This window comes from Panthera uncia (assembly GCF_023721935.1).
Source record: "Panthera uncia isolate 11264 chromosome D3 unlocalized genomic scaffold, Puncia_PCG_1.0 HiC_scaffold_8, whole genome shotgun sequence".
NCBI lineage: Eukaryota > Metazoa > Chordata > Mammalia > Carnivora > Felidae > Panthera > Panthera uncia.
In genome coordinates, this window is record NW_026057586.1 from 41,138,157 (window position 1) to 41,199,528 (window position 61,372).

The following is a 61,372-nucleotide window of genomic DNA, read 5'->3' on the forward strand; positions in this document are numbered from 1 at the left end:
AAGTTATTCTTTGTGCTTCTACTGTAACCACTATTTTTCTGAGATCATTCCTTGTGTTTGCATCCATGGTGGTTTCTGTCATTGGAAAGGAAGCTTCAAATTGTCAGATATTATTTCAGAGCCATATTGATTCTTCCACCATACCTAGCACAATGAATAGCCCATGTGAGTTTTCGATAAATATTTGCTAAATTGAATCAAGGTTTTATAATAGTATATTGTCAATCATTAGAAACTTGACCAATGTAAAATATTTGCTGGGAAAATAATGAGATGGTGGGGGGGAAGCCTTATTTATTTGTGAAGCTGTTATCCATTTAAGTGTGCTTTTTTTTTGTCTGTCTACCTCATGGCCATGAAAACGATACAGGAGATAATAAAATAGTAATCTGGTTTTATTTCCCATCAATAAATTCCATCTGTGTCTTCAATGGAATCAAAGTGTTCAAAATAATATTCGTCTTAGGGTGAAACCCACTGCACACAACGTTTTACACCATTTTGTAAAAAAATGGTCTTTGGAACACTTTAGAATCAGGACAAAATTGTGTAAAATGTAAATGACAAAATTTCAAGGAATTTTTCCCACCACACGTGGAGCATTTTCTGGGAAGATGTTATTGATTTTTTGCAAAATGAAAACAATAGCATTAAATGCAGGACACTCTAAGTTCGTGGTTAGGAGGATTTGGAGATCTGGGGACGTGGTTTCTCTATAGGAGCCTTGAAGTGAGTGTTGATGTTTCCATTAGTGCCAATTCACAGCCTACGAGAGCTGTGGAGAGCTACCATCTGGTGGCCCTATTACACACAGAGAAGAGATGAACATCTCATGGATATAACTAACTTCCTGACAGATAATTTCTCTGTGAATAAATCCTCTAGAATTCAAGTATATATTTGTTTCAGCTTTTTATCGGAATAGATGAGACAGGTGAACAAATATCCATTAAGGAGTTACTGCCTTTCATAGAACTTACGGTGACAAGAAGGCGATCTAAAGTTCTCAATCATTCACAGAAGAATTGTGCAGCATGGTTTTCAGACATCCGATGGCACATTTGGACAGAAAAAATGTCTGTTGTTCTCTTAGATTAATATTCCAAACGTTGAATTTGAAGCCCAGAATCATGTGGATTTATTTTAAAGTTCAGCTGTAAAGCTTCCCAGAGTTATAACCCAGCCAACCAGGAAGGCTTTGAGCTAGGAATTTTGTGGTTCATGCTACTTGAGGATGAATATGGAAATATGATATTAGACAGCTTGTTGTCAGTTTCTAAAAATCATTACACCCACAGAAATTCTATTTGGCCCACCAAATTTTCACTCTTCCAGCTCATATTTCCTAGCATTATATCTGCTTTGCTGTTTCACATCATGAGGCTCAAGCAAGAACTTGCAAAAAGAGTAGAGTCCATCTCCTCAAAAATATCAGATTTCTCCCAAAATTGAATTATGTGGGAAAGGCAATGAGAGAATGAATATATTTAATTAAGTTTTCTCAGCCTAAATGCTGAATTTTATTAAATTCACTGAATATTTAGATTCTCAGCACATGGATTGGCATTTATTTTCCATCTCTCATCCTATGCTACCCTTCAATCTAGGCTAGTGACATAATGACAATTTACTGAATGCATATTAAATGACAGATCTTCTGTGAAATCTTGATATGCATTTATCATTTAATGCTAAACATCGACCTCTATGGTTGTTACCATCTTTATTTGCTGATAACTTGCACAAAGTTCCCAGCTAGGAACAGTTGCACCAAGTTTCAGTCTCAGTTGCACGTCTTATGCTCATGTTCATAGACAGAATGACATTTGTCTTAAGTGTTTATATTTACAAACCCATATTCTATACTGCATCTCTCCAAAGATATTGCATCATATTTGAGATCTTCTCCAAACATTTAATTTATTACAGTAAATAAAGGGATCATAATTCAGTTGGTGATACTAGAGATCTTTGGATATGTATATGGAACCATAGAGAAAAAAAGTAGGGTTTATTTTGGGGAAAATATACCATCGCTTTAAAAAAGCACTTCATGGAGACAGGATTGATATACAAGAACTATACATAACTAATGCATAAACTTGATGAGTTTGGAGACAGATATATACCCGTGAAACCGTCCCTGCAATGTATGCCATGAACGTATCTATCACCTTCAAAAGTTTCCTCCCAACCTCTTTATTATTATTATGATATAAGAAAGCTTAACATAAGACCTACCTTAGTAATTTTTTAAAGTATATAATGCAATGTTATTAACCAATGGTACTACACTGTGCAGTAGACCTCTAAGACTTACTTATCTTGAATAACTGGAACTTTGTACCCTTTGATTAATATCACTCTATTTCCTCCTCCTCTCATCCTCAGCAACCACTACTCTACTCTCTGCTTCTATGAATTTGGCTATTTTAGATTTCTCATAAAATAAAGACTTATCAATTCCTCACAAATAAAACATAAATTCCTCACAAATAAAAAGCCTGGATTGTGATGATAGTTCCACAGATGTGTACTTAATCTCCAAACTCATCAAATTGTTTAAATTAAATATGCATAGCTTTTTGTATGTTAATCATACCTCAATAAAATAAAGGGAAGTAAAGAACAATTCAAAAAAAGCTTCTTAACAACAAAAGAAACCATCAAGAAAATTACAAGATAACCAACAGGATGGTAGAAAATATTTGCAAACTTGATGTATTATAAAGAATTAGTATCCAAAATATATAGGCAACTCTTAAAACTCAATAGTGAGAAAACAAATAATCCAAGTAATACATGAGCAAAGGAACTGACTCAACATTTCTTCAAAGATGATACAAATGACCAACAAGTATATGAAAAGGTATTCAACATCACTAATGATCGAGGAAATTTAAATCAAAGTGGTAATGAGATACCATCTCCTAGCTGTTAGAAGAGCTATCAACAAGTAGACAAAGCAGCAAGTGTTGGTAAGAATGTGGAGAAAAGGGAACCCTTGCACACTTTTCATGAGATTCTAGATTGATGAAACTGCTAAAAAACACTATGAAGACCTTCAAAAAATTAAAACCAGAAAGACCATATAATCCATTAATCCCACTTCTGTGTGTACCTATAAAATAATTGCTGTCAGGATCTTCAAAGGATATCTGAACTCCCATACCCATTAAAGCATTATTCACAGAAGCCAAGACGTGAAAGCAACCTAAATGTCCACTGACAAAAGAATGGATAAAGAAAAAGTGGTGTATACACACAATGAAATACTATTCGATCTTAGAAAAGGAGGATACCCTACCATGCATGACAACATGGATGAATCTGGAAGCTAAATATATTGTTGCAATGACTAATGTGCCTCACTTGTTATATTTATTTATGCTTGTATACCTTATTAGCCTAAATATTATACTTCTATAGAGCTATTTAAGTGCTTGTTACAGTATAATGCAAGCATTGATTGTTTTATTTATTTATTGGTTGTTGCTTTGAAATCTTTAATGATCTTAGAAATCCTGGAAGCTACATGCTAAAATGTGTTTTCTTTCAGCTCAGCTGAACTTATTTATAGCCTATTCTTCTTATGTCAGCTGCTATCATTGAAGATTATTATATATGCACCAGATTTATTTCAAGTCTGTTTTTATATGAAGTAGGACTGTTTGCTGAAAGAATATATAACTTAAACTTTCTAGGAACGTATTTACTTCTATTAAATCTCCTCAAAGATTTTCTAGTTCAACAACATGCTAATATCTATATTAGCAACATATCTATAGATTTGAGATCTATATTTTCATGTATGAAAAACTAGTTGATTTAATAAATGCAATTTAGGATATGTAAGAGCTTAATATAGGTCTTTGACAATGCATATTAAAAGCGAATAGTGTTTGTTTTGACAACACACACACTGAAATTGGAACAATATAAAGAGTAGCATGACTTCTAGGCAAGAATGGCATGCAAATTCACCAAGTGTTCCATAGTAAAACAAACAAACAAATAAAAACTGACAGTAAACACAATGCCTATAAACTTGTCTTAAAAAGGACATGGTGATTATAATGAAAAACAAATTGGAAATGTGTGTTTAGTTAATATATATGTTGGCCAAAAAATGTATCCTTTAAGCTTTGCTGAATTTATCTACAGCCTTATTCCAGTGATGTCAGTAGCCATCATGAAATCAGCAAATCCTGGCAAGACTCCGATCCAAATCAATGTCTTACTTCTCTATTCTGCTGCTACATGGGGCTAAGGTGATGATAGAACAAATATTAAATGATAGGGATCTAATGGAGACAGTAGTTCAAAACACATCATGACCTAAAATAATACCGCTCAATAATTTGCAAAATAAAATCAGAGAACTTTCATGAACATAGTAATACCGAATCATTTACCTCCAGGCAATTTATATTTGATATTACCCTTAAGCTATTTTCCATGTATTATGACTCCTATACTTAATGCAGCATTTCAACTTCGCCCTATTTCTTTCTGACCCTGTGTGGAACCATTAGAAGCAGATTAGTAACTATTTATTTTGATGATAGGTGTTTTTCTGTGTGTAATAGAAAAAAAGATTCAGAGTCCATGATGCTAGGAAATCATTCTGTAGCTGTGCTTTCTGTCTCAACCCTGAGGGAAGAAAAGCTATTGGTGTTGATGAGAAAGACTATTCACACAGTACATCCATAAACTCAACAGCTATTTTTCTTTGGTAGCTTTTTAAAGATTATTATGAGCAGGTAAATAATAGTGCTGATTATTTTTATGTCATTATGTATTTCTTATGTTCAATTACTTAATTGATGGAGATTATTTTTGTTTGGTATTTTAACAGAGTCCTTGGTTAACAATGTACTATTATCTCGGTCTATGCATGCTTGCTTTTTTTCTTATGATACAATGTAAAGCCATGAACCAACACACATATCAAAAATTCAACACGCTTGTAACATGTATCTTTGGATGTTCTCCTCCCTATCCCATTTTCTCCCACCGCCCTCATTTTAGGATAGCCACTATTTCAAAAATAGGATGCTGTAGTTGCTTTATAATTGCATTTTTCCCTTAATTTTTTTACAAAGCTATTCTGTCCTCTCTATCTGACAATTCCCAAATCTGTAGTACTTACTGTCAAGCCTTTGTATCTTTTTCTGTTGTTTATCATCATAGAGATTTGGCTCCTAGTTTATTTGGCAATTTTCACATATGATCTTAATCCTGCAGCTATTTGAGCAAATCTTCCTCCAGATATAGTTTGTTTCTAATTCTGAGAGTGGCTAATACTAATCTACAACTATTTCGGCACCCTACTAACTTGGAAGAGATGTCTCAAGTTCAGCTTCCATACTCACTACTCTTCCTATAGTCATATCACGAAGGGCATGGAGACTCAGGTCAGCCACCAACTTGTCTACTCCAACTCTTTGCTTCTCTGTATTAGTTTCTCTGCCTCTCAGACTCTCAGCCTCATATCTAAGTCCAGTTTTCCGATGCTCCAACTCCAGGCTACTGAAGCTCTGATTTGCAATCCTCTAAACCTGCTTAGGTTTGTTTTTGTTTGTTTTGGGAAAATGAAGCATGGAGATTTTTCCTACCATTGGTGAAGAGAGCAGTGGTATAAAGAATGAATGTCACACTGGGAGACATCACCATTCAGGTGAAGTGTTGGTGAGTTTTTCAATCTTCCTTTTAAACACATGCACTATAGATATAGAGACAAAGATGATATACGATAGATGTTGGATACATATGTAGACAGAGAGATAGAGAGATGAAAGATAGATACAGAGATAGCTATAGATTTTTTTCTGGCATTTTGCTTTCATGTTCTTTTAAAGAAGTGCCAATAAAACCCTTCTACACAAGGGAATTATTTTACCTAGCTCAGAAGAGTTTCATAGAGTTTAAGGGCTTCGTACTGTTTTCCTAATATTCAAAATCAATTTTCATTTTGTAATGGTATACTTCTGTTTCCTGAAATTCTTCCTATAATTGTAGATAATGATCACGGCCTCCTGAGTTTATATATTATATCCATTTCTTCCATTTTGATAATGATCTCTTATATTAGCTTACGCTTTATTAAGGATTTTGCAGAATTTTCAAAACACGGTTAACAACTAACACAGCTCTTGAAAGAAGACATGCAGTGGGAAAATCAAGTCTGTGTGAAAAAGTAATTGAAAACACCACACAATATACAGTAAAAATGCAATTACTTTAAAAATAGAATCTGTAAACTAGGTCACTGAAAGACTGTCAGAATATTTTGGTTTTCATTTGGTCTCCAACTTTTTAACAACACTATTTTCAAAGAAAAGGAAGCGAAACTATTGTCTGTGAGTTAAAGAATTTAAAGAAAACATGACATTATAAGAGAAGCTAATGATCTTCATCTGCTTAGATTAAAAAATATATGAGATGATAAATTAAATATATGTTTACTCAATTGCAGCACCTAGATAAAAATGCAAATGTGGTATGTAACACTATTAACAGTGCTTAATTAAATAATGACTCAGTGTCTGGAGAAAAAGAGACCTATGCAATACTATGTTTGTTTTTTTTTTTTTTTGCTTGGTAAAAATGCAAATGAAATCATTAATAGTTTATAAATGAACCTAGCTAAGAGACAGCTAATGCATATCTCGTTCTAAATTAAATAAAAGCAATAAGTGGTCCATTACATTCATCGAGGTAAACTCCAAAAATCACTTTATATTTATAAAATATAAGATTTAAATGTTTATCTTATTTTTTTTCTCCCATGAAATCATTCATTATGCTGCTATGAATCTTGGCGTTAAAGCAAAGTTAGTTAGAACATCATTTTTTCTCATTATTCTATCCAGTTTCCCCTCTCCTCTCTCTCTGCCTTTCTTTCTTCACGCATACACATGCACACACACACACACACACACATACATACACACACAGGCAAATATTGGTATATAAAGAGAGAGGATAAAAGACACAATAAAATCACATCAACCTATATGCTTTTAGGTCAGCCCCAGCATTAAGTAACTATATTCTTGCCACTAAGAGCCATTTAATATTCAGAGGAAGGGTTTGGTATGGTACTTTCCACTTTAATATTTATAGAATTTGATTGCAGCTGGATCCTCCACTTTATAGTGTGGTAGGGAAATGAACAAAAGCAAATGTGTTATGTGATCAACTCTCAGTGATTAGTATATTTTAAAACCGTGTGTCTTCTTCATGACGGAGTTTTGTTTATATCCAGATCATCTCTCTCTGTACTCACAATTCTACTCAGAATCTCCTGCTTCCCTGTCTAAGGAATGCAAATAATTTTAATTCTAGCAAGAAAAAAATGTAATTATGAAAGCAAATCCCCTGAAAAAACTGCATTCCCAAAACAAATATAAACTGCCCTTACCACTTTTAGATTATCAATGTGCTACTTCCCTTCATTACCAGATAGGTGAATTTCCTGTAAATAAATTATTTGAATAAGGCTGCATACAACAAAGAGTATAAATTATAGAAATGAATAAATAATTATTCTAATATTCAAATATACTTTGAAATTCACACTGGTTAGTGCAGTGAGATGCAGAGGTAGTAAGGAGGATGTCAAATCAGAGGAGAATTTCAGGAGGAAATAATTTTGTTTCTTTATTTAACCATTTGTACTTTGACTTTAAGTATAAAAGGATTGCCATGACCTAAGAAGATGATATGTTGTTATGAAATCATGACTGAGCAAAGAATTTTGTGTGGGAGAAGGAATGATATTCACAGAGCAGGGTAAAATGAGCCAAAGCAAAGTATGACAATAACAAGAATTCATGTTTGTATAGTATTTTCAGCTGGTGAAGAACTCTAACATCCATTAGATCATCTGATATGTAAGCTTTCTTGGTTAAGAAGGTATATGTAATTATTACAACTTTAAGCATGAGGAAACATTAGCAGTCATAGCCAAGATACCCAATTTTAAACTCACAGAACTGGGCTAAATGGAACAAAGTAGAATAGTAGAGAATTTTATGCTTTTTTATGGGATAGTTTAAAATTAGTAAAGTCTTAGGCACTATTTCCTAGTGAGTGCGTACTTCAGAGAATTTTGACTGTGGTAAAGAAAGGTACCTTAGCAGGCAGTTAGCCACTGAGCTTACTAAAATAACATTGATGACCTTATGAAATTGTTTTCAAAGATGGTTGAAGCAATTCCTACCATGCTTTTCCAACGCAGAGGTACAGTTAGCTTCCCCATCTCTTAAATACAGGCTAATTTTGGGACTTCTGCACTAAGTTTTCATCAGGCTTTTAAAATAGACTTGTTGATGGAAAAAAAGATTCATAAATATTATTTTCTCATCTCCTTTTTCAAGACATTGAGAACAGCACTGTCTTAACTTGGGCTCCTATACCAAAATACTGTAAACTGGGTGCCTTAAACACCAGACACTTGTTTCCCACAGTCTAGAGGCTGAGTAGTCCAGGATCAAGTCTCCAACAGATCCAGTGTCTGGTGATAGCCCTCTTTCTCATTCACAGACAGTTCTGTGTCCTCACATGGTGGAAAGAGTGAGGGAACTCCTAGGGTTTTCTTTTACATGGGCACTAATCCTATTCACGAGGGCTCCACTCTCAGGACCTAATCACATCCCAAAGACCTCACTTCCTCCTACCATTACAATGGGGATTACGTTTCAACATATGACACAAACATACAGGCTAGAGCAAGCATTTAATTCAGTGATGGACACTCCTTTCTCTCCATTTCAACCATTGTAAAATCTTAATCTTAAATGTGTATGCAAAAAATTGTTAATTGTATAAATAGATTTCACTTGTGACTAAAACAGTTTATTATTCAATATTTATCCATCCTTATCTCTTTACTAACAGTTTTGATTTTGTTGGATATACAAGTGATGAGTTACAAAACTACATTTTCTAGCATTTTTTGGTAAATATCTGATATAGTTCTGGCATGTGCCTAACTCCTTAAAAGGAAGCCAGTTCAGCCAGAATGACCCTTTGGCCTCTTGTTCTCCCTGGAATATGGTTGGAATATGGTTGTGATATTAGGGCTCTAATAGCCACCCGTCACCATAAAATGAGATGCACATGCTCGATAGCTGAGCAGGGAGACAAAAAGAAACTGAGTCTTTGATGGTATCATGGAGATGTTAAGCCTGATTGCAGTTCCTCATTATGGAATTTTCATTGCTTGAAGAAAACACACACTTATCTGGTTTGCTTATTTATTTATTTATTTATTTATTTATTATGTTTTTAATGTTTGTTTATTTTTGAGAGAGAGAGAGTGATGGAGAGCAAGTAGGGGAGGGGCAGAGAGAAGACACAGAACCTGAAGCAGGCTCCAGGCTCTGAGCTGTCAGAACCTGACACCGGGCTCAAAGTCACGAACTATGAGATCATGACCCAAGCTGAAGTCAGATGCTTAACTGACTGAGTTGCCCAGGTGCCCCATACTCAACTTGTTTATTAAGCCTCTATTACTTGGGTTTTCTGTTATATATGAGTGAGCTCCATATATTATCCTTATCCTGTGTGTATTGTTCCATTTTCAGGTGACCAACCCTAGAGCTTAAATGATGTCAATGAGCATCTAGCAAGTCGATTTCAAAGTGGGAGGAGGAATTCTGGTTTTCTGAGTCCCTACCGCTGAACTTGCTTTCACTATAACACAGCTGAAGTGCCTATGGAGTGGTAAGATCTTTGGGAGCAGGAAGTTACCATTATTTTATTTCTTTTAATATATCTTTTGGTGTATGTGCCAGACTCTGTTTTTGGTACTGGATCCCCAGAGTAGAAAAGTCTCTTGTCGGCATGGAGTTTGTATTTCAATGGGTAAATGAATACACGAATGAATGTATGAGTAACCAGTACTTTTTTTTTATCTTTTTTTTTTCTGAACGACTGACCTACCAGAGATGATCATGATTTATTCATTTTTCACATTTAGAAAAGCACATGAATATGTCTACCCCTTCCCTCCTTCATTGTACCAATGAGTAATTGGAGACCTTCTGACATGCAACGTTATGCTCAAGGACACAGAGTTCTGGAACAAACTTTGACATTATGTGACAAGTTGATATTACCACGATCATGAAACAAACACAGCCCATCAGGATTCATGTAACAAATTGCAGATGGGTCTACTAAGCTAGCTGAAGCTGGAAGCTGAAGGGAAGCAGGGTTTCTACTTCTATACCAGGCACATGGTGGCAGAAGAAATTTTGTATACTCTCTGCAGGCTAATAGGAAACGAAAGCCAGCAAAGTAATGATGGTTTCAGAATGTCTGCAAATTGAAGGATCTACACCAAACTGCGCAGAAACAAAATGCTTTCTTTCACATCTGAGCAATAGATAACCACCTGCGACCAAAGGACCAAGCAGAGTCTAAAACAGCAGGTGGATCCACAAAAAAGCAGTAGTTTTTGCAAGAGAGAACACCAAACATCTCTTTGAGATAGCGACTCAGTACACATAGGATCAGCCCTGGGCAAAGTTTCTCCTTTAGAAGTGTCTCTGAAAAGTAACTGCTTTTTGCAGGATAGCTTTGGTTGATGCTGAGTACAAAGAAACTAACCAGAACTGGGATTTAAAAAAGTAGTTAGTCCTTAATGCAATATGTTAACAATTTGGATCAAATCTGGCACTTCTTTGTCATGGGCCAAATAAGATTTACATCAAATATTTCTCAGCTGTTTGAAGAAAATCAATACTATTTACAGTTATAGCAAAACTTAGTGTGGATTGAGACCGCGTAGGTACCACGCATTTTGAATGGAATAATAGGTTTTGCTTTCATTTTTATTTATTTATTTATTTTTTAACTAGTGGAACCAAGTCAGACTTAATGCATTTTATTGATTTTATGTCACACCATTTTGAATACATGTGTGCCTGGTTGGTACAATGGCATAAAGATATCCTGACCACTTTCAATTGTTTTCTTATCAAATGTATTGTATCAGTCTAGATTTCTAGGCTTTTGTTTTACATATTCCCCAAATTATGACGGAAATGTAAAGGACAGCACAGAATAACTGTGAAAGCCTCCCTGGGAAAACATGCCCACATGAGGAGAAACTTCCAGAAGATTCACTGCTGGTGTGATATGTTGACTGAATGTTTTGTTTATGTAAAGCAAAAGGAGGGGAACAGCAGAGTTTGAAGTGTAGGAAGCTGATCTGAAGACATCATTGTTCTTTATGAAAAAACGTAAGATTTTCAGAATTATGAGAACTTGCACATTTTTTGTACATAGGGCATCTTCTGTCATCTTTATATGAATTTCCATAATTAAAAATTTTGTTACAGTCATTTCATATAAACATGGGAAATGATTATCTTCATATGGAGTCTGATATTAGGTCTACAGAGTAAGCTTTTATATTTGAATACTGCTTACAAAGTCAGATTGCATTTTGAAAGCCAACCTATTCTGTATAAATGTGAAATTTACCCTTTTAAGAAAGATGTTTATATTTCAGGCTTGTACTTTTGCATCTCCTAGAAAGTATTGACCTTTGATAGATGTTGGTCTTTCATATTTAATACATTCTGTGTCACAGATGTCAGCACCTTGAGAAATATATACATATGAGGAATACGTGACATAACATATACACATAGTAACACGTCTATGATGTGTATATGAATATATACACATGCTAATTTTAGTAACTATCTTAATCTACATATTCTTTCCCTACCGTGGCATACCCAGGGAAGGCAGGGTGTGATCTATCCTTGATATAGGCATTGTCTTTAGATAATTAAAGAAAATAATAAAACCAACTCAAAATCGATATTTGTATTGACATATGTCAATAATTCTAAATACTGTCAATAATAAAACATCTCCTCCCTGAAAATATCTTTGGTCTGAGTAATAAACAAGTGCTAGAGTCACTGCCAAATTTAATTAATTGAACACACACGTATGTGTGTGCTTGTGTGTGCATATGTATGTGTGTGTGTTTCAAATTAGTACAATTTATTACTTAGCCTCTACCAACTGTCTCATTTTCTGCGAGGCATTTTCTGTATATCCACTGCCTCATTTTCTCTGCTTTCTATCTAACCAGCTATGGAATATCAACCCATTTTTAACCTCCAAAAAAATAAATAAAATTTACATGCAAATATTTGTGGGTGGGCTTTTCTATTGTTATGCCCAGAATTCATGATCCCCAAAGACCACCAGGGAGCCGAGTCCGATGCAAAAGCAAAAGAGCCTTTATTCAAGCGCTAGCTCGAGCTCAATCCCCTACCTGCACCGATGCAGCGGTGAGATACCCGGAGAGAGAGTGAGTTTCAAAAGCACAAAGGTTTTATTGGGGTCCAGGGGCAGTTGGTGAGGTAATGGCTGTGGCCTCAGTCGATTGGCTGGGGAAGGGTCGTGGCCTCGGCCGATTGGCTGGGGAAGGGTCGGAGTCCTGTTACGCAGGTCGCCGGGCGTGTTTTGATCGGGAAGTTTGAATGGGTGAGCGGGAGGTTACTCAAGGGGAGGAGGCGTGGTCTGAGGTTTCTGCGATTTTCCGAAAAGGGGTCATGTCGGGGACATAGTCACTCAAGGTGGAGGACACAGAACAAGATGGAGTCGGCCGGCCTAGGTCCGCCCTTTCACTACAAAGAGTAAGTTTCTTGCAAACTCCATTCCATTTGCTCTAACATACAAAGAAGTTTAGTTCTTTACTCCTTTTGATTCTACCTCCCTAAAGAAGGATCATTAATGTGCTCTGCTCAAAAACACATAAATTATCTGCTTTAGATTCCATCATTTAGCGGCACAGAAGAAATAGAAGCAGTTTGGGCATTTGCAAAATAAAGATGAATTCCCAGCTCACATGAGCTGTACTACTGCCCTGCCATTTTGTTATAAATAATATTTCCGCTCCACTATATAGCAATTTAAAGATATTTCATGTTCATAAGAGCAGATTTCAGGACTCTGTGCCTTTGAGAGTAAAGTCAGCCTTGAGAAAAATCATTTAGCTCACTAATATTTAATTTCATTACCTGTAAAAAGGCGAGCTTATTTCAGAATTCCTTGTAAGTTTAAATACTGATGTTGAGGAATCTTGAATGGGACTTCTTATGGCTGCCGTAGTCAAGTGCATAAATCATGTTTTATTTTAAGAGTTTTATAGCTGCCCAAACAGCCAATGTGATAGTGCTAACGACAACAAAAAGGACATTAATTAAACATTTCCACGCTTTATGTTAAATGCTCTGTATGCATTTCTTCAATTGATCTTGGCCTTTCCAAGTTTTCGGAGGGAATGGAACCGCCCTCCTTTGACTTGTTCAAGCCCTTGAACACTTGATTCTTCTATGTCCTTTACCCCTACATGCAATCTCTCAGCGCCTCCTATCAAGCTCTCGTTGGGACGCCAGCAGTAACCTTGTAATGGTTTTCTGCTATTTCTCCTCCTACAATCCATTTTCTGTAGAGCAGTCAGAGTGAACTTTTAAAAATGCCAATTAGATCATGTTATTGACCTGTTTTAACCTTCCAATGGCTACAGAGTTGCACTAAAATCCATTTTCCTTAGCTGCATTGACCGGAGCCACCCAACGAGAGCCTGCTTGTCCGACCATCTCTGTCACTTCTCTGTACCTCCACTGTAGCCAGCAACCAGTCCTTGTTCTATTTTTCATGAATTCCATGTTCGTTCTCACCTCAGGGGCTTGGCATTTACTGTTCCTTCTTGCCGAGAAAGCTCTGGCCTGAGTGCTTCACACTGTTAGCTCTTTCTTGTTAAATGACACCTCCTCAAAGCCACCTGCTCATGAACGCTTCCTGGAGTATTTTCACAAGGATTCATTGGTCATTTTTACTACATTATATCTTTTTGGTTTCAAAACCCCTTTCAGATGACATCAGTCCTCCTCAGGTGGATGCCCCGGAGCCATCTGTCATTAGTGCAAAGGGCCATGTTGTGTGATTGTGTAAAAAGTGCTGGTTGGAAACAAACGGGTGAATAGATAGCCCCGTATGGGGGGGGATTTCTCCCAGGGCCTGCTGTACTGTGTAGGGAGAAAATCTGTCACATACATATTTTAGATAAGATATTTTGTTATGCAAAAATCTGGAAATTCAGGATAACTTTCCTTCAGGAGCTCACAAAATATATATTTGAATATGCATCCTTTTACACACATAAAAATACAAAATCATGAATGTGTATCTTGGTCGGTTTTTATTGTGTCTACATACCTGTGAACCGGTATCCATATTAAGAAAAAGAGCATTGCTGGCTCCTGAGAAACCGCACTGTTTTGCACTTCCAGCTACTATTACCTCTCTCCCACTCTCAGGGATAACCATTATCCTCACTTCTAGGAGATTAGGTTAGTTTTTCTGGCTTTGAACTTTTTGTAAACAGAATTGTGCTGTGTGTACTCATTTGCTTATGGCCTTTCTTTCCCCCCTCAATTGTAGGTTTTTCAAGATTTGTCCATGTTGTGTATAGCTACCTATTTGGGGGGATTGCTCCATAGTATTCCACTAATTGAAGAGAGCAAGTGTATTCCATTTGGACCATTTCCAGGTTTTGGGCGTATTAAGAATAGGTTGCTATGGACATTCTTGGACATGCCATTTGGCAACCATGTTAGGAGTAGAATTGCTTGGCTGCAGAGTGTGCATTTGTTCACCTCAGGTCAATGTTGACAGATTTTCAAAGTGACCGTACCAACTTTACTTCCAACAGAAGTGTAGCCTCCTTGGAATATTATTATTTTTTTCACTTTTTATGGAAATAGGTAGGCACAGAATACAACATGTATTTAACTGCAGTCATCGTCTTCAAATTATGGTCATTCTACTATATCAACTAAGTAAGAACTTCAAAAAAAGGGGAATGTTTCCTCTCTGCAGTCATTTCCCAAGGGTTATTGGTTTCAAAACAAGATAGAACTCCAAATCTGATAAGTCAGCAGAATCTTGAGAGACAGGTAACGTGACACATGGGAAGACCATAGGGCTCAGGGCTAAAAGGCTCACACTCCAATTCTGGCTTTTCCTTCTACTGACTCTGGATTGTTCACATCATTCTGTCTCTCTATTTTTTTAGTTACTCATCCACAAAATGGGAATTAAAGAAATATTTTATATAGCTAGGTTTTTGTGAGCTTCAAGAGAGCAATGTGTGGGATTATCTCTCCTTACAAAGAAGTAGAATAATCCCTACTTTAGTCAAGAAAAGATTAACAATGTGGATGGAGCTAGAGTGTATTATGCTAAGTGAAATAAGTCAGTCAGAAAAAGACAAATATATGATTTCACTCATATGTGGAATTTAAGAAACAAAACACATAAACATAAGGGAAGGGAAGGAAAAATAAGATAAAAACACAGGGGAGGTGAACTGTAAGAGACTCTTCAATACAGAGAACAAACTGAGGGTTGCTGGAAGGGAGGTGTGAGTGAGGGGGTGGGCTAAATGGGTGATGGGCATTAAAGAGGGCACTTGTTGGGATGAGCACTGGGTGTTTTATGTAAGTGATGAATCACTAAATTCTACTCCTGAAACGAATACTACACGATATGTTAACTAACTTGAATTTAAATAAAAAAAGAAAAAAATAATAAAAAGAAAAAACGACTACTATATTTGATAACACTTACAAATGCCTCAATAGCATCATTTACCCCCCATTCTCTCCTTTCACAAACTCCTGAATTGCCTTTGGAGATCTGTGTGGTTCTTTAGAAACTGATTCTATCCCTGGTCTTATGCATAGATTTGCAATATGTAGGCTTTGCCAACCCATGCTGTTATTTTCCCGACCACAGGAATTATTTTAGCAGGGAGCACTCCAATTACCTCTCAGATCTCTTCCAAGATTGTGGGAAGCCTTTTCTTCATTTTCATTTTTTATAACAGCTTTATTGAAATATAATTCAGCTATCATATAATTTACCCATTTAGAATGTACAATTCTATGTTTTTTAATGTATTCAAGGAATTATGGAACCATCTTCACTACCTAATTTCACAGGACTATTTCATCACCCCCAGAGGAACCCATTGGTGATCACTCCTCATTTTTTTCTAATCCCAGTCCTTTACAGACCAAGGCAGTCGCTAGATTTGCCCATTTTTGATCCTTCATATAAATGAAAAAATATAATACGTGGTCTTTTGTGACTGGCTTCTTTCACTCAGCATAATGTTTTCAAAGTTAATTCATGGTGTAGTTTGATTTTTGGTCTGAGCAGTCGATGGATACTTTGTAATTACTGCTGAGTGATCTGAGAATGCCTCCTAACGGTTAGTATGGTTGAAGATCTCCTAGTAGTCTCCTCTCTTATTGGATTATGCTACACTGTTATAAGTCATGCCCTTGTACCCAGCTCTGTAGACAAAGATTTTCCCTATGTCCTAAACATTTATTTCCTGAGCTGCTGGCGACCTAAAACTATACTGGCCTTTCTTCTTTGCCCTTCTTCTCAAGCTCATTGGATATTTATGTAAATCTGAGTTTTTGTAGCTTTTTCTTCATGCTGACCTTTTAACTTTGATCACTGAGTTGGTCACAAGTGTTACCGTGAATTCACAAATTTATCACAGTGTTAATGATTATTGTAGACTCCCTAAGTTACAAAATGTTAACTTTATGTTTTCCCAAACTCTTTCATTTCAATAGTTTAAAGACAAGATGGCATGTATTTGTTTCATGTTTTGAAATTTCCAAAAGATAGGAATAAACCTGGCAGTGTCAGTGTGTTCATTGTTTAAGCTTGTGCAATAATTCGAATGCTTTTCTAGACAGCAGCATCCAAGTACTCCCACTTATGGATCATATATATATATGTACGTATATATATGTGTGTGTATATATATATATATACACACACATATATATACATATATATGTATGTATATATGTATATATATATATAAGTATATATGTACATACATATCTGTATATATACGTATATATGTATATATATATATATATTTGTTGCTGCTCTTGTTATTCAAAACTGATGGTCATTTAATTCACAATGATTTTATTAGCTTTCTACTACTTATACTTACTACTTGTTCAATGGTCTAAAAAGTTTCACTTTGTAATATGAGCTCCCCCAAACTCCACCCTTCAAAAAAACCCCATAACAACGAAGGAGGAGAGGGTGAAAACAATCTACTAGACAGAATGAAAAGGACAAAAAAAACAATTATCTTTTTAATTAGATAAGTGTAGAAAATCACTTCAGATATTGCAATATAAATAAATATCCCTTCTTCTCCATGATTTATATGGTGTTGGTATGGATTTGGTCAAGACTCATTCAACAAAACACATATAAAGTGTTTACTATAGTCATGGTGTGAATGGGCAATAACAAACCAAGCAAAACAAAGGGCTTGTTTCCAAGAATGTTACATTTAGAAGTTTGGACAGTTGCCTGTTGTTCTAATTCACTTTGCCAAGACTAAGAAAAGCTGAATTTAACAACATACAATTCACTAAAAACTTTCATCCCCTCAAAATTAGAGTTAATGTTAAAAATCTCACTTCAACTAAAATTTTCCTTGGATATTGTTTTTTTGTTCTAATTTGATGACAGTAATAATCCCATTTAAGGGCATTTGGATTTGATACAAAAGACAATATTTGAAAGGACAGGCAACATATTTATTAGAAGCAAACACCACCAAACATACAACAAAAGGCTAAGCATTTCTCACAGTTTGGGGGTAGCTACTTAAAGGTAACATATCATTCAACTGGGATCATTACTTGAAGATCTTCAGCCAATAACACAGAATGCTTGAGACCCATTCCAGTCATTGAACGCATGCTGGGCACTGTGGTAAGCAACGTTAACATAGTATTTATTCTAACCCTCAAAGCAACTTCAAGAGTTGCTTTTTATTTTTAACCCCATTGCTTAGATTAGAAAACTGAAGTTTAAGGGGATGGGTAATTTATCTGATTGAGGTCATACAATTTGGAAGCTATAGTATTACAGTATCATAATTCAAATTTAGGTCGATTTCCATCATCTGGTAACCATGCTGTTGTAGCATGAATTGCATCTGGGCAGGAAATGTTTCCAGTTCATATTTCATTTCTTTCTACTTCTTCCAATGCTTTCTTTGATGTGGGTTTCTTTTCATACACGAGGTTTCCACAGAAATAACTGTCGTGTCTATTCAGGTGAAGGTAAATTTGTTGTCAAAGTGTTTTACTTCATCATATAGAATAGTGTTGTTACTTTAAAGAAAAAAGAATTGTCAGATAATTTGTAGAAGTATATAAAATTAGGAAATAAATAGTGTAATAATTCATTGTTTAAACTTATTTTATCATAGAGCCATAGAACAGTGGAAAAGAGTGTGTACAAATAGTTTTACTTTTTCCCACTCATTTGTTTTTGGGAAAGGTTGAGATCCAAAGATTTAAAAGTTGCTTGGAGTCCAGATGCAAATAACCCACAACAGAACCAGGTCTCAATTCTTTTGACTCGAATTTCAATGATTTTTAGAAAATTAATTTAATTTAATTCGACATTTAAAAATATTTTCCGGGGCACCTGGGTGGGTCAGTCGGTTGAACATCTAACTTCAGCTCAGGTCATGATCTCACAGTCCGTGAGTTCAAGCCCTGCGTCAGGCTCTATGCTGTTGGCTCAGAGCCTAGAGCCTGCTTCAGATTCTGTGTCTCCCTCTCTTTCTGACCCTTCCCTGCTCACACTCTGTCTCTGTCTCTCAAAAATAAATAAACATTGCCAATTTTGATGCCTTTGATTTCCTTTTGTTGTCTGATTGCTGATGGTAGAACTTCCAACACTATGTTAAACAACAGTAGTGAGAGTGGACATCCCTGTCGTGTTCCTGATCTCACGGGGAAAGCTCTCAGTTTTCCCCATTGAGGATGATATTAGCTGTGGGCTTTTCATAAATGGCTTTTATGATGTTTAAGTATGTTCCTTCTACCTCGACTTTCTTGGGTTTTTATGAAGAAAGGATGCTGAGTTTTGTCAAATGCTTTTTCTGCATCGATCGACAGACAGGATCATATGTTTCTCATCTTTTCTTTTATTAATGTGATGTATCACATGGATTGATTTGCGAATGTTGAAACAGCCCTGCAGCCCAGGAATGAATCCCACTTGTTCATGGTGAATAATTCTTTTTATATGCTGTTGAATTCGGTTTGCTAGTATCTTACTGAGAATTTCTGCATCCATATTCACTTTTTGCAGATGACATGATATTATACATGGAAAACCTGACAGACTCCACCAAAAGTCTGCTAGAACTGATACATGAATTCAGCAAAGTCGCAGGATACAAAATCAATGTACAGAAATCAGCTGCATTCTTACACACTAATAACGAGGCAACAGAAAGACAAATAAAGAAACTGATCTCATTCACAATTGCACCAAGAATCATAAAATACCTAGGAATAAACCTAACCAGAGATGTAAAAGATCTGTATGCTGCAAACTATAGAAAGCTTATGAAGGAAATTAAAGAAGATACAGAGAAATGGAAAAACATTCTGTGCTCATGGATTGGAAGAATGAATGTTGTTAAAATGTCAATACTACCCAAAGCTATGTACACATTCAATGCAATCCCAATCAGAATTGCACCAGCATTCTTCTCGAAGCTAGAACAAGCAATCCTAAAATTTGTATAGAACCACAAAAGACCCCGAATAGCCAAAGTAATATTGAAGAAGAAGACCAAAGCAGGAGGCATCACAATCCCAGACTTTAGCCTCTACTACAAAGCTGTAATCACCAAGACAGCATGGTATTGACACAAAAACAGACACATAGACCAATGGAATAGAAAAGAGACTCCAGAATTGGACCCACAAAAGTATGTCCAACTAATCCTTGACAAAGCAGGAAAGAACATCCAATGGAAAAAAGACAGTCTCTTTAACAAGTGGTGCTGGGAGAACTGGACAGCAACATGCAGAAGAATGAAACTAGATCACTTTCTCACACCATTCACAAAAATAAACTCAAAATGGATGAAGGACCTGAATGTGACACAGGAAACCATCAAACCCCTAGAGGAGAAAGCAGGAAAAAAACTCTCTGACCTCAGCCACAGCAATTTCTTACTTGACACATCTCCAAAAGGCAAGGGAATTAAAAGAAAAAATGAACTATTGGGACGTCATGAAGATAAAAAGCTTCTGCACTGCAAAGGAAACAATCAACAAAACTAAAAGGCAACCAACGGAATGGGAAAAGATATTTGCAAATGACATATTGGACAAAGGGCTAGTATCCAAATCTATAAAGAACTCACCAAACTCCACACCCAAAAAACAAATAATCCAGTGAAGAAATGGGCAGAAAACATGAATAGACGCTTCTCTAAAGAAGACATCTGGATGGCCAACAGGCACGTGAAAAGATGCTCAACGTCACTTCTCATCAGGGAAATACAAACCAAAACCACACTGAGATACCACCTCACACCAGTCAGAGTGGCTAACATGAACAAATCAGGAGACTATAGATGCTGGAGAGGATGTGGAGAAACAGGAACTGTTGCACTGTTGGTGGGAATGCAAACTGGTGCCACCGCTCTGGAAAACAGTGTGGAGGTTCCTCAAAAAATTAAAAATAGATCTACCTGTGACCCAGCAATAGCACTGCTAGGAATTTAGCCAAGGGATACAGGAGTGCTGATGCATAGGGGCACTTGTACCCCAATGTTTATAGCAGCACTCTCAACAATAGCCAAATTATGGAAAGAGCCTAAATGTCCATCAACTGATGAATGGATAAAGAAATTTTGGTTTATATACACAATGGAGTACTATGTGGCAGTGAGAAAGAATGAAATATGGCTCTTTGTAGCAACGTGGATGGAACTGGAGAGTGTGATGCTAAGTGAAATAAGCCATACAGAGGAAGACAGATACCATATGTTTTCACTCTTATGTGGATCCTGAGAAACTTAACAGAAGACCATGGGGGAAGGAAAAAAAAAGTTAGAGGGGAAGGGAGCCAAACCATAAGAGACTCTTAAAAACTGAGAATAAACTGAGGGTTGATGGGGGAGTGGGAGGGTGGGGAGGGTGGGTAATGGATATTGAGGAGGGCACCTGTTGGGATGAGCACTGGGTGTTGTATGGATACCAATTTGACAATAAATTTCATATTAACAAAATAAAATAAAAAATAAAACTCTTTAAGAAAGTTTAAATAAATAAATAAATAAATAAATAAATAAATATTAATACCATTTAAAAAATAAATAAAAATAAAAATATTTTCCTCTTCTGAGCATGTCCTACATACAGAGAAAATGTGAAAATATTTTCATAATAAGGTAGATAAATTGAGACCTAAAAGTTCTATTTAACATCATCATTTAGATCATTTTTATTACATCACCCAGAAAACTTGTTTCATAAAGTCAAGGGATGAAATTATAAGCTAAATGTAAACATCTTAATGGAGACTTTTTGAATGATGCTTTAAAAATACACTATTTGCATGTCTCAGCATAATTGACATGTTAGAATTTAATAATAAATCTTTACTCCTTTTCTTCTAAATTCTTAACATGGATTAGAATGATTGTCTTTGTTCCTGCTGTTTTAGAAAAATGCTTCAGTTGTTGTTTGGGGTAAGTGCTTTAATTCTAAAAGAACAATTTACATTTCTAACTCTAACGTTTAAAAAATGATGTGTAAAATGGCAGATATTAAGAATAGAAATTCAGTTTTGACAGCCTTTCTTTAATTAAGGTCCATTAAATGAATCTACTTATAAGAATGTTTAATCAGCTGAGTTTCTCCTGACTTAAAAGCCACGTGCTTAGGAAATATCAAGTTAGAACAAAAGAGAAAATTCTGCATGCCCTTTTGGTTGGACCTATATCAATACTTTAAAAGCTTTTTCCTGCTTTGAAACACAGCATTGGTTTCCTGACAATGATTTATGTACTAATATCCCCAGCATATTGCCTCTTTTTCATAATCATAAAACTGTTCAAGTTTGGATACTAGAGGTAAACATGACAATATAAAACACGCTGACCCTGAAAGAGGTGTTTCTCTCACATTCAAACATAGAATAGATAATAATAAATGGTAGAGGTTAAAAAAAATGGAAAGACAAAATCTTTGAGCCCTTTAAAGGCTTTTTTTGTGGGGGTAGGAAATAAGAATATTTTAAATTAGTATTTTTGGACTAAGGGGTTTAAATGTATGGGCGCTTTAGGAATATTAATAATTAGGTGTCTCACACAAGCCAAGTAAGATGCCATCCTTCCAAACACAAGTTAGACTGTTTTTGTCCTAGAGGCTGAGGCCAAGGCAGAATGGCAGGACCCATGGAGATAGAATCAGTGGTGTCCTATATTGTAACCAAGAAATTAGTTCTGACTGAGAAGTCGCATGCTTTTTTTCAAGAAAGAACTTGAATATAATGGGACTCATCTTTCTGGAAAGACCGTTTAGTGACCATCTGTTATTGTTCAAGAATGGTCCATGGGATTCTCACTAACCTCCACTCTGACCCTACATGATTTATCAAGATCTTCCTTTCAGCTACATCCAATATTCTGCTTAAGATGAGTTTTGGTAAGCGCACTGTTGTCCATCCTACTACACTGCAGGGTCTGTGTCCATTTCCTTCCAGCTTGGTATAATTTGGTGGCAGGGGTGACACTCTTATTATCACTGAATGTTCTCACTTTTACCCCCCTTTGACTCCAGTGGAAAGTGTGAAAAGGTGCATTAGGGGAGCCTTGTTCAAAAATATTTGAGAAGCAAAGCCTTGGAGAATGATACTACAAAGGTCACCTTGGCATTAATAGTCTTTTTCAAGGCATAGGGAATCACTACTTTATATTTTCTTTAAACTATGTAGTTCTAAGACAGCTTCTGGTTCAATTACCTTAATATCTGTGATTTAAATATTAACATTTGATACCAACCTTATTTAATCATCTGTAGTAATTTCATGAAAATCTCCAATAATGTAAAACAGAGAGAAAAATAGACTTAAAAATATTTTTTATTCCACAATGGGAAAATCCATAAAGCTTTTCATAGGAACTTCCAATTCAGTATAACTTTCTTTCCCTCAAACTCTCACTAAAACTCAAACCAAACTTATATCCATTTTATATTTCTAATCTTGTTAACATTGTCCTTTCATTAGTTCTTCTTCATCAGAAGAACTCGATCCTAGATTTCTCCTCTTCGTTACCTTCCAGAGTCAGTAACTTGGCACTTTCTCAGTCTTAAAAATCTCTCTTCTTGGTCCCCTCCTCTTCATCCTCACTGTACCTACCTACCCTAATTCTCTTCCTTTATTCTTCTCAGTTGATTAATTGTATTGCTCTCCTTAATTATCTTCTTTTTCTCAGGGCGCCTGGGTGGCTCAGTTGGTTAAGTATCCAACTTTGGCTCAGGTCATGATTTCATGGTTCATGGGTTTAAGCCCTTTGTCGGGCTCTGTGCTGACAGCTCAGAGCCTGGAGCCCACTTTGGATTCTGTGTCTCCCCCTCTCTCTGCTCTGCTCATGTTCTCTCTTCCTAAAAAATAAATTTAAAAAACATTAAAAAATTTTAAATTATCTTTCTTTCTCTATGCTTATATTTCTCTAGTCCATGCTCGATATCATCTCCAAGATGATCTCTCCAACACAGATATCTGACTGGTCAACTAAGAATGGAAATATAATTTTGGAAAACTTAATTAGAGAATAATCTGATGTTTTGCAAAATATATCAAATTTTTCTTAGTGTGAGGCTTCCTTAAATGTTTTATCTCAACTGATTCAACATTCCATTTTCCTCTTCTGAATTACTTAGTGTTCACAGACCTTGTCAAACTCATGCTTTCATACCTGATATTCCTTTCATCTGTCATGTCTGCTGCTGATTGTCACCCAAGTGCCTCTTCATCCTGTCAGTCTTACTTAGCTCAAGGCTCCTCTGCTCCTTACATACATCTTGGATTCTTTCAGATAACAATCAGCAATCTGCCTTAAGTTCTTCCTGCATCTGGCATATAATTTTAATATAGCAAGAATACATTGCATAATAATTTTGGTCAGTGTGCCTATACTTTCTATCTCCATTCTATAAAGTCCTAGAAGGTAGAGTCCAATCCTGCCCCCCATATTTGTGCCCTGAGTACCTAATACACAGCTTGAATGGAGTAGAACAGGTACAAATTTGTACAAATAAAACAAACTTGTACAGTACAAATAAACAAATTTGCCAAATAATCTCTTGTATGGCTGAAAAAATATAAAAAGACATTATAGGTTTTCCAAATTGTGATTAATATTAAATAATTCCTCATTCATAACTGCATTATGATCCCTAGTTCTTAAAATGATTTGTTTTTTTTTTTCAAGAAACAAAGTACAACAGAATGCTGAGATTTCCACAATTTTTGCCAATGGTGATAAACAGTAATAAGGGAATTGCTTCCCACTGGTTGTGAGACCATCAAGTAGAAAATCTTATCTATTAAAATGTAGAAATCCTAAATTCAAATATTTATACTTGTTCTGTGACACCCAAATTGTAGTAGAAACGTACATTTTATCTCCCTAAGGCATTAAATGAATGATAAGATACTCATCTCTGTTTTCCCCTGCAAGGAATAGGACAAGATACATATCAATTTCAAAAACATAGATTTTGATTATAGCAGGTGGATAGTGAATTTCCTGATGAGATAACATAGAGTTAGGTGGTTGTTAGGGATGTAAAAGTGAGCATCGTTTTATGCATCCTTATATTAGTTTTGTTAATAAATATGAAACTTGAATTTCTTTTATTTGAAGTGGCAAATTTCACCAACATTTTAATACAAAGTGATAGTGTCAACTATGACTTGAAGATTCCTCACCTGACAAATTGCCTCTTTTGTCAATTGTTATCATCCTCCTGATAAACTAAATCTATGCATACATAGGAGAAATATCATTAAAATAATTTACTCTTGGATCTTTCCTGATCCAGAGAATATTTTTAAAAATTTCTTATGTACCACCCAATGCAAAAAACAAAGTTAAGTTAGTTTTAAAAAGCCTAAAGACATCACATATCTTTAACATACACATGTGCATAAATCATGCCTTTAAGTATAGACACATAAATGTAATTATAGTCAAGATTAAAATAAGAGGATGGATGTTTGAGAAGTAGTATGAGTAAGATTAAATTGGATACTAAATTTTTACAAAAACTTTCAGAGTTCAAGCACACATGCTGGCTTAGGTGTAGTCATATGTGAAAATGGTTCTCCCAAACAGTTGCATTTGGTTTATGTGTTTAGAGATTCCCTTTCGTTGTCTAGGCACTGACATCACCAGCCATGTTCACTCTTATGCTTCTCCCCAGTGTTTCACGTTGACGAATTAGAAGGAAACATATACTATATGTCCCATTCAATAGTCTTTTGGAGTGACATGAAGTATGTTGGAGGGATCAGAACGCCTAGATAGGAGACATATTTCCCAGGAAGTGGGAGGGAATCCGTGGACAACTTACCATATTCTCACAGTAGACAGAAGTAAGACTCTCCTGACCCCTTGCTTCTTCTGGCTTGAAGGAGGAAGAGGGAGAAGGAGGAGAAGAAGAAAGAGAAGTGTCAAAGAGCCCCCCCACCCATCCCCTTCTGCCTTCAGCAGACCCAAGGAGAGAGGGAGGGAGTAATTGTGCATTTTAGAAAAATGTGGAGTTTGGTTATTACTCTGCCTGAACACAACAGTTACTGAAATGGATCATTTGCATCCATTGGAGCCATTAATGTGACAGGAAGCTTTTATAAAGCAGATAATGGCTGGAAAAGTTATGGGCTCTGCTTGAGGATTCATCCAGAAAAGGAGAAAATTAAACCTCACTGAAAGGGTGTGTACGAAGAGCGAAAGAAAAGTAAATAAATTTCATGATGGCATCTGAGAGTCAGACTTGTGTGGTGTTCCAGGTGGCAGCTATGGCTGGCAGCAGCCTCAGACATGGCTGCAGTGAGGAAGAAGGGAATTTCTTTTTTACCCTAGTTTATACAATTCTCTGCATGTGGAGCAAACTAGTAGTTACGAAAACAATTCCAAGCATTGGTTTTATTTATTTATTTTCCCCCAAGCATTGGTTTTCAATGCGGATAAACAATTTACTGTTGTACATAGGAGATGCTAATGTGGTCCTTTTATTCGTCCGGATCTTTAGTGAGGTAAATTGTAAGATTGGTACATTTTTGAAATCTGTGTTTCAGCTAATATTTACAATGCATTTTAAAATGCAACATTTCGTCCCTAAGATGTTTATATTTGTGGAATATAGGGGATTTGGGGGTAATTTCCATTAAAATTTTATTATATTCATCTATAATTTATAGGGCTGTTATGAAGCTCAAATAAGATAATAATGTACAGTACAAGCCCTTGACAACTTAAAAAATGTTGGATATTATAAATACTATTATTACATTAGTACTAACAATTACTTTACATTTATGACACAAAATACTTTAATTTTATGCCTTTTTAGCATTAAGAATATTAAGACATAAAGTTAGAAAAGCATCAATTTATTAGGCTGTATTATTCTGTTTTGAATTTTAAAAGCCATTTGGTAATGGCTTTTATATTTGAATAAGTATAGAAATCGAAATCTAACCATAACACAAAAGGTTACTAGTTTTACCACACTGCTTGATACCTTTTATTTAAATATTTCACAATTTAAAATGGTCTATTGAAAAAGTGGTAATACATGTTTCAATATATGATAAAATAATGGCACACAGAGAAAGATACAGAAGGTACATTATATGAATAATGGTTTAAAAAGTCAGTCTTTATGATTATTGCTTCCCTTTCCCACAATTAGTCAGTTTTGTATGATAGAAACATGGCTTATAAATAACTTAATTTATACAATAGAATCATTCTTAACCTACCATTCTGTGATTGGCCCTTCATTTTATGTTTACTGGTCACTTATTACAATCAGCTTTTTGTGCCATTTCATGTCAATTTACCATATTTTTCTTAATCCCTTGCATAATACTCTGTTGTACAGCTTTATAGTAGTTTATTAGATCTGTCTCCTACTTCTTGATATTAACATTGTCAGTTGAATTTTCAAATATTTTTATCTTTGAGAAAGCTTTTGGGTATTTCCTTCTAGTGGGCTTGTGGATGTGTTGATTTGCAATATGAATTTTTGTATCTATACTTCTAAATTGCTTTCCAAAAATAGACATTTCCATCTCTAAAAATGACAATACCTATTCTGTCATAGCTTCACTAACATAAGATCTTATAAAATATTTTGTCTGGTATCATTTTGGCAGTTTGGAAAATGGGCATTGTTGCTGTTTGATAGTATATATTTTTTTGTGTGTGTATGTGTGTGAATGATCTGACCGTTTCTAAATTTATTCCCATCTTGTTTTCATTTTTTGTGAAATTGTTATTCATATAATTTGCATTTTCTTTAAATGAGATTTAAGAAATATTGATTAGTAAGAATAGTTTAATAATAGATTAGTCCTATGACTCTAGCTCTCCTTTTGTATAGGCAAGAGTTGTCAACATTGCAAAACTATACATAATTTTCTACATTAGAATAATTTTTTACTGAAATATGCTCATATTCAAAATATCTCCTTACATGAAATGACCATAAAAAATAAGAAATAAACATGTGAATTCAGGAGAACAGGGAGAATGGTACTAGGTAATTAAAACAGAATGCTAAAAAATAAAATGACAGAGAGGCACTTGGGTGGCTCAGTCAGTTAAGCATCCGACTTCAGCTTAGGTCATGATCTTGTGGTTTGTGAGTTGGAGCACCACGTTGCGCTCTCTGCTGATGGCTCAGAGCCTAGAGCCTGCTTCGGATTCTGTGTCTCCCTCTCTTTCTCTGCCCCTTCCCCACTCACACTCGCTCGCGTGCTCTCTCTCTCTCTCTCTCTCTCTCTCTCAAAAATAAATTAAACATTAAAAGAAGTTAAAAAAATAAAATGAGAGATCAAGAGATTAGGATACAAAGCCCAGGAGTAGCCTATATTTATCATAATATTGGATAAGTGTGTCATTTGGAGTCAATAGGGATATTATGGGCTGTTTTTATTTTATTTTATTTTATTTTATTTTATTTTATTTTGTTTCATTTTGTTTTGCTTCATTTCATTTTACTTTATTTTATATTTTATTACATCTAAACTAGTTAACATATAGTGTAGTCGTTTCAGAAGTAGAATTTAGTGATTCATCATTTACATACAACACCCAGTGCTCATCCCAAGTGCCCTCTGTAGTGTCCATCATTCATTTAGCCCATTCCCTACACAGCACCCCTCCAGTAACCCTCTGTTCTCTGTATTTAAGAGTTGCTTATGATTTGCTTCCCTCTCTGTTTTTGTCTTATTTTCTTTCCCTTCCCCTATGTTCATCTGTTGTGTTTCTTAGATTCCACATATGAGTAAAATCATATGACATTTATCTTTCTCTGACTGGCTTAATTCACTTAGCAAATACACTCTAATTCCATCCATGTTGTTGCAAATGGCAAGACTTCATTCTTTATGATTGCTGAGTAATATTCCATTGCACATATATACCACATCTTCTTTATCTTCATCAGTCGTTGGACATTTGGGCTCTTTCCATAATTTGGCTATTGTTGATAGCACCATTATAAACATTGGGGTGCATGTGGTCCTTTGAATCAGAATTTTTGTATCCTTTGCATAAATACCTAGTAGTGTAATTGCTGGATCATAGCATAGCTCTATTTTTAATTTTTTGAAGAACGTCCATACTGTTCTCCAGAGTGACTGCACCATTTTGCATTCCCACCAGCAGTGAAAAAGTTCCCCTTTTCCCGCATCCTCGCCAACATCTGTTGTTTCCTGAGTTGTTAATTTTAGCCATTCTGACAGGTGTAAAGTGACATCTCATTGAGGTTTTGGTTTGTATTTCCCTGATGATGAATGATGTTGAGCATCTTTTAATGTGTCTGTTAGCCATCTGGATGTCTTCCTTAGAAAAGTGTCTGTTCATGTCTTTGGCCCATTTCTTCACTGGATTATGTGTTTTTTGGGTGTTGAGTTTCATAAGTTTGTTTTATAGATTTTGGATACTAACCCTATCTGCTATGTCATTTGCAAATATCTTCTCCAGTTTATGGACAATTAAATAACAGATTAAAAGCTATAACCCAAATATGTTGCTACTTGCATCAGAATTAACTCCGTATCAATTTACATGTATAAGTAAACAATAGAAATGCTAGAAGAAAACATAATTTAGTTTCCCATTTTTTGAGTGCTGGTTATCATTTTAAAGATACTATAAAACAAAAAATTCCTACAGAAAGAATATATGACAATAAAATAGACATGCCATTACCGAAACACATCAGAAAATGAGAAAGAGAAAACAAACTCCAAAAATATTTGTAACACATAAACAATATTTAAAGAACATATAGAAATGAATTTGCTAAAATAGCAAATGGAGTCATCATTTTAATAAAATCATTTTTATTTTTTTGAACATTGCATTTTGATTAGTCTTGGAAAAAACCACATTCTGAAAGCAGATCATCACCAGAAAATAGAGAACACTACATTTTATGTAATTTACCTTTTGGAAATTGGCCTGAAGGGTTCTGTGAGCATGAGCTGTAGAGAAACAGCGCTTTCTGCATCATCTCATGGAGTTTCTGCTTAAACTCCAAGCAGATGAAGGAGGTTCTTCTCTCTGACCTTTTCAATGGCTTACAGTCAACCAGCCCCACGTCCCATGTCAGAAGAGGAGCTATACAGCTAAAATGGCAGGCCACTGGGGCAGGCTACAATCTTGCAATGAAAAAGGACAATGGGGCTCCACTGATAAACAGAGATGTGTCTGTGAGAGAATGCTTTATGAAAAAACAATGCAGGCAAGCACACCAGCTGTACGTGAGAGGGAACTTGGAAGCATGGAAGGAGGTGAACAACCAGCAGTCTTTTCCTTCTGCAGATTGGTGGTGGTGGTGGTGTGGCTATAATTACTGAGACTTTTTCAAAGTTTTTGCTCTAAATTCTGCATCTATTTGAAATGTACATTTGAAGTGTTTGTAACTTCTGATTTTTTTCTAAGATATTTGTAATATGTGTTTCTTTGAACTAGGCTTCTCCTCTAGTGTGGGTTTCCTTGGAAGTAAATTTAGTTTCCCATCATTAATCAGCAAATGAGTTGTTTATTTCCTATAGCTTCCTTGATTAAATGCAAGGACATTGGAATGATGAGTATCCCAGGAGAGAGGAGGAGTGGGAGAGAAGGAAGGAGGGAGAGAAAAAGTGAGGAAGGAAGGAGAAAACACAAAATAGTAGAATATGAAGTTGCTTGCTTTAAGAAATTCAAATCCAAGCCTACAAAAGGAGAAATGTCTGCTGTTTTCTCCCACTTTGTGGTCATGGAAGAGCTGAGTCAGCTCTCATCTAACTGGCAGGAGGAGACCTAAGCTCAGAAGAAACTCACGTGAAGAGGGTTAGTTTGTTGGTCCACAGGGGAAAGTTAGCAGCCAGGGAATGCACTGAGAGGGTCCAGACAATGGGGTGCTTCACTCAACCTTATGCAAGTTGTGAAAGTTCTGCATGGTCCTTCCTATGGCTTCATCCATGGTGACCAGTGGCCGGTGGCCCATGACCTTTTTGGCTCTCACAGCTGTAATAGTGGAATGCACTGGCCAATGCGACTGGCATTGGTATGAAAGTGGGCTGGAGCTGGATGACAGGACTGATCGCCATCACCAGGAGGGAAAGCAGGGGGGCCAGGTAGCAGGCCACCCAGTAGGGGATGTGGTACTTGGGGCCTTATAGTTGAGGCCTGTCAGGATGTGGGACAGGAATGTCCAGAAAGAGGTGACTTCATGGTTGATGATGTGAAGTGCCTTCTCACTAAGCCACATCTCAGGAGAGGTACTCTGCAGCCAAGATATGTCTGTGCACTGGGTTCTCCACAAAAGTGAGGTCCACCAAGTTCTCTCCGTTTCCAATCACAAACTTCACCTTGCCTTTCCCAGCCATCTTGATGAGGATGGGGACCAACTGGGGGTCTCTTGGCCTGAAAATGCCATGACGGCAGGTGGCCATGGCTAAGAAATGCCTCTCAGGATTGTTGATGCCCAGGACTGCTCTCTCCTGTAAGATTTGGTCTCTGTGTAGTGGTCTGTGGGTTTCATGGGACAAGGGAGATCTTCAGTTCCATTATTGATGTTGACACCCTCAAAGATGACACTGGTACTTCTGGTTAAAATGAGTTTTGAACCCCAGCCTCTGTGCAAGTTTCAATGGCATTTTTTGTGCCAACGCAATTCACTCTGTAAAAGAGTTTTTGTTGTTACTGGTTGGTGGGGGTGACACACAGTGGACAACTGTCCTATACCTTTAAGAGTTGGGTACAGATCCTATTAGCTACAGGGGTCGCCCAGAAAGAACTGCACCCAGGGATTGTGAAACCCTTGCTGCATATCAAATACATTGATAGAGTAGCTGGCTAGAAACTGCTCCACCGCGTGCTGCCCCAGGAATCCAGAACCTACTATCACTGTGCATTTACTGGCCCTTCAAATAATGGTTATTCACTTCTCAGTCTCCCACCCATGGGAGCTCCTCTGGCCAGCCTCAGAGTGCTTTAAGCTTGCACCCAAAGACCTCCAGCTGCCAGTGCCACCCTTTACTCTGATGCAGTCATTTTGATGTCAAGGACCTTATTTTTCCATAAACAATTGCCTTGTTAATTAATTCTATTTTTCCAGAATAGAAATGTCTTTATTATCTTGTTCTTCTGACATTGAACCTAATGAACTTTCATTGTAAGCTATTAAATAAAATTTTTAAATAAAAATTTTAATGAAGAAGAATTATAATTACCCACAATCCAGGAGTAATCGTTTTCAGTATATTTGCAGAATGTCTTTCTAGTTTCTGTCGTTTTTCTCTTTCTCCACTTCTTTTCCTGCCCCATCCCTTTCTCTTTCCCTCCTTTTCACCTTCTAAAACAAAAATAACCTTCATATGTTGCATTTTTTTAGGACTTTCATTTTTCACTTACTATAGTTTGAACACATCCAAAAGCCAACTACGTAATCATTTTTAATTTCCACAGAGTATTTTTTTATTGTATGTATCTAGACTATGTATCTAAATACTGTTGATGACCATTTAAGCTAATGTTATTTTGCACTACTCTAAACAACTCAGGTGTACAAATCCTTGCACCCTTTCCTTATAATATGTCTGATTATTTAGGTTAAATTTTCAGAAGTGACATTTATAGGTCAAAGTATCCACACATTAAATACCATGATGCCTATTGTTAAACTGCCTTCCAAAATGTTGCACCTGGCATTGGGGTGCTATCATTTTTACTATCATTTTTATTATGTCTTTTTGTTTTTTATTATCAATTTTTAATTTGCCAATCTTATTTTCAGAAAAAACTAATTTAATTTGTGCTTATTGAATGGCTAGTGAAGTTGTATATTACTCATATTTTAATGACTATATTTTTAAAATGATCGCATAATTATGTCTTACACATTCTCATTATCTATTTTCTCCCCTCTTTCTCTGTCTCTCTTTTTAATTTTATATTTCTCTATTTGGCTTAAAAGATTTATTACAATAATCTTTTGTCCTATGCACACAATAATTTTCTCTATTTGAAGTCTACTTTTCAATTACTTATTTTATTATATAACCTAAAATATTTCTCTTAATGATATCTGTATTGGTTTCATGTTTTAGAAAATTCACCCTTCACCATGATTTAAAAAATGGTGTAACCTAAAACATTCTTCTAGAGCCCTAAACCATAATACATGTAGTTTAAGTCAGATGCCTGGACAGAATTCCCTCTCTTGGGAGCACTTGTCTTTACTAGTATCTTTTTCCTTCCCAAATGTAATTTACCTATTATTCTTTAAATGGAACAAGTAGATCATATAACAAATATGATGGCAAAATAATTAGTGAATTTCCAATGCATTTGGAAATATTGAGTAAGATATAGGGAGGCATTAGTTTTATAGCTTTCTTCCTTCTACCCTTCCTTCCTTCCTTCCTTCCTGTATGTTTATTGAGTGCCAATTTAATGCCATAGGCCCAATTCAAGATTTCAGAGTTATAACAAAGACAGGTAAATTGAATAAAAGACTAGACTAGATTTTTTCAAAGACAACCTAAGAGAATCATGGAAAGCTCACAAAAAGAAAGACGTATGTAGTATGAACACAGTTCCAGGCTATGAGTCAAATGTGCTCAATGGTGACATTTTTGTTTTTCAGTAGAAATCTTCCCATTCAATTTGATGAGAGAAAACATAATATTTCTTAGTCAATTCATATAAAATTAGTCAATTTGAGATTTGAAAAAAATGAATTTAGGTTCTTCCTCAATTTTGCACTTTTGGGGGAGACATTTTTCCTGGATGTACCAAAAATATCATCATATCTGAAGGAGTGGGAGGCATCCAGTCACTGCTATTGACATCTTTCCCATTAGCTTGTGCTGAGAGACCTCTCATCTGATTCATTCTCCACGGCCACCAACGCATGTCTTTGTAACCACTGCAAATCTTTTTCAGCCAACCAGCTTCGGGTGTCGCACCTGGACACTCCCAGCCAAGGAGCATAGAAGGGTCTGAGGGACTGCGTGCTCCTTATGTCCTATCAGAGCATGTGAGGACTCTCCTGACACTGCCTCAGATTGCTTCCTGACATGCAAGAAACATGTCTCCTCCTGAAGCATCAGTGAGATCAATCTACCCCTCATGTGTGCATACATGGTGAACTTAACATTAGGTAGGGCAAGATTCAGTGCTCCTTCAATGACTCACTCTCTGACTCTTCTGACTTCTTCCCAACTTGCAGTTTCAAGTGTCTGGAGATGTCACTTACTGATCAATTATTTATTCACTCTGTGCCTCTATTGATAGCAAGAACTTGGCTTTTGATGCTGTAAGGATCTAGCTTCTTGTGACTTAAAAAGCTAAATAATCTGCCAAAAGTTTGATTTTTAAACTTTTTATACCAAAGCTAAACATTCATTATTTCTATCTTCATTTCTGCAGTTATGATGGTTACCTAAAAGAGACCAGCCTGCCCAAGCCTGATCTTTTTCTGGTTCTTTTTATTCTGTTTCACGCTTTTTCTCTGTTTACTCTCTTTTTACTTCACACACACACACACACACACACACACATTATAAATGGACAAACTAAATCATATATAATATCCTCCCTCAAAGATCTTAGGCTTGATAACAGGAAGAGCTTAGGTAACACTTAAGTGTTGTGTAAAATCTTTCACTATAAAGAGATACCAAGAGTAAAGAATTTATAAAATTTAATACGCTTTATACTCATTTTCAAGATTAACATATCTTGGGGAGATATTTACAGCGAATTCCTTATATGTTTTGCTTGTTATTTATACTCACAGTTATTTATACTCACAAAATTTTAATTCTGTAAAACATGCCTTGTAGATTTTGATTCATTAGTTATTAAGTGGGAAAGAAAGGTCAACCAAAGAATGAAACATAGTGTTCCAGCCTCTAGACATGAAAAAATGGGAAGGAAGGACTAAAATCTTTTTAGGAAGGGCGTTTTCTTTATCTTTTTATATTTTTCCTATTCTCTTTCATCATCCTGCTTTCACATCTCCTGCAATTAAGCATCAGCAAATTAAATATACTCAACCGGTTTGCAGTTCTGCCCTTTGAAGATGCTCTTAGTAAGATTTTTTCTGTGTATACAAATGTACTAAAATTAATAAATGCAGAATATATAAAAAAGCGTATGATGAATTGTTGTCAACTTGTCCAGTTTATATAGAAATGTACCTTTCTTTGTTGCATTTAATGATTGATTTTCTAGGTTAATGTAACTGTGTAGGTGATAAAATGCCAGAGAGATTAGTATTGGATCACATTTGAGATTTTTTTTTGGTATTTACCCACAAAATATTTATTGAGCACCCACTATGTGCCAGGTACAGCTGTAAGTGCTTGGGATACTTCAATGAACAAAAGGCACACAAATTTCTACAAATCCTGGTCTTCCTCAAGCTTACATTCTAAGGGAGACAGACAATCAGTATCAAGAGCCAGTCAATTCTATGTAATTGGAGGGGATAACTCCTATCAAAAGAGCAGAGCAGGATAAAGGGGGACAGAAGTTCAGAAGTGGAAAGAAGGTTGAAATTTAATATGAATATGCAAAACATATCTGCAATTATATATACAGCATATGCAATTGCATACATAGTATATGCAATTGTACACGCACACATGCACATATATATATATGTATACATACATGAAACAAGCAAATCTTTGCTTAGGAAGGATCACATTTGAGTTTAAATGTTAGAATTAGATTTAAGTCCACCACCTCCTGTTACTGCTTTATCCCAAATCCAGTTGTGTTGTTCCAACCCTAAATTCTCCATTTGATCCAATATCCTACAGCGCTCACACTAAATATTTTAATATCAGTGCTTCCTTAAAAGTCTTGGACAATCAGTAAGAATCTCATTGTAGGAGAAACACACAGGAGGTTAAGCCTTGGGTTCCTCCTTCCTGTAATTTATGGTAGTGTAATCGTGGTGAAGTAATCAGCTCACTGCAATTTGCTATTTCAAAGCTATTAATGTTACCCACACCTATAATGAAAAAGTCAAGAATTTTTATTTGAAGTATACTTAAGTGTCTTGGAAAGAATAATTGATTAGTATGTTCATCCCAAATAGAATATCTACAACTTTTTAAAATATTCTCTTTTTAAGTCATTGAAATGTTGCTAAGAAAACATAGGAACAGCTATTGAGTACAGTATTAAATTTAGAGCAAGTTCATACAAAAGTGGTGATTTAGACATGACTTTTGGCATAATTATTACTGAAAAATTCTATAAAGCAAATAGTACAGAATAACTTTAAATATATAAGTCCTGAAAATGCAATTACCCACTGAAAAAGGTGCAAATTAGAACTTCTGTGTATGTTACTCTTTCTTTTGGGATATGGTAGCGATTCTACAATCCTATGTGACATGGCTTCTTACTTGCCTATTTGGTTTTATCTTAGCACTCTATTTTTTATTCCTTTAACCCTAGAAATTTAGAGGCAAAGCCTTATAATATATATTTACAGTATATGCATGCAAAAATGCTTTTCAAAGAGTATGCTTTTGAGATTTTTAATGGAAAAGAAGCTGCAGGTAACTTATTAATTTATTCATCAAGTATTCATTTTACATGTTTATTGAGCTCCTAACTTGTTCTATGGGTTCTGGGTAAGGTGATAGGGTGTCATTTTGACATAGGTAGAACATCTTAGTATTGGAGTAATAAGTGAAGAATTACTAGGTAAAATGAAAGTTAACTTTTGTTGTGTTCCCAGCTTTTTAAAAAACTTCCCTGCCTTTATTTGGAGATATGGAAAGAGAGAGAACATTTTAGCAGAGCTGTAGAGATCAATATTATTTTACTTTTGGAAAATAGTGAACCCTGTCTCAATGGAACCTGTATGTTTTATCTTGAAATCTCTTATTGCCATTTCCATACATTCCAGAGAGTTGTTCAGACTGACAGCTGGGGTATCTGGGAAAATGGCTAACTTACACATATCATCTCCCCAATCAATTCTGCGAAACTCTGTTCTTTATACATTTGCCTATTGTAGACACATGTTTTAAATTAAAAGTAAAAGTAATGATATTTTCACCAGAAAGATGTACATAAGTGGCAGCAAAAAATCTAAATAAATGGCGTGAGAAGACTTGCCAGGAGGAACTCCCTTGAAGAGATGAATATTGAGTTTGTCATTAACAGAGAGAAGAAAAAAGATGCCGCAGAATTGCCTATGAACCAGCACAGCAATAACAATTTCTAGCTCCTTATGTGTGCTCATATGGACGTCACACCTACCTCTAGAAGAGCTACTATCCTGTTTTCATCACATTCATTTTAAATGCTTATGTTCCCCTCCTAGTCTACAGGAAAGAAGCCTACAGGGAAGGAAGGATGCTCTACTCATTTTCAAAAAATGAAGGCATAGATGAACAAATGATTGTATATGTGTGATTAGTTTGCTAAAGAGAGAAGAAAAGCTGACCTTGACAACCATTTATAGTGATGGCTTCTTTGAAACAAAGCTGGCTTAGGTGGATGTGTCAGATTTATATCCTGGAAAGTCAACTGTGAGATGGAATTTGTTGAGAAGGGTGATTTTTAGGGGCAGCCCTTGGGATCCACAGTTGTGAAAGAAAGGCACTCAGGCAGGAGCGGGAAGAAGGAGATGTTGAGAAAGCAATTGCAATCATAGCCTCTGCCAAACCCATGGAGAGAGCTCTGGAGCTAGAATGACCTTTCAGCTTTATAGGCCAACTTGATCAGGACTCTGTATGCCTTCGTTGATGAGCCATCGGGTGTTGGGAAGCCTGGGAAGGGGGCGTAACCTCTGCAGTGACTCTGTGCAATAAGGCAATCTCTGATGTTCCTGGAAGTTGAGAGCTCTCTACTGTCAGCACTCTGTAACTGGGGCAACTTCAATGATGTACTCCTTCATCGGTAGGGATCTGGGTGGTGTATACAGCGTTGATTGCAGTGGGATGAAACTAGATTATAACGACTATGGCAAGTCAGAAAGAAGGATTATCAATGGTGAACAGGTGTCTTTTTTTTTAAGGCATAATAGCACCATAAAGTTCATTCCATTACTAGTATGCTGGATGCACAGGACTGGGTGGAGAGATCAAAGCTGAGGGAGTTAGTTTAGAAAAGTGTTTGAGTGGTTCTGTCGTGAGGCAATGAGGGCTGAGGCCCTGGTAAAGCTAAAAACCATGGAGATAACCTGAATTGAAACTAGTGCCTGAATGAATTGAGGGGTTGGAGAGGTCCACCCCAGAAACTTTCGAGCTTCTATGTTTCAGACACTCTGTGTATATTTTGCACTTAATATGAGGTACACATTATTATAATGTTATTATACAGCACAACAAATAGATACTTTGAGAGTTTAGATGCATTGTCTGAGTCTTTCTGGACTGGGAGGAAGACTAGATTTGTCTGACTGTAGAGACTGTACATTTTTACACCTAATCACTGATAGGATAGAGCATACATTTCATCTTTGAAGTGCAGATTGGCTAGAGGATGTGGAAATATGATGATAAAAGAAAATGACATGTGAAATCAAGCCCCGTGTCGAGCTCTGCAATGAGCGTGGAACTTGCATAAGATTCTCTATCTCCCTCTCTCTCTGCCCCTCCCTGACTTGTGCACACACACACTCTCTCAAAATAAATAAAAAACGTTTAAAAAAAGAAAATGAAAGGCAAATATTCTGATTTGCATTAGTGAGGAATGAGGATTTCTAAAAAGATACAAAAGTTTATCAGGTAAGAGAATAACACCCTCATTATGCACTGGAACTATGCTTTAAAGAAAATATACTTAAGTCTTTATGAAAACTCTGTGGGACAGATATTATTATAATCTTCATTCTACACATAAGGAAACTGGATCTTAGGAAAATTGACCTCAAGCAGTTAGTTAATGGTGGAACTAGATGTTTTTACATCAAGATTGCCTGACTTTAAAGCCACCAAAAATCGTATCTTATTAAAATTTGCCTCCTTATCAACAGGGCGCATTTTTGTGTTAAGTCATTTAAACAATTGCTAATCTACATCCTCCCCTTTTGAATATTCACCAGTAACGTTGCTAATCTTGTTTTTTAAAAATTTGTGTCTGGCTAATTATTTTATGAAATGGGCACCTTTAAAGTCTCCACCAAATCTTCATATAGGATATAAATGTATGTTTAAGTTGCTTATATTCAGTCAGATTGAGACGTGCTGTGTTAGCTGTCTAGGGAAGCCATGACAGAGTACCTACCACAGACTGGGTGGCTCAAAACAATAGAAATTTATTTTCTACTAGTTCTAGGAGCTGGAAGTCTCAAGTCAAGATGTTGGTAGAACGATGCTGGCTCTGAAATATATAGAGGAATCATCCCTTGCCTCTTTCTAGCTTCTGGTGGTTTGCTGGCAGTCCTGGATGTTTCTTGGCTTATCCATGTGTCACTCCAGTCCTCTGTTTCACATGGTCTTCTCTCTGTGTCTCCATCTTCAAGGGGCCATCTTATATGTACAACAGTGATGTTATACTGAAGGCCCACTCTACTCCAGCATGACTTCATCTTAATTAGTTACATCTGCAATAACTTCCTTCCTTCCTTCCTTCCTTCCTTCCTTCCTTCCTTCCTTCCTTTTGAGAGACAGAGAGAGAGAATGTGTGTACACAAGCAAGGGATGGGCAGAGAGAGAGAATCCAAAGCAGGCTTCAGGCTCTGAGCTGTCAGCACAGAGCCTGATGTGGGGCTTGAACTCACAAGCTGTGAAATCATGAGCTGAGTCAAAGTCAGATGATCAACCAACTGAGCCACCCAGGTGCCCCCCCTCCGCCCCATAAATTTACATTCTTAGGTACTGGGGAATATGACTTCAATATATCCTTTTGGGGAACACACAGTTCAGCTTATAATACTTGCATACACAAAAGCAACCTGTGTGATCAAAATAATTTTGTTTTGTACCATGTCCGTAAAAAAAAAAAAAAAATAGATGAAGCTTTGCTAGGCATATTCATTATAGCATTCTTTAACTATTTAATCTATCTGTACAAATTAGAATCGGATAGATAGCAAATTATTCCTAATGGACCAGAATCTAACACTTTATGTCTTCTTGTATGGAATTCCAACTGATATTATTGAGTGTGCTCTTGTGGGGAGCAAACAACTTTACTGATATTACTTATGATTTTGTTATTCCCTGTGGGTTGCATTTTCTTTTTGCTCATTTAGATAAGTTCCCCTGGAACACAGAGTTGAAACTTGTAGGGTAGGCTTGGGGAATTTGTTCTTCCTAAAGTGCTTTATTCTAATTATATTTTTTATTACTCATATTGTAAATGAGACAGGCTGAAGAGGCATTGCCATACTAATTTTTTTTCAGCTTTTGTCATCTGAATTACTCTCCTTCCATATGCATCTAATTATAAGAGTTTCTTAGATGTAGATATCAAAGAATTTTAATATTTAATTTGCCCCTAGGAATATGATGAGCAAGGTCTTATGTTTATTAAATTGATCTTGGGGCAGGCAGCCCTAAAGTCAGATGCTATGATGCATGATTTGTATTTAGATATCATTAAACCCACGTATAAATTATGTGATTATTTCATACGTCTGTAACATGGAAATTAGACCTCTAACTTGTCAAACGTAATTATCTATTTCTGGGTTTCAGCCTTATTTACCTTTCTGCACATCTTACAACTTCTTCTCTCAAACTCTTTTATTTCTGGCGCCCACCATATACTCACTTGTACTTTATACACTTTAGCATCCTCTTCTGCCTTGTCATCTACTGTCTACCCCAATGAATTTGTATTTATTATAACATACAATCTTTTTATCCTTATGATTTTGTATGTACTGCAAAATTGTTGCATATCCATATACCAGTGTTGCCCAAATCTACTTCTCTAGCTTTGATATCACCAAGTCTTTGACCTCAGTTGTCTCCTGGATATACCCTGGATGTTTATATGTATTTTTGAGTATAAAATGTATCATATTCATTATCTTTTCTGCAAAACTACTTTAGTAGTAAAGTAGGTATCATTGCTTCCTCAGATGGCATTGTTTCCATGTAATTTTGCAAATCCTCCCCCAAAACACAAAGTATATTTGCCCCCTTGGATTCCGGGCTAGCTAATAAAGTAACTTGGTGTGGCCAATGAGAGGCTAAAAGCAAGAGATTTTTCAGCATGTAAGGACTGAAATGTGCTTGAACATATGCTTTGGTACTTTTATTATTTCCGTGAGAATACCATTCCTGGCTAGCTTGCTGGTCCAACGAGGTTGTGAGAATCATGTAGAAAAGCCACTCCAGGGACCTTTGTCTGAAGTAGCACTACCCAAACTCAGTAGTTCCACTGACGTGTGAGTGAATTCAACTGGCAAAAGTAGAGGGAACCTGGTAAGATGTGTGAGAAGTAAATTATTGTTTTGGTATCTCGCTGATTTTTGTGGTTGTTATAAAGCAAAAGTCATCTGATGCAAAAAGTGGTACTTGAAGTGGAATGCTGATAAAAAAACTAAAATATGGGGCACTGATTTTAAGCCTGGATGGCAAGAGAAAGAAGCTGATATAGGAGGCTTAGAAAATGGTAGCCCATATGATGCTGTCATGAAATGTTTGTAAAAACTGCCCTTTTTGATTCTTGGGAAGACTGATATCACATGTAATAATTTGTAGATTTGGATAAGATGGACTCCAGGCAGAGTGCAGAATGAGAGATCTAACTTCATTTAGGTGGATGTAATCAGGTAATGAAAGTGAGACATGAGCTCAGTAAAGGATTGTCCAGTTAGTAAACAGAATGAAGGGGCAATAGAGAGTTTCCACAATGCACTGGTTTATAAAACTCTTTAAAATTCTTTAGGCTCTCTAACCCTGCAAACCAGTAAAATATTATCAAATTAAGATAGATGCAGTTTGGGGGCAAAGAAAAAATCAAGGGCCTTTAAGATGTAGCTTAGGGATGTAGACCCTAAGGAGTAGTCCTCCTGTGCTTTCCTAAACTATTTAAAAGATTTAGGGTGATACTTAGTATGTCTTGCAGAGAATAAAAGGGCCTCTAGAAAGCATAGCCCCGCAGATTCCTAATGGGCCATACTACTCAAAGCACCCAAAGGTCTGTGGCCTTAGAAATACGGTTCATGGAAACAGAATACATGATAAAACCCACACGTTTGTTCTTTTGTAAATGTAGTTGACTGGGATCAAGTAAATAAAACCCCTGGATTTGGGGATGCTTGGCTAAAGTACCACTAGTCAGGGCTAAAAAGGACTGAAGCTGTTTAATATCTAAAATAACTTTTGGGTTCCCAATTTTGTAGGCAGAAATTAGTCAAAGGAAAGAGGGCACATCCTTTAACAACCTCTTTAGAACTGGAGAAAAATGATGACAAAAGACTAATCCCCTTAAGTGGCTGAGAACCACTCCCAGGAAGCAGAACTGGGACCTAATCAAAGAACATTTTTGACTTCCAGAGGACAGAGGCATGGAAACACTTGCATAGCAGGAATTCTGAGTTGCCAAGGAGTAGTGACTTCTGTGCACTTTTTTTTTCTTCAAATGAGAGTGTGTTTTAGAGAGTTCTCTGGTTTCTATTCCCAAAACTATGTGATGTATGCATGAGGTCAAAAAATTTGCTTGTATGTTTTCTTCTCTCTCTCTCTCTCTTTAAATTTATAGGTCTCTAAATCAAGAGAATACATGTTTAGACTTGATATACTTTACCAGATCCAAGAATTTAAGCCTGATATTATGATTCGTTAAGACTTTCAAGGATTTTTGGATAGAGTGGGGATGAGTTTTGTTTTGTTTTGTTTTGTTTTGTTTTTTTGCATGTAGGATAAGTGTGTGTTATTAGGGCTGAAAGGACATCTCTCATGTATACTTTGAGGAAGAGGCAGAGAACATTTGTTAGGCATCTTCAAGTTCTGAAGGTAGCATATTGTGTACTTGAGAGTATTACTCCAACTAATTTACCCAGTGACATGGAAGGCTGAGAACTAGCTTCCAGTATGGCTCTGAGGCAGATCCAAAGTGTGTTGCAAGGAGCTCTGTCTCTTGAGTCACAGATATAGGAAGCCTTTTTGTATGTGTGGTGGGAAAAGATGTCACGCAAGCTGTAATAGAAAAGTTATAACAAATACTTTTGTGTTTCTAGAGACAGTCCCCATGCCATCTGTAGCACCACTCATAAAGCATAAAGCATTCTGTTGTTTTGTTAAGAACTAATATTGATGAACTGTGTAACCATGAGACATCAAGCATCTATGCCATCAGAGATAGCCAGCATGGGTAAAATGAATCAAATCATAAATTTAGGTAGGCTCAGTAGCAATCCCCTGTTAGATAAAAGTGATATGTCTAGGATAAGCATGATCAATGTCAAAGGCACAAGAAGATGGGGTGCCTGGGTGGCTCAGTTGGTTGAGTGTCCAACTCTTGATTTCGGACCAGGTTCTGATCTCACAGTTCGTGAGTTCAAGCCCCACATCAGGGTCCGTGCTGACAGTGCAGTGCCTGCTTGGGATTCTCTCTCTCAGCCTCTCTCTCTGTCCCTCCTCCACTAGTCTGTGTGCATGCATGCTCTCTTTTTCACAAAATAAATAAATAAGCTTAAACAAAAAAAGGTACAAGAAGTTGCATTAGCAGATGGGCCAGGCCTTAACTATAGTCATCCACCACAGTTACATGCTGCTTATCTGCCTATCTTCATCTTACACCTATGCCAAAATGGAGTGAGTTCTCTTATAACAAGCTGACAGAAATGGGAAAAAAGTCAAGGCTGGTTCATAGATATGTCAGTTTGGTTGTTGGGGCTATCTGAAAATGGAATGCTGATGCACAATACTCATACTTAGAAGTGGCTCTGAACGATGATTCAGAAGGAGAATCTGTACAAAAGTTTCCACACTATGCACGTAGTCATCAACATGGTGGAGCAAGAGATGTGCCTAAAGCAAGAATGTAGACAGATTAGTCAGGGGACTGGAGGATAAAGTTTGGAAGATAAGGGTAAGGAAGGCTGTGAAGAGGTGTGTGGATGGACAGATAGGAGTGGGTACAAAGTGTGTAAGGATTTTGTATCACTCATATAAATGAGTGCCTTGTAGAATTGATCCACCTTTACCAATAGAAGAAGCACTAAATAACCAAGTAGATAAAATTACACCGCACAGAGTAGTTAGCTATTGGCAAACCATTGCTGGCAAATTAAACAAATGGATGCAGTAACCATGATGACAGGGACGAGGGCTATACATAAACCCGAAAGCCTGGATCACCTCATGAAGACTGCTACTCATCGCTGCTGACTATCCCAACTGCCAGCAACAGAGACCAGTGGCAAGCCCCTGATATGGCACCATCTTAAGAAGGCCAATTTGGTGGCCATATATTCTCTTGAACCCCTTCTACCCTGAAAGCAATTCCTCTTTAAAAAAAAAAAAACACGTTTATTTATTTATTTTGAGACAAATAGAGCACCAGCAGGAGAGGGGCAGAGACAGAGAAAGGGTGAGACAGAATCCCAAGCAGACCCCACACCCACAACGCAGAGCCCCACAGGGGGCTCCATCCCACAAACTGTGAGATCATGACCTGAGCCGAGACCAAGAGCCGGATGCTTAAGCGACAGAGCCACCTAGGCACCCCTGAAATCAATTGCTCTTGATTGAGATTCATACATTGTCTTAGTCTGTTTGGGATGCTATAGTAAAATAAAAAAGACTGGGTAATTTTTAAACAATAGGACTTTATTTCTCACAGTTCTGGAAATTGGAAGTCCAAGATTGGGATGACAGTATGGTCAGGTACTGGTGACGGTCCTCTTCTGTGCTGTAGACTGTGACTTCTTGCTGTGTCCTCATATGGGAAAGGATTGAGCTAGGTCTCTGGGACCTCTTCTATAAGGTCACTAATTCCATTCATGATGGCTTTAAGGACCTAAGCACTTCTCAAAGGCCCCACCTTCTAATACCATCACGTTGATATTTCAACATATGAATTTGGGGGAACACGAACATTTATAAAACACATTCCAAGTATGCATTTTCCTTTGCTTCCTGAACTTTGAGGACTTACAAAGACTTTCAGCCATTGACACTGAATGCTTCACAACATCATCTCAAACTAAGGCATCCACTTCTTAGCAAAGAGGCACAGCAATGGGCAGAAGAGCGTGGGTTCCACACTGGTCTATCACATACCACACTCTGAAGTTGCCAACCTGATAAAACAGTTGAATGGTCTTTTCAATATTCTGCTGATGTGCCAGTTTGAGACATTACCCTAAAAGAAAGGATATTGTCTTTCAGGATGAAGTATACACTCTAAATAAATAAGCAATGGTAAACTATTGAGTTCAGGAACCAAAGTGTGGAAAGTAGTTGAGCAGTAATTTTTAAAGAAAACCTACAAATAAGTGAGAAAACAGAAAAAAAAAAAAAAAAAAAAAAAACTCTGAAAAAGTATGCGTAGTTTTATTCCTAAGATTCAGTGAAGCACAGATTTATTTTCTAATATATGGTAGGCTGAATCTAAAATAGCTCCCAGTGATCTCTGTCTACTGGTATTTATGCCCTTGTGTAAGGTATAGGCTTAGTGACCTACTTTTTATGACTAGCACATGGCAAAAATTATAGGATGTTGGTTCCTAGATCAAATTAAAGAATATAGTGACTTCTGTTTTGTTACTTATTTTCCCTCTTCCCTTTGCTTACATAGTAGTATGTTCTCCATGGCAGGGAAACAAGGATCTGAAGCCAAAAGCTTGTGAGGCACTGAATCTTATCAAAACCATTATTGTGAATTCACTCCAATTCAAGTCTTAAAACAAGACTATATCTTCACAGGATTAATTGCCATCTTAACAGCATAAAGTAGTGTCTTATTGTGGTTTTCATTTGCATTTCCCTGATAATTAATGATGTTGAACATCTTTTCGTATACCTGTTGGCCATTTGGATGCCATTTTTGGAGGAATGTCTGTTCAAGTCTTTTCCCCATTTTTAAGTTATTTTTTGTTTGTTTGTTGCTATTGAGTTGTAGGATTTCCTTATATATTTTGGATATTAATCTCTTATCAGGTACATGGCTTACAAATATTTTCTTCCATCCCATAGTTTGCCATTCAGTTTGTTTATTGTTTTCTTTGCTGTGCAGAAACTTTTTTGTTTGATGTGTATTTTTGCTTTTATTGCCTGTGATTTATTTTGATGTCCTCCAATAACATCATTGCTAAGACTAATGTCAAGAAGCTTTTACTTTTTGTTTTCTTCCAAGAATTTTACAGCTTTGGGCCTTACATTTTAGTTCTTAGTCCATTTGAGTTTTAAAACAACTTTTTAATGTTTTATTTATTTTTGGGAGACAGACAGAGACAGAGCATGAGTGGGGGGGGATAGAAAGAGAGAGGGAGACACAGAATCTGAAGCAGTCTCCAGGTCTGAGCTATCAGCATAGAGCCCAATATGGAGCTTGAACCCACAAACTGTGAGATCATGACCTGAGCAAAAGTAGGATGCTTAACCAACTGAGCCACCCAGGCACTCCCAATTTGAGTAGACTTTTGTGCAATCTTGTGGTCCAATTTTGTTTATTTATTTTTGCATGTGGATATCCAGAGTTTTTTCTATCCCACTTATTGGAAACTGTCCTTTCTCAGTTGTGTATTCTTGGCTCTCTTGTCAAAGATCAAGTTTTGTCAAAGATCAGCTGACCTTATATGGATGAGCTGATTCCTAGACTCTCTAACCTGTTCCATTGGGCTCTATGTGTATCTTTATGCCAGTGCCATACTGTTTTAATTACTATAGCTCTATAACTTTGAAATCAGGGAGTGTGCTGCCTCAAGCTTTTCTCAAGATTACTTTGGCTACACTGGGACTTTTATCATTCCATATGAAATCTGTTTTTTTTTTTTTTTCATTTATGTACAATATACCATTGGGATTTTAATAGGGGTAGCATTGAATCTATAGATCACTTTAGGTGGTATGGACAGTAACAATATTAAATCTTCCAGTTCATAAACAGGGAATATCTTTCCATTCAGTTGTGTTTCCTTTAATTTCTTTTATAAATATTTATAGTTTTTAGTTTAGAAATCTTTCACTTCTTTGGTTAAGTTTTTCCTAAGTATCATATTTTTTTTGATGCTATTGTAAATCAGTTGTATACTGTTTGTGGGAACATAAAATGCTGTGGCAGCCTTGGAAGGCAGTAGGGAGGGTTCTTAAAAAATTAAAAATAGAACTACCATATGATCCAATATTCCCTCTTTTGAGTGTATATTCAAAAGAACTGAAATCAAATCTTAAAGAGACACCATGTCTCTTTTCCATGTTCAGTGCAGTATTATTCACAATAGCCAATATATGGAAATGACTTGTATGTGTCAACCAATAAGTAAAGATAACATGGTATATACATACAATAAAATATCTTTCAGGCATAAAAAAGGAAGGAAATCCTGCCATTTTCAGCAACACGGATGAAGCTGGAGGACATTACGGTAAGTGAAATAAGCCAGGCATAGAAGGACAAACACTGTATGATTCCACTTGTGTGAGGTATCTAAAATGGTCAAACTCATAGAGGCAGAGAACACTATAGTAACAGGGACTGAGATGAGGGGGATACGGACAGCTGTTTTTCAAAGGACATAGTGTCTGCTATGCTAGATTACTAAGTTCCAGAATTCTACCATACAACACATTACGTACAGTTCGCAATAAAGGTATTGTGAGCTTCAAAATGTGGTTAAGGGGGTAGATCACGTGTTAACTGTTCTTGCTGCAAAAATAAAAACAGAAACAGGGACATGAGATAATTTTTGGAGGTGATGTGTATATTTACCTTAATTGCAATCATGGTATCACAGGTGTTTGCTTACGTCTAAACTCATCAACCTGTACACATTTAATATGTACAGTTGTGTGTAAATTGTGCCTCAATAAAACTACTAAAAATAATTTTAAAAGTAAGACTACAGTTTTGTCCAACACCTTCATTGCACCCTTGTGAGAGGCCCAGAGCCAGAGGAACAAGACAAACTATGCCTAGGTTCCTGACTCACAGAAATGGTGCAGTAAAAATGTTATGTTAAGCCACTAAGTGTTAGGTTAATTTAATGCAAAAACCTTAGGGGAAAAGCTTTATTTTTTCCCAGTGAGAATGATGTTAGCTATAGGTTTTTCATATAAAACCTTTTTATGTTGAGCTATGTTTCCTCTTAACCTACTTTGTTGAGTGTTTTTTATCATGAATGGATGTTGTACTTTGGCAAATGCTTTTTCTGCTTCTACTGAAATGATCATATGGATTTTATTCTTTCTCTTGTTGATGCGATGCATCACACTGATTGATTTGTGAATATTGAACTACACTGGCATCCTGGAAATAAATTCCTTTTGATCATGGTGAGTTAATTTTTTAAATGTATTGTTGGATTCAGTTTGCTATTATTTTGTTGAGGATTTTTGCATCAATATTCATCAGAGATATTGGCTTGTATTACTCTCTTTTCTGCTATAATGTCTTTGTCTGGTTTTGGTATCAGAGTAATGCTGATCTCATAGAATTAACTTGGAAGTTTTCTTTCCATTTTTGGAATAGTTTGAGAAAAATAGGTATTAACTCCTCTTTAAATGTTTGGTAGAAATCAGTAGGTTGTCTTAATGTTTTGTTGATTATGTCCTTTGCTGTGCAGTAGCTTTTTAGTTTGATGTTGTCCCTACAGTTTATTTTTGCTTTTGTTTCCCTGGCCTCAGGAGACATGCCTAGAAGTATTTTGCTATGGACAATGTCACAGAAACTACTGTCTGTGCTCTCTTCTAGGATTTATGGTTTCAGGTCTCATATTTAGGTCTTTAATCCATTTTGAGTTTATTTGTGTGTATGGTGATAGATAGTGGTCTCGTTTCATTCTTTTGCAGGTAGCTATCCAGTTTTCCCAACACCATTTGTTGAAGAGACTGTCTTTTTCCCATTGGATAGCCTTTCCTGTTTTGTCAAATATAAACATATTTGACCAACAAACATAAACATTTAATTGTGGGTTTATTTCTGAGCTCTCTATTCTGTTCTATTGATCGATGTGCTATTTTTGTGTCAGTACCATACTACAGCTTTATTGTACACCTCGAAATTTGGGATTGTGATACCTCTATGTTTGCTCTCCTTTTTCCTTTTAAATTTTTTTTCATTTATTTTGAAAAAGAGAGAGAGAAGGAGAGAGAGAGAGAACAGGGTAGGGGCAGAGAGAGAGGGAGAGAGAGAATCCCAAGCAGGCTTTGTGCTGTCAGTCCAGAGCCCAATATGGGCTCAGTCAAAATCAAGAGAAAGACACTTAACCAGCTGAGCCACCCAGGCACCCCTTGTTCTTCTTTTTCAAGACTTTCGGGATCTTTTGTGCCTCCATACCAATTTTAGAATTATTTTTTCTAGTTCTGTGATAAATGATGTTTGTATTTTGATAGGGATTGCATTGGATAGTATGGACTTTTTAGCAATATTTTGTTTCCCAATCTATAAGCATGGAATATTTTTCCATTTGTTGGTGTTATCTTTAATTTCTTATATCAATGTTTTATAGTTTTCAGAGTGCAGGTCTTTCACCTCCTTGATTAAGTTTAGTCTTAGGTATTTTATTCTTTTGGGTGCAATTGTAAATTGAATTGCTTTCTTAATTTCTCTTTCTGCTGCTTCATTATTTGTGTATAGAAATGCAAGCGATTTCTTTACATTGATTTTATATCCTGTGGCCTTACTGAATTCCAATAGTGGTTCTGGTAGTTTTTTGGTGATTCCTTAGGGTTTTTTTATACATGGTATTAAGTCATCTGCAAATAGTGAGTTTTACTTCTTCTTTACCAATTTGGAGGCCTTTTATTTCTGTCCATTGTCTGATTCCTGTGGCTAGGACTTCCAGTACTATGTTGAATAAAAGGTCAGCTCGGTTCCCGACTGCGTCTCAGCCCTTCCTACCATTTTTGATGTGGCCTCTCTCTATGTAGCTGTGGAGAGTCTGTTCTGCCAGCCTTTGGGTCATTTTCTAAGTTATTTATGCTAATGTGGGTGTTATCTAGTTGTATCCATGGGAAAAGGTCAGGGTAGGGTCCTCCCTTACACTGCCACCTTTCCCAGAAGTCCTACATTTTCTTAATTCAGGATGTTTCTACCATTTTGGAAAATTTCTAATAATTTCATTCCATCTGCATCATCAACAACTGTATAGTCAGTTACATTCATCACATTTTAACTATATTTCAACTCAGAAGTTAAAAGTTTGAAAGTTTAAAGTTTAAACTTTAAAGCTTAAAAGTTTAAAAGTTATTAAAGCAAACACGATTTAAACTTAGTTCTGTGTACACGCAAGACTGAGGTAAACAATAAATTGCTTTTCCTTAACTAGACATTCTCGACTAGTCATACTTGAGGATTTTATTTTTGAGTATTCAATCAGGTTTGATAGGACCAAAGTGATACATGTGCAGGAATGCTAAACACGAAGCAATGATCTAAATTTGAAGTATTTCTTTTATGGTCTCTACATCTGAAATGAGAAATGTGCTCCTTCATTTCTCTTGTGTGCTGGGTGACAGATGGGAGAAGAGCTTCCTCTACATCTCTCCTGCAGTCTCAATGCCCGAGGGTAGCGTTGCAGTCCCCAAATCTCTAGCTTCATAACTTTCAGATGTGCTATTTCTTTGAATACTTCAGAGACGTGCAGCGAAGTAACTGAAAGGATGCTCAATTCCATATCTCAGTCTACAAGATGGCTTGGGATGTCCTGTCCTCACCTCTGAGGTAGGCCATGCATCTTGAAAGGTGAACCTTTGTGCTACCTCTTAGTGACTTCCTTCCCTCTGTAGCCCCATGAAAAATTTTCCCCTATGGATGTATTACTCCCTGCTTTCCAAATTGGTCATGGACACGAGTCATATTTATAAAATTCTGTTTCAACCTAAATGGAAATTTCTGGCATGTAATCAGGACTCTAATAGCAAATATCAAAAACTGACCAGAGGAGAAACCTTGTAAGATGAGATACATATGAGGTTTATATGGGAGGACTATTTCTATGCTAATCAAGCTCAACAACTATTTGTTAAATGAATGATTTTTTTCCCCTTTTCTTATTTCCTTTCTGAATCTTGGAAAGTTTAGCCTGTACAATTTGTTATCCAAAACTTTGAATTTTTTACAGATATTAACTTGAAGGTTTTGAAATTGAGACCAGGTGGTTCAATCCAGGGCCTTACATTTGGAATATTGGATTCCCCTAGGGTAACAGTCTGTCAGGAAAACCTTTATGCAACACAAAGATAAGCCCAGATTCTTGTGCCAAGACTTGAGGGGAATGAGGCTCTCTGCATGAACTAATATAAAGTTCTGACTGCGTTGATGAACAGAAAATGGTGAAATTGTAAATGCATAGCTATTATGGAGATGGAGACATTGCCTTTTAGAGATTTCTTCTGGTTTCATTCCACTCTGGGGATACAAGATCAGGAATATTTTTCACCAGTTTAACATATCAGAGCAGTGTAGAAATACTGTTCTGGCAAGAAAGGTTTTCCTATCTGTGAAAGTTTCTAAGTTAACAAGATTTATTTATCCTTTAGTTCACCAGCATTATATTGAACAGAGTTTGTCTCCACTATCCGTTTTTGCACACGTGCTATCAAACCTCTCCATATTTTTCATATTCCTGTTCATGTTTGGGGACTTTTTTTTTTCCTTCTCTAAAATCTCTGGATTTTTCACTCATATTGATTGCTTCTTTTTCCAAAAATTTTAAGTTTATTTATTTTTGAGGGAGGGAGGGAGAGAGAGAAAGAGAGAGAGGGAAGGGGAAGGGCAGGGGAAGGGCAGAGACAGAGGCAGAGAGAGAATCCCAAGCAGGCCCTGCGCTGTCAGCGTGGAGCCCAAGGCAGGGCTCAAACTCACAAACCATGAGATCATGACCTGAGCCAAAACCAAGAGTCAGTCGCTTAAGGGACTGAGCGACGCATGGGCCCTCGCCAAATTTATTTTTGACTGAAGCATTTATTCTAAAATACTTGCTTTCTGAATGCCAGAGCGGACAATGACTGTGCTGTGGATTTAGGACTTTGCACTGCAGCTCCAAGCTCTGAGTTCCCAGACAGAGTCCATGTGCCCATCCTCAGGATACCCAAATTCTTAGCCTGTGGCTAAAGCCCGAAATAGAACTTGTTTATCCCAATGAATTTACTTTCCAAAAGGCAGAATGTGACCCTGCCCACTTAGCTGGCTCCATCACGATATGGCGGGCCTCCCAATAGGCAAAGAGCACAGTTACTACATACTCTTAGAGAAATAGAAAAAATAAACTTTTGGTCATGAGTCATTATTTAGAAGTATCACTTTGATATCCTTTAACACATGTTTATCTTCTAAATTAATTCCCCAGCTAAAAAATAAAAAAAAAAATCAAGTTTTCTATTCCTATGTATTACATTAAGTTTCTTAGCATTTTATGCAGAATTCTAACCCTGTTTTTAAAACAACCACCACTTTTCTACACAAACCCAATGCTCTGGGTTTCTTATGCTTTCACATTTTGTTACCATTGCTATGTCCTCTGATATTTATAATACTTTGGTCTACTGATTTTTTTTTTTTAAGATCATTTAATTTTTATTTAAAAATGTATTGGAGTACAATTAACATGCAAGGTTATATTAGTTTTAAGGTGTACAAATATTGATTCATCATCTCTATATATTACTCAGGGCTTGCCGCTATAAGTGCAGTGGTTGTTGTTATACGTTATTACCACATTATCGGCTATATTCCATATGCTGTAGTTTTCATCTCTGTGACTTATTTTATAACTAGAAGTTTGTGCCTCTTAAGCCCCTTTATCTATTTCACCTACCTGCCCCCCATCTCCTGCTTCTCCTTTAGCCGCATGTGGTCTTACCTTCTCCATGAAGATTTCCTAAATGACTAAAGCTCTCCGGATCACACCGATTTAGACTTTAATATACAGTGTGTCATGTTGTAAAACTCAGAAGACTGAGCACAATCTTCCTACCTTTGCTAAACAAAAAATGCCTTAACTTCCACATACGCATAATCAATTGTCTTACTGATTTTTCTGGAAGAGTTCTATAAATCAATCTCTCAAGTCATTACATTGGCAATTTCTGACAGAAATAGTGCTTCTTTGCCAACATGATCATCATTCTCTTGAGTGAAATCAATACTGTAAGCTCCTTGTCTAGTCTCTTAGTTTGTATTGGAATTATCACAAAAATCCCAATTACTGTAGGGAGCAAATTGAAGAAATACATCCAGGACGTCAAGGTAACCTGAAGTTGGTGAGCAGAAGAAAATAGCTTCATCTGATCAAAGTTTAGGCTTTCCTAAAATTGGCTTCTTGGCAACGAAATCTTAATGGTGGAAATAGTGGCAATTAAGAAAATAATTCATTAGCTATGTTCACTTCTATGACAGATAGCTCTTTAAAGAAAATTACTTTTCCTTACTTGAAGTTAAGGCAGTAGTGTGGCACTACATATGTCCATCAGTTCTCTGAAATGCTCTGAAATGTTTGTTTTTCACTAATCAATTCTACCAAATCAGGATTTATATGTGCAAAGTTGTGTCCCACCTATTTTTCTAAGTTTAAATTTGGTGCAGTGGTTGAGCCTCTTTTTTTTAAGGACAATAAAAAATAAAGATGAGTTTATAAAAAATTGTTTTTTTTCTAACTTTTGTATTCATTCTGAAAAGAGGCAGTCTAAAATCAAAATTAAACAGTTATATCAGAGTGACACAGGACTAAAAGATCATTGTTCTGAGCTCTTTAGAAGAAAGAAATTGTGCTTTTTTGAGAAGACTACAAATGAAGTGTTCTCTGCTCTTTAAATAAGAACTGATTAAAAGATGACTTAAATAGAAGCTCTAAAACAAAAGTGGTTACAACATTGATAAGAAGAAACAGATGTAGCTTGTATTCCTTGAGTTAACACAATTGAAATTCTAATACTGAAAACCCACATTAAATGTTATATTTTACAAATATATATATTAAAAAACAGTCTATGCCCACATGTTTGAATCTTTCAGATTGACCTTATTGACCAAAAATGCATTATCTATATCAAAACATTTATGAAAAAAATTTACTAACATGATAACCATTCCAATGAGAAGAATAGAATGAATATAAGTATAAAATCTATAGATAATTCAAAACCCAGTAGTATTTTATAACAAAGTAGACATTCAGTTATTTATTTCATGCCTTCCATACTAGAATGTGGGCGGATTCTATGTCTTTCTCATTCATCATTATATTCCTAACACTAGATCGGTGTCTGGCTTATAATAACTACATAAGAATATTTGTTCATTGAAACAAAACAGAAACATAAATACAGAGAATAATTTGGTGGTTGTCAGAGAGGAGGAGGTGGGGGAGATGGGTAAAATAGGGGAAGGGGGTTAAAATTTTAGGGTAGAAGATTTCTTTTCCCTTTCCTTTCCTTTCCTTTCCTTTCCTTTCTTTTCTTTTTTCTTTTCTTTTCTTTTTTAAGTCCATTTACTTATTTTAAGAGAGAGAGTAAGTGGAGTAGGGGAAGAGAGAGAGGGGAGAGTGAGAATCTCAAGCAGGCTCTGCACTGTCAGCACAAAGCCCCATGTGGGGGCTCCAACTCAGGAATGGTGAGATTATGACCCGAGCCGAAATCAAAAGTCAAACACTTACCCTTAAGATTCAACCATGCAGGTTCCTCAAAGAAGTTTTCTTAAACAGAACAGAAAAAGCGTCAGCCATAAAAAAGATTGATAAGGTGGACAATGTTAAAATTAAAAGCTCTGTTCGTCAAAATACACATTTAGGCAATGAAAAGACGAGACCCAGATTGGGAGACGCACATGTAACTGGCAACACATGTAACTGGCAAAGGACTCGCATCCAGACATATAGAGCATATAAAGAATGACTACAAATCAGTAAAAAAATAATAAAATAAAATAAAATAAAATAAAATAAAATAAAATAAAATAATTTGCAACCCAATTTAAAAAAATGGGCAAAAAGCTAGAAAACACTTTACAAACGAGGGTACCAGAAAGGCCAACTGACAGATGGACAGGTGTTCCACCTCCTCATCAGGGAAAACCGTACCGGAAGCATCAGGAGGTGGCACCGAGCACTGCCAGAGTAGTAAAAACTGCAGAGCTGGCCGGGATCTGGGAGCAGCTTTTGGAAGCTCCCGTGGGAGTGTGAACGTGTGACCGTTTCGGAACGCTGCCTGCATTTTCTCTACAGCTGACGCTGGCAAACCCAGCGGTTCCACAACTAGGGGTGCCCCCCAAAGTGCATTCACGTGTGCGCCGGAAGACATATACAAGAGTGTCTGAATAACATTCTTCATAATCGTCTCAAACTGGACACATCCCAAATTCCAAAAACAGTAGATTGGATGGAGTAATTGTGGTGTATTCAAACAATGGACTACCATAAAGCGAGAGTGACACAAAATAATTACATATTGTGATTCCCTTTATGTAAAACTCAAAAATCAAGAAACAGTAACTTCTGGGGTCAGAAATTAGGACAGTAATGACTTTGGGAAGGAGAGGTAGTGAACTTCAAAGGTACTTGGTCTGGACGTTGGCTACCATGGTGTGTTTATTTTGTGATAATTCAGTGAGCTGTAAAACTTGTGACTTGCATACATTTATATGTGTGTAAGAGAAGTTTTAAAAAAAGGAATATTTATTGATTAATTAATGGATGAATTAATGAATGAATATTAAACAATTGTAAAAATAACAAGACCTACTGTTTTGTGCTCAATAAAAGACCTGTACACAGTCTTGTATACACCAGCTTTCTATGAATTATGGTGACTTTTTAGGTAGAATCAAAACAGCTCTCTCATATGATAATATTTAATTAGGTTTTGTGTTTAGTAATTTAAACATTTGAAAACAAGTCTAACCTAAATTTAAAAATAATAGATTCTATACAATGATTACAAGAATATTTTATTTCTCCTCTTTCTTCTTTTTTTCCTCTCTCTCTATTTAATTTTTTAAATATTTATTCATTTTTTAGAGAGAGCAAGAGACAGAGCCGAGCGGGGAGTTGCAGAGTGAGAAGGAGACACAGAAACCCAAGCAGGCTTCAGGCTCTGAAATATCAGCACAGAGCCCAATGTGGGGTTCAAACTCACCAACCCTGATATCATGACCTGAGCCTAAGTCATACACTTAACTGAACCACCCAGGCTCCCCTTTTTTCTCTAAATGTATCAGTTAGGGTTTTGAGGAACATACAAGTGTGATTTCAAATTTATTGACCATAGTTTACCAAATTGCAAATCTTTTGGTCCCATTGAAAGATAGCTGTATTTTTCTTTAAATTTACCTTAAACCAACTCACTATATCGTTTTAGCCTCAAGTTAGGGGAACTCTCAAATCAAGGACAAATGCCCATAAAATCATAGTTTTGAGGTAGTAATTATCATTGCTTTAATGGAAAAATAAAATAAGTATATAACTATTAAAATAAATGCCCTTCCACAGAAACTGGGAGACTACAGTGCTATTTTTCTTGGTGTTTACTTTTTAATGGGATATTTCCCAGGTCCTTGAAAAAGACATTTTTGGGTCCTTAAGGTGGCAAAAGCCTAATTTAACTTTTAAAAGGATTTACAAATTTTTCAAAGAGACAGAGTAAGAACTTATAAGTTTTCTAAAATAAATGGTATGATATGGGAGGTGAGGAATCTCTTTCCTTATTTTTAACAGGGAGAATAAAGCCTTTTATTTTTAATTTGCATTTGCCTTTACATAAGTATAGCCCAAATTAATAGTAGCAGAGTAGGGACGAAAGGCTACTAGCAGAAATTTCTGATTTTGATTCCAAGTTTCCAGTCCCAAACTTCATTAGACTCTTTTCCCCTTTAATCATATTTTATTTATTCTTCAGTGAGTTCAGGTCCTATTTCAACAGTCAAGCTTGCACAAAACCCCTTAGGCTGGGTTACCTTTCCTCCATGACTAAATCTGTACATATTTATTATAACAGATGGTGCATAATAATTCTTGATAATTAAAGTGTGGTCACTGGAGCCGAATAAAGACAGGATAAATCGTTGCTTATGTTATATAATGGAAAGAATGCAGAAGATGATACTGAAGGTTGCAGTTATGTTCCAGCCTTGCTGTACCAACTTGCTAAGTAATTATAATATCTTCTTCCGTGGGTTACTGCAAAGATAAAATGAAATTATGTGATTAGCACAGTGTAAACCAGAGAGCAAAAGTAGGTCTGAATGGAGCTCAAGGAATGTTGCTGGGTTAAATACATTTTCAAAATCCTTCCAAGACCTAGGATTTCATGCTTTGCTGATTTTGGATTTAGGATAATATTGCAGGATTTACTTCTTTAATTTCAACACTTCTTTTCCTTCATGTCATTTTAAGTATTTACACTTCGGTTTTATTTGTTGAGTTCCTTCAATTTTTATGACATGGATGCTCACCTTTGTGTGTGGAATCAGATTAATTAGGATCCATTGATATCTCAGATTTATGTAAAATTGGAAATGGGCCTAATGGACATCTGGTATGAAAAACAAGTTGAAAGCATGTTATCTCCTTGGTGACAAAATAGATTTGATTTAGAACTACTAAAACGGTATTATTCTTTAGAGGTTTTCCTTTTATTTATTTTGTATTTATTTTTAATCCAAACACTTGATTTTACCTGATAGAGAAGCAAAGTGATAAGTTGTATTTGAGGATGCAGCATTAATTATTCTTAAAACACTTCTTCTCCATAAAACTTGAAAATATCATATAAAATACCAATTTCATTTCTAACCACTTATTGGAAGATGCTAACATTTCCTGATACAATAAGGGAGGACTTTTCCACCTTCTAGAGAGTGTATTTTCTTGAGCATTAGACACATGCTTAGATACACCAAGTAAATTAGAACCCCTGCCCTGGAGATGCCGAATAAACACTGTCCGAGAGAGAAGCCAATAAGCATATTTTCAAGATATGTTTATGTAATAAACTATTTTTGAAAACTATAAATTATTTCTGCCTCAATTTTTTTCTGATTGTCTGGCACAAATATAATATCTGAGAGTGCAGTCACTTATGCATATTTACACGAAGAGTAATCTGGTCAAATATCAGTAGGATTAAATATAAAGAAGTATTTGCTAACAGCAAATATATTTAAGTTCTTATACAGTGCCCCATAGGGAAAAAAGAACAAAACATATCTTAAAAGAGGGCTTTAGCAATATATATTTTTTTGTTTTTAGAGAGTTTATCTTTATTACTAGCACAATATTATTAGCACATACATGAGTTTTAATATTATCATTTTTGTGTCTGGGTTGAAGTCAAAAGTATATATGTATTTTTATTATTTTATTTTATTAAAAAATGTTTATTTAGAGTGTGGGGGAGGGGCAGGGAGTCAGGGAGAGAGACAGAATCCCAAGCAGACTCCCTGCTGATAGCACAGAGCCCAACTCAGGGTTCCATCTCATGAACTGTGGGATTATGACCTGAGCTGAAATCAAAAGTGGGATGCTTAACCAACTGAGTCACCCAGACACCCCTGTAAACGTATTTTTAAAGTTGAAATTAAAGCAATCAAGTTGAGCTGTAATTGAGTAGAGAATGTAAGAAAGTGATTGATAAGAAAAATTGGTTAAGTGATGAAATCTATTAGGTTTAGAGAATTTAAATTAAAACATGAAATGATATAATGAAAGATAGTTTGAAAATAAGGTGACCAATACTTTACATTTAAATGTAGCAGGTAAAAATTCCATAATTTTAGTTTTGAAGTATCAGACACCCCTCTGGAGACCAAGTGAAAATCCGATGGGCCTGGGTATGTCTAGCAAAATGGATGAGACCAGAATCCTGATTTGTTGCCAGTGTTCTAGCTACATGAGGAATGAGGAGCCTCTGAGGAAAATTCATTCAACCAGAGGGAAGAATAAGCCATAAATACTAAACATGAATTTCTGAAAAGAATAGATATTTCAAGTACATCCTTTTTGGTATTATTGAATTATTGGCCTATGACCAGTACTGTGGGAGCAGAAGAAATACAACCATGAGGGCCCATTAATAAACCATTATGGGAAAGTAGAAACCAAGCATTCCTTTCCCCCACTTTACCACATGCTGCTGTCAGAGCACTGTAAGTGGCTAAAACCACAGAAGTCACCAAGGGGACACTGTCATCATGGTAGCATTCTGGGAGACTCTGTAGTGCTCAGAAGGAGCTGCCTACCCATCCTGTCACCGCCTACACTGCTTAAGCAACACTGTGCTAGATGAAATAGATGTATTTCTAGGTGTATATGAGGAACCCCTGAATCAAAGAAATACTCAGGGGAAAAATTTCATGCGACCAATAATCCTTCATCAGAAATATTAAGGCAGGGGCACCTGTGTGGCTCAGTCAGTTAAACGCCCAATTCTTGATTTCAGCTCAGGTCATAATCTCACTTTGTGAAATTGAGGCTCCCCGTTGGGCTCCGCACTGATAGCATGGAGCCTGCTTGGGATTCTCTCTCTCTCCCTCTCTTTGCCCCGCCTCTGCTTGTGTTCTCTCTGTCTCTCAAAATAAATAAATAAATATTTAAGAAAAAAAGAAATATTAAGGCGATGGTAAAGAAAAATGAAGTTATTCCTCTTAGTAAGACTCCATCCCTAAGTACAGGTGAGGCCTAAGGAAAGTGGAAGAACTTTAGAGTAAGTGATTGAATATCCCTATCCTTTAAGAGGAAATAGTTGGAGAAGTTCTCATAAAAGACTCTTTGGTTTTTGCATGATTTTCCAAGAGCCTCAGTATTTGAGGAAGTGTGATGAGGGAGGGCTTGAAGAAGGTTGTTGGGTGGATAGACTTTGGTCTACCTGGGTAGGCTCCTGAAAGGAGCTGTTGGCAAACACATATTGCACACTATGGACTTTCCAAGGCTCAGAATATGTTTTCTTTACCCCAGTAAACCTCGCTCTGTGATTTCCTTCGAGAAAGTTGTGAATGAAGAACATTGTGGCTTGGTCTCTCCTAGAACCTCAGGGTCATAAAAGGATTTTTGAAAGTATCAATGGACTCTGGTGGATAAGGTTAGAAAACAAATCCAGTAACAGAGCTGCCTCATACAAGAAGTAGCTCAGAGTAGCAATCTCTAAGTCTATGTGGGTGTTATGGACTTGTTTTCCTTTTGATCCAAGGGTCCTATTAATAATAGCAACTCAAAGAAAAATTTGGTAACCCTTAGTATGTGCCTAACAATCTGCTAAGTACTTTATCCACACTATCTCCTTTATTCCTCATGATCACCTTATGAAATAGCCATTATTACTATCCCCTTTTAACAGATGAAGAAACTGAGGTTCATAGATGATGGATGACTGCCTAAATTCTCACCATCTTTTAGATGCCAAGCACTGTGTTAAAAATTTCACCTGCATCATTAAATTTAATACTCAGATCCACTATTTAAAATGATGATTTCTAAGACTTGAGCTATATTAAATGTCCTTAGATATGGTTTTCTTTCTTTCTTTATTTTTTTAAATGTGTTTCTTGGAAGCTCAGGCTTACAATTCAGGTGTGTTACCCAGGGGGCTATGTTAGGATAGGAACTAAACTTTTCTGAAGTTGATGGGTCAGAAATACATCTATTTTCTTTCTATAGAATTAGATCTCTAAATGTATTTGAACAATTTTTAAATGATAATCTCTAAAGATGTTATGTAATATAACATTGCCTTATAGCAAGTATTTAAAAACAAGGAGGCTTGCTTATAAATAGCTGGTTATTTTCTCACTTCTTTTTTTCTCAGTACATTTCTCTTCAGTGTTTGGTATCTTTCCAGAGCTAATTACCCATTGTTAAAGAAAACATTGCACCAGAAAAGAGGAGTATGCAGAAGTTGATGTTATTCCAGTATTATTGCCAGCAAGAGGGGAGAGAGCACAGACCAAGTCTGAATAGTCAATTCTGCTGAAACAAAGGGTGGAGTGTTTCTTTAAGTGCTGAAGTGAGTTAGTGGAAAAGACCTGGAATACATTGTGGGGAAGTTGATCAATGGTATAAGTGGAACGCACTGAGTTTTCCCTGAGTTTGTAAATGTGTTTATGACTAGGTCATCTGTGTTTGCTAACTGACTCTCATCCAAGGTAGGCTTCTGACCTCCCACAGAGACTGGGAGGGTGCTAAGTCCTTTCATAATGTTTATGATTTAAGGAGATGGTTTTCAGGTCTTTGAGAAAGATGTTTCCTCAGTTGTAAAACTTGCAAGAGATGGGGAGAAGATTTACATATATTTCAAAGAGGCAGAGAGAGGAGTTACAACTGTAAGTTTTCTAAAGTAAATGCTCTAAGAAAAGGGAGGTCAGGGGTTATAGTCAGAAAGAAATCTGTCTAAAGTTTAGTCAAGCTGAGAGGACCTTGAAGACCATCTCGATCACCATCATCCTGACGTTTTTTGATGTATCTGCAACCTTCTCAGGAGTGTTTTTTGCAGGTTTGGTGACCACAAATATTGTGTCTGTCCCAAATTTTTAAGAAGAGTTTCTTTCTTTCTTTCTTTCTTTCTTTCTTTCTTTCTTTCTTTCTTT

At 36.3% G+C, this 61,372-nt stretch overlaps 1 pseudogene; it reads right to left on the bottom strand.

The window, feature by feature from the left end:
- Positions 1-30,623: 30,623 nt before the first annotated feature.
- On the bottom strand, positions 30,624-55,128 carry LOC125914324 (sterol-4-alpha-carboxylate 3-dehydrogenase, decarboxylating-like; annotated as a pseudogene).
- Positions 55,129-61,372: the final 6,244 nt, after the last annotated feature.